At 31.6% G+C, this 72089-nt stretch overlaps 3 protein-coding genes across 3 annotated transcripts; 2 read left to right on the top strand and 1 right to left on the bottom strand.

The window, feature by feature from the left end:
• Positions 1-15699: 15699 nt before the first annotated feature.
• LOC143060683 (uncharacterized) lies at positions 15700-25284 on the top strand. The gene is made up of 3 exons (XM_076233625.1): positions 15700-15915; positions 18962-19071; positions 23430-25284. The coding sequence occupies exons 1-3, from the start codon at positions 15700-15702 to the stop codon at positions 25282-25284; spliced, it is 2181 nt and encodes a 726-aa protein (XP_076089740.1).
• Positions 25285-41562: 16278 nt separating this feature from the next.
• Positions 41563-51178, top strand: LOC143059677 (putative tyrosinase-like protein tyr-3). The gene is made up of 4 exons (XM_076233222.1): positions 41563-41933; positions 44176-44285; positions 47040-47866; positions 51126-51178. Exons 1-4 carry the CDS (start codon positions 41670-41672, stop codon positions 51176-51178), a joined length of 1254 nt encoding a protein of 417 aa, XP_076089337.1. The 5' UTR covers positions 41563-41669.
• A 926-nt stretch (positions 51179-52104) lies between these two features.
• On the bottom strand, positions 52105-59324 carry LOC143073508 (uncharacterized). Its single transcript, XM_076249121.1, has 5 exons — positions 58749-59324; positions 56885-57040; positions 55643-55796; positions 54746-54991; positions 52105-52647 (listed from the first exon to the last, which is right to left on the bottom strand). Exons 1-5 carry the CDS (start codon positions 59183-59185, stop codon positions 52480-52482), a joined length of 1161 nt encoding a protein of 386 aa, XP_076105236.1. The 5' UTR covers positions 59186-59324; the 3' UTR covers positions 52105-52479.
• Positions 59325-72089: the final 12765 nt, after the last annotated feature.

Below are 72089 nucleotides of genomic sequence, written 5' to 3'. Positions count from 1 at the left end.
TTGATTTTGGATCTCAGGATTTTTTTCCAAACAACTTTTGAAGGCAGTTTTATACTGGAGTCAAGAATGTTTGGCAGGTTGTATTGTTGTAGCAGTAAAATTGATTGATGAAAGAAGCTTTTAGGATTTTTGGAATTGACGTGTCACGGTACTTGTCTATCCCAAATTCATGTATTTGGTTTTGATGTTATATTTGTTATTCTCGTGGGATTTTGTCTGTTGCTTGGTCTGTTTCTGTGTGTGTTACATTGTAGTGTTGTGTCGTTGTTCTCCTCTTATATTTAATGCGTTTCCCTCAGTTTTAGTTTGTTACCCCGATTTTGTTTTTTGTCCATGGATTTATGAGTTTGAACATCGGTATACTACTACAGATCTGTAGCTGTTGCCTTTATTTTGGACTAGAGGAACATAAACTTTCAATATCAAGATTAGTTTTTGTTGATTTTTCCTTCTTTGTTCTACTTCTTTAAAGACTATCCACAATTTTTACAATGAGTTTAATTAAAAATCCAAGGTATTGAAGAGTCAAGGAATATTGACCCCCCCTTTTTTTTACACCTGGTGTCAGTAATGGGACTAACTGATCAAAAGTGCACTCATGGTCATTTAACTGTTTTATTTACTATCAGTCAATAAAATTTAAAGGTATACAACTTTCATTTGGGATAATAAATGAGATTTTTGTGAGTTTATGCAGTGCTTTTATCACGCTATGTTATCTGCCATATACATGGTATGCCGCAATGATATAAGGGGTAAAAATCAAATAAGGGTGGAAAAAGCTAAAAATAGCACAAATTCAGGTTTAAGGCTCTAAATTTGCAATATGTAACTTTTTGCTCCCAAAAATAATAAAATAAGGCTGCTATTATTTCAAATGATCATGTTAAGACCAAAACATCAATTGTTTTCTGAATTTTGGGTTTAACAGCATTTCTCTTAAAGAGCAAAAAAAGTTGATTTCAAATCTTTTATTTTGTTTATTCTTAATCATTAGTCAATTTGTAGTTTAAAAAACATCCTTTCTGAGCATAGTGCGACTCATATTACAAATTTCACAGCTCAATTTAAACTGACTGTAATGTAAGCCTTTGATACAAAATACTTGAAAATCTCATTTTGGACTAGAGGAACATAAACTTTCAATATCAAGATTAGTTTTTGTTGATTTTTCCTTCTTTGTTCTACTTCTTTAAAGACTATCCACAACTTTTACAATGAGTTTAATTAAAAATCCAAGGTATTGAAGAGTCAAGGAATATTAACCCCCCCTTTTTTTACACCTGGTGTCAGTAATGGGACTATTAACTGATCAAAAGTGCACTCATGGTCATTTAACTGTTTTATTTACTATCAGTCAATAAAATTCAAGGTATAAAACTTTCATTTGGGATAATAAATGAGATTTTTGTGAGTTTATGCAGTGTTTATATCAGGCTATGTTATCTGCCATATACATGGTATGCCGCAATGATATAAGGGGTAAAAATCAAATAATTCCATTAAATCTTCATGACGACATTTTTTTGGGGGTAATAATCAACCTATGTTTTAATGTTTAACACCACAGAAACAACTTACTGTGCATTTATAACAATTTATAACATTTTTTATATGAAAGCATATTGTCAGGGTGGGAAAAGCTAAAAATAGCACAAATTCAGGTTTAAGGCTCTAAATTTGCAATATGTGACTTTTTGCTCCCAAAAATAATAAAATGTGGCTACTATTATTTCAAATGATCAGTTAAGACCAAAAAATCAATTGTTTTCTGAATTTTGGGTTTCACCGCATTTCTAGTAAAGAGCAAAAAAGTTGATTTGAAATCTTTTATTTTGTTTATTCTTAATCCTTAGTCAATTTGTAGTTAAAAACATCCTTTTTGAGCATAATGCGACTCATATTACAAATTTCATGTAATGTAAGCCTTTGATAGAAAATACTTGAAAATCTCATTTTGGACTAGAGGAACATACACTTTCAATATCAAGATAAGTTTTTGTTGATTTTTCCTTCTTTGTTCTACTTCTTTAAAGACTATCCACAATTTTTACAATGAGTTTAATTAAAAATCTAAGGTATTGAAGAGTCAAGAAATATTGACCCCCCCCCCTTTTTTTTACACTGGGACTATTAACTGATCAAAAGTGCACTCATGTTCATTTAACTGTTTTATTTACAATCAGTAAATAAAATTCAAGGTATAAAACTTTCATTCGGGATAATAAATGAGATTTTTGTGAGTTTATGCAGTGTTTATATCAGGCTATGTTATCTGCCATATACATGGTATGCCGCAATGATATAAGGGGTAAAAATCAAATTATTTCATTAAATCTTCATGACGACAATTTTTTTGGGGTAATAATCAACCTATGTTTTAATGTTTAACACCACAGAAACAACTTACTGTGCATTTATAACAATTTATAACATTTTTTATATAAAAGCATATTGTCAGGGTGGGAAAAGTTAAAAATAGCACAAATTCAGGTTTAAGGCTCTAAATTTGCAATATGTGACTTTTTGCTCCCAAAAATAATAAAATGTGGCTACTATTATTTCAAATGATCAGTTTAGACCAAAAAATCAATTGTTTTCTGAATTTTGTGTTTCACCGCATTTCTCTTAAAGAGCAAAAAAAGTTGATTTGAAATCTTTTATTTTGTTTATTCTTAATCCTTAGTCAATTTGTAGTTAAAAACATCCTTTCTGAGCATAATGCGACTCATATTACAAATTTCACAGCTCAATTTAAACTGACTGTAATGTAAGCCTTTGATACAAAATACTTGAAAATCTCATTTTGGACTAGAGGAACATAAACTTTCAATATCAAGATTAGTTTTTGTTGATTTTTCCTTCTTTGTTCTACTTCTTTAAAGACTATCCACAATTTTTACAATGAGTTTAATTAAAAATCCAAGGTATTGAAGAGTCAAGGAATATTGACCCCCTTTTTTACACCTGATGTCAGTAATGGGACTATTAATTGATCAAAAGTGCACTCATGGTCATTTAACTGTTTTATTTACTATCAGTCAATAAAATTTACGGTATAAAACTTTCATTTGGGATAATAAATGAGATTTTTGTGAGTTTATGCAGTGTTTTATAAAATTATATCAGGCTATGTTATCTGCCATATACATCATGTACATGGTATGCCGCAATGATATAAGGGGTAAAAATCAAATAATTCCATTAAATCTTCATGACGACAATTTTTAGGGGGTAATAATCAACCTATGTTTTAATGTTTAACACCACAGAAACAACTTACTGTGCATTTATAACAATTTATAACATTTTTTATATGAAAGCATATTGTCAGGGTGGGAAAAGCTAAAAATAGCACAAATTCAGGTTTAAGGGTCTACATTTGCAATATGTGACTTTTTGCTCCTAAAAATAATAAAATGTGGCTACTATTATTTCAAATGATCAGTTAAGACCAAAAAATCAATTGTTTTCTGAATTTTTGGTTTCACCGCATTTCTCTTAAAAGAGGGACGAAAGATACCAAAGGGACAGTCAAACTCATAAATCTAAAACAAACTGACAACGCCATGGCTAAAAATAAAAAAGACAAACAGAAAAACAATAGTACACACGACACAACATAGAAAACTAAAGAATAAACAACACGAACCCCACCAAAAACTAGGGGTGATCTCAGGTGCTCCGGAAGGGTAAGCAGATCCTGCTCCACATGTGGCACCCGTCGTGCTGCTTAAGTGATTACAAATCCGGTAAATAGTCTAATTCGGTAGGTCATATTCATGAAAGGGAAGGGGGTTGTAGTTACGACGTAAGGAACATATCCGATATCATTTGTGAAACGGTTATTCCATAACGGTCAACCAAGGTGTCAGACCACCAATTAAAAATCCCTATCTGTTCAACCAAATTTTGCAATTTTCACAGCTTTCTAAATATCTTATCTTAATTTTAGCTTCATAGAAACCAGGTATATCCTGAATTGTATATGTATCAGCTTTCTACATGCCAATTTTCACCATACCTTTAAAGCCTTCTAACAAAATAACTGACCTTAGAACAGAGGTACTCCAAAAATAACCCCTGGTTTTCTGGAAATCTTAAATTAGTAAACTATGGAGCGCATTAATCCTCAATTTTTAATGCAAACTCATAGACAAGTAGATTGTGGCTCAAAATGGTCTAGATATATTTCTCTTTCACCAAAAGTTTCATTTCTGCAAATTTTTTTGGTTAGTTTAGGTAAACAGGACATCAAAAGCACTATTTTGTGTCAGAGTAGGGCTACTTTTACATACGTTCTAAATTGGAGGGAGTAATTGGTGGTCTGACACCTAGATTCGAATCTTTTTGACTCAGATTGCCCGTTTTCCTCTCGAAGGTCTATAGTTCTTTCCGGGTACTCCAGCTTCCTCTGCAACCAGTAACTGTCTCCCACAAAATAACAAAGGCGGTAAACTCTAACAATCAATCAATCGATCAATTATTAAAATTCTTCATTTCCTTATTTATATATGTAGTTGATTTTACGATATAGTGTATATCTGAACTATTTTTATGTCATTTTGATTGGTTTCTCCGCCAATCATATTTATCTCTCAGGTACCTGAGTTTTAATTTAAAAAAAAACTTAATGTTAAAAATCCATAGACAATAAACCTAATCAATTTATACAGCCACTTCCCAACCTTCTAAAGCGAGCCAATATCCGTCATTGTCCTCGTTGATAAAAAAAAATATAGAGATAATCAGCATTATCTTACCTCCTATACATTTCTAGGAATGTGATTGGTTGAAAGCGTCCGCGTGAAGACCGTGTATAATTGATATTAAGTTAGTAGGGAGGCGGGGCTTATTTCATACACGGTTAGTAGTGGAGTTACGTCCCTTTATATTCCATATTAGGTAGTAGCTTCGCTCTCACCCCATATGGAATTTACTGACCCCATATATACCGTATTAGGTCACTAGGACACTATGTAACTAATAGTACACATACACACATGTAATTCAAACATATTTCAAAATTTGGTTACTATGTTCAACGCATCTATCCAATCGAACTAAAGATAAAGGATACAATAGATAAAATTAAGTCTGTCTCATATTTCGACTTAATTTTAGAAATTGACAATGAGGGTCGGTTGAAAACAAAACTTTACGAAAAAGAAACTTCAGATTCCGAATAGTGATCTTTCCATTTCTATGAAGCAACATTCCAGCCGGGCCTGCATACGGAGTATTTATCTCCCAATTGATACGATATTCCCGAGCTAGTATTGCCTATCATGATTTCCTTGATGGAGGGTTGCTGCTCACAGGGAAGCTATTAAACCAAGAGTTCCAAATGCATATGATTCTTACGTCGTAACTACAATTCCATTCCTTTTTTACAAATGTGACCAACCGAATTAGACTATATACCGGGTTTGTAATAACATGAGCAACACGACGGGGGCCACATGTGAAGCAGGATCTGCTTAGCCTTCCTGAGCACCTGAGATGACCCCCAGTTTTTGGTGGGGTTCCTGTTGTTCAGTGTTTATTTTTTTATGTTGTTTCTTGTGTTCTGTTGTTTGTCTGTTTATCTTTTCCATTTTTAGCCATGGCGTTCTTAGACGGATGTCAAGTTGGTTCAATATTCAACATTCAACATTCAACATTCAAATTTCTTTTTTTTTTCTTGTATCCATTTTCAACATTTAACATTCGATTTCAACTTTCAACATTCGATTTCAATATTCCACATTCAACATTCAAATTTTTTTTTCCTTTTTTTTTTTCTTGTATCCATTTTCAACATTCAACATTCGATTTCAATATTCAACATTCAACATTCAAATTTTATTTTTTTTTCCTTGTATCTGTTTTCAACATTCAACATTCGATTTCAAAATTCAACATTCGATTTCAATATTTAACTTTCAACATTCAAATTCTTTTATTTTTTTTTTTCTCTTGTATCCATTTTCAACATTCAACATTCGATTTCAACATTCAACATTCTATATCAACATTCAACATTCAACATTCAATTTTTTTTCTTTTATTTTTTTCTCTTGTATCCATTTTCAAAATTCATCATTCGATTTCAACATTCAACATTCGATTTCAATATTAAACATTCAACATTCAATTTTTTTTATTTTTTTTTTGTATCCATTTTCAACATTCAACATTCGACTTCAACATTTAACATTCGATTTCAATATTCAACATTCAACATTCAAATTTTTTTTTCTTGTATCCATTTTCAACATTCAACATTCGATATCAACATTCAACATTCGTTTTCAACATTTGATTTTCAACTTTCAACATTTGTTTTCAACATTCAACATTCGTTTTCAACATTCAACATTCGTTTTCAACATTGGTTTTTAACATTCAACATTCGATTTCAATATTCAACATTCAACATTCAAATTTTTTTTTCTTGTATCCATTTTCAACATTCAACATTCGATATCAACATTCAACATTCGTTTTCAACATTTGATTTTCAACTTTCAACATTTGTTTTCAACATTCAACATTCGTTTTCAACATTCAACATTCGTTTTCAACATTCAACATTGGTTTTTAACATTCAACATTCGATTTTCAATTTTCAACATTCGTTTTCAACATTCAACATTCGTTTTCAACATTCAACATTCGTTTTCAATATTCAACATTCGTTTTCAACATTCAACATTCGTTGTCAATATTCAACATTCGTTTTCAACATTCAACATTCGTTTTCAACATTCGATTTTCAACTTTCAACATTTGTTTTCAACATTCACTTTCGTTTTCAACATTCAACAATCGTTTTCAACATTCGATTTTCAACATTCAACATTCGTTTTCAACATTCAACATTCGTTTTCAACATTCAACATTGGTTTTTAACATTCAACATTCGATTTCAATATTCAACATTCAACATTCAAATTTTTTTTTCTTGTATCCATTTTCAACATTCAACATTCGATATCAACATTCAACATTCGTTTTCAACATTTGATTTTCAACTTTCAACATTTGTTTTCAACATTCAACATTCGTTTTCAACATTCAACATTCGTTTTCAACATTCAACATTGGTTTTTAACATTCAACATTCGATTTTCAATTTTCAACATTCGTTTTCAACATTCAACATTCGTTTTCAACATTCAACATTCGTTTTCAACATTCAACATTCGTTTTCAATATTCAACATTCGTTTTCAACATTCAACATTCGTTGTCAATATTCAACATTCGTTTTCAACATTCAACATTCGTTTTCAACATTCGATTTTCAACTTTCAACATTTGTTTTCAACATTCACTTTCGTTTTCAACATTCAACAATCGTTTTCAACATTCGATTTTAACAACTTTCAACATTCGTTTTCAACATTCAACATTCGTTTTCAACATTCGATTATAACAACTTTCAACATTCGTTTTCAACATTCAACATTCGTTTTCAACATTCGATTTTCAACTTTCAACATTTGTTTTCAACATTCACATTCGTTTTCAACATTCGATTATAACAACTTTCAACATTCGTTTTCAACATTCAACATTCGTTTTCAACATTCGATTTTCAACTTTCAACATTTGTTTTCAACATTCACATTCGTTTTCAACATTCAACAAAAGAGGGACGAAAGATACCAAAGGGACAGTCAAACTCATAAATCCAAAACAAACTGACAACGCCATGGCTAAAAATGAAAAAGACAAACAGAAAAACAATAGTACACACGACACAACATAGAAAACTAAAGAATAAACAACACGAACCCCACCAAAAACTAGGGGTGATCTCAGGTGCTCCGGAAGGGTAAGCAGATCCTGCTCCACATGTGGCACCCGTCGTGTTGCTTATGTGATTACAAATCCGGTAAATAGTCTAATTCGGTAGGTCATATTCATGAAAGGGAAGGGGATTGTAGTTACGACGTAAGGAACATATCCGATATCATTTTTGAAACGGTTATTCCATAACGGTCAACCAACTCGTGATGGCGTCCGTAAAATTTACGAAGGGATGATTTCAACTTCACCATTTGGTACTCTTGGTTTAATAGCTTCCTTGTGAGCAGCAAACCTCTATCAAGAAAATCATGATAAGAAATGCAAGCACGGGAATATCGTATTAATTGGGAGATATATACCCCGTATGCAGGTGCTGCTGGAATGTTGCTACTTAGAAATGGAAAGTTCACAATTGGAAAGCTGAAATCATCTCTTTTGTCGTAAAGTTTTGTTTTCAACCGACCCTCATTGTCAATTTCTAGATGTAAGTCAAGATATGAAGCCGACTTAACTGTATCTGTAGTATCCTTTATCTCTAGTTCGATTGGATAGATGCGTTCCACATAGTCACCAAATTTTGAATTGTTTAGTGAAAGAACATCATCTTTATAGCGGAAAGTAGAGTTAAAGGATATTGCTAACTTCTTATCTTTCTTCCTAAGAAGTTCTTGCATGAAGTCAGCCTCATAATAATAAAGAAACAAGTCGGCGAGTAGAGGTGCACAGTTTGTTCCCATTGGAATGCCGACAGTCTGTTGAAAAACACGTCCTCCGAACGTAACAAATATGTTGTCAATCAAGAAATCAAGCATCTTGATAATATCAGTTTCAGAGAATTTATTGTTTGAATCAGAGTGATTCTTTACAAAGTAGGATTTATCCCTCCCTAAGACAAGATACTTGTATCTACGTTGGCCATTCTTTTTTATGAAGCAAAGTAATACCAACTCTTTCAATTTGTCTTTTAGTTTGAAATGTGGAATACTTGTGTACAGAGTAGAAAAGTCAAATGTTTAAAAAACAATCGTTTTCAACATTCGATTTTAACAACTTTCAACATTCGTTTTCAACATTCAACATTCGTTTTCAATATTCAACATTCGTTTTCAACATTCAACATTCGTTTTCAACATTCGATTTTCAACTTTCAACATTTGTTTTCAACATTCACATTCGTTTTCAACATTCAACAATCATTTTCAACATTCGATTTTAACAACTTTCAACATTCGTTTTCAACATTCAACAATCGTTTTCAACATTCGATTTTAACAACTTTCAACATTCGTTTTCAACATTCAACATTCATTTTCAACATTCGATTTTCAACTTTCAACATTTGTTTTCAACATTCACAATCGTTTTTAACATTCGTTTTCAACATTCAACATTCGTTTTCAACATTCAAAATTCGTTTTCAACATTCGAGTTTCAACATTAAACATTCGTTTTCAACATTAAACATTCGTTTCCAACATTCAACATTCGTTTTCAACATTCAACATTCGTTTTCAACATTCAACATTCGTTTTCAACATTCGATTTTCAATTTTCAACAGTCGTTTTCAAAATTCAACATTCGTTTTCAACATTCAACATTCTTTTTAAACATTCGAGTTTCAACATTAAACATTCGTTTTCAACATTAAACATTCGTTTCCAACATTCAACATTCGTTTTCAACATTCAACATTCGTTTTCAACATTCGATTTTCAATTTTCAACATTCGTTTTCAACATTCAACCTTTGGTTTTCAATTTCAACATTCGTTTTCGACATTTAACATTCGTTTTCAACATTCATCATTCGTTTCAACATTCAACATTTGTTTTCAATATTCACATTCAACATTCAAATTTTTTTAATTTTTTTTTCTGTTATCCGTTTTCAACATTCAACATACGATTTCAACATTCAACATTCGATTTTCAACTTTCAACATTCGTCTTCAACATTCAACATTCGTTTTCAATATTCAACATTCGTTTTCAACATTCGATTTTCACTTTCAACATTCGTTTTCAACATTCACATTCGTTTATCGTTTTCAACATTCGATTTTCAACTTTCAATATTTGTTTTCAACATTCAACATTCGTTTTCAACATTTATCATTCGTTTTCAATATTCAACATTTGTTTTCAACATTCAACATTCGTTTTCAATATTCAACATTCGTTTTCAACATTCAATTTTCGTTTTGAACATTCGATTTTCAACTTTCAACATTCGTTTTCAACATTCACATTTGTTTTCAACATTCAACAATCGTTTTCAACATTCGATTTTAACAACTTTCAACATTCGTTTTCAACATTCAACATTCGTCTTCAACATTCAACATTCGTTTTCAACATTCAACATTCGTTTTCAACATTCGATTTTCAACTTTCAACTTTCAACATTCGTTTTCAACATTCAACATTCGTTTTCAACATTCAACATTCGTTTTCAACATTTGATTTTCAACTTTCAACATTCAACATTCGTTTTCAACATTCAACATTCGTTTTCAACATTCGAGTTTCAACATTAAACATTCGTTTTCAACATTAAACATTCGTTTCCAACATTCGACATTCGTTTTCAACATTCAACATTCGTTTTCAACATTGGATTTTCAATTTTCAACATTCGTTTTCAACATTCAACATTCGGTTTTCAACTTTCAACATTTGTTTTCGACATTCAACATTTGTTTTCAACATTCAACATTCGTTTTAACATTCAACATTCGATTTCAATATTCACATTCAACATTCAATTTTTTTTCTTTTATCCGTTTTCAACATTCAACATACGATTTCAACATTCAACATTCGATTTTCAACTTTCAACATTCGTTTTCAACATTCAACATTCGTTTTCAATATTCAACATTCGTTTTCAAATTCGATTTTCACTTTCAACATTCGATTTCAACATTCACATTCGTTTTCAACATTCAACAATCGTTTTCAACATTCGATTTTCAACTTTCAACATTTGTTTTCAACATTCAACATTCGTTTTCAACATTTATAATTCGTTTTCAGCATTCGATTTTCAACATTCAACATTCGTTTGCAACATTCAACATTCGTTTGCAATATTCAACATTCGTTTTCAACATTCGATTTTCAACTTTCAACATTCATTTTGAACATTTAAAATTTTTTTACAATATTCAACATTCGTTTTCAACATTCAACATTCGTTTGCAACATTCAATATTCGTTTTCAACATTCGATTTCAATATTCAACATTCGTTTTCAACATTCAACATCCGTTTTCAACATTCGATTTTCAACTTTCAACATTCGTTTTGAACATTTAAAATTTGTTTTCAATATTTAACATTCGTTTTCAATATTTTATTTAAGACTTTAATGAGTTGTTTTCAACATTCAACGCTCGATTTTAACATTCAACATTTGTTTTGAAATACGGTGATAAAGTAATCAAAGACTTTCAAATTACATTGTTTATATATTTGATAAAGAATAAATTGTTACATTTAGATATTAAACAAATCACAAATTTAAATTGTACAGTATAATATTACATAAAGATGGTACAAAAAATTAGATTGATTACATGACACTCACAAGGGAAGTAATTACTTTTAAAACTGACAAAAAAAAACTAGGCCGTTAAACTTAAAGTATAAATGCACAGGTCAGAGGTTGTCAGATCAACATTATTTTAATCGGAGATAATGTCGACGGATGCAAAAGTCTTTTTCAATCTAAATAATAAGGGTGCGTGATCTTAACTTTTAGGTTTGGAGAGGATCTAAGATGATAAGACATAACAGTGACTTTCCTCTATTACAATTAAAGCATACCTATATTTTTGGCGAGGGTAAAGCTAAAAGACCCCAGAAGAATTGGAAAAAATTACGCAAAATCTTGCATTCGGAAAGTTTCTTTCGGACCCTCTCTAAATCTAAAGCGCAAGTTTTGTTTAATTTTTTTTTTTATATTGTAGTCTCGGAGCAAAATATATAGATACAGTGTAAGACTTTAAGAATTTACATATAGGACTATATAGGAACAATATCAAAAGACATATGTAGGATAAAGAAAAAAAACTTGTAATCCACATAGTCAAGTGTATGGCTATGGTTAGTTTAAACATATTCATTTATAGTGGATTGAAAATTTTCTCCCCGGACCGGGGATCGAACCAGGAACCTTTTGAGTTTGTAGTCCGATGCACTAACCTATGTGGCTATTGTATAATGGGTATAAATAGAATATATTATGTCAATGTCTATTTCAAAATATTTGGTGTTGCACAAATAATTCCCTGAACACTTGACAAGAAAAGCGACGACTTCAAATGATTGCCTTTTTCGTTGCATTACACAAAAATAAAAAATTAAGAAAACATTATTTGAACTCGTCGCTTTTCTTGTCAAGTGTTCACGGAATTATTTGCGCAACACCAAATATTTTAAAATAGACATTGACATAATACAATTTGAAGCACATTTCCAATAGACGTAAAAAGAAAAGTTACAGGTTAATAGTAAAATACCTTGAAGTAAATCTACTGATCTCAGTATCGGCAGTAATAAGTACGGTACACAAAATAATAGAAAACTGAAAATGTACCTTTGGTAAAATGTGTAAAGAAGACCAGACACTGCAATGTCTATCATAAATAAATCAGAAACAAACAAGATATTTTGTCAATAGTCATGGCAGTATTAACTGAATATTATAAATCATATACATTTGTACATGTACAATTAATATTTACAACATATTCCACGCGACTTTGCATACATAACATTCTTATTATGTAAAAATAAAAGAAGATAAAATATATATTATAATACATTTATGGTAAAATATGCATTCATTTAGCCTTTTGACACAAAAGTTCAGGTCTAAGTATAATTTAAAAAAAAAATAAGAAAATTATAACTTATTTAGATATAAATTGAATTTCCGTCCGATTTCTTTCAAATACTTTGGAGAATCAGCTATGAATTCAAAGGTAACAATGTTATGCTTTTATTTTTATTTTCAAATTTAAAGATTATGCGACATAGAAATGTCTAAATAGGTTATATAATTTTGTTTGCCTCCGTAGCAATGTCGACCAATAGGAATCACTACCTTTCTTGTGGCTTCAAAGAGGTCTTCCGTTATTTCTTATTAGCTCTTGAATATAGAATAAAATACCTTTGAATACAATATGGCTTGTGTTACCGCTAAACCCTTAATTCATTTAAAACTTTATATCTCCAAACGTCGTAGTACATAAACCAGTATGGACATTTTTTGGTGTGTGTGTCTATAAAATGCAAAATACACTTTTTTTTACTATTTTTTTTTTATCAAGTTACAAATAAAAGAAAGTTAACAAACGAAACTGACAGGTTTGTATCAACCAGTCGTATTGTTTTTCTGGAATCGTAGTCTGATCAATGTCCTCGACTATCGACTAACTACTCGTGTGGACAAACGATACAACAGTAGTTGTTACAAGCCTTTCTTTTGTTTTATTACTTAATAATAACTATTTACAAACATTTCCAATCGACTTAATAACATCCTTACTGAATAGAAAAAGTACAATACAGTATCAATACATAGTTGGTAAAATATGCATTCATTTAGCCCTTTGATACAAAACAAAATCAGTGGAAAGTATTATACTTTAAGTTACCTCATTAATATATAAATGTTATTGCCATTTTATTTCATTCTATCACATCGAGAATCAACCATGAATTCAAAGGTGACAATGTTAGTCTTTTTCTTTTTCTTTTAATATTTTAAACAGTGTGTGCCAAACACATGTTTGAACAGTTGTTGTTATATTGTTTGCCTTCGTTAAACTCTTTATTTGACTCATATATCAATGTTAATATACTACCGGTATTACTATTAACTACAAAAACTTTTTTGTTGACATCATTGTCAAATTAACTATCAGCCACAACTTGTTTTGGTGGCGTCTTTGTTAGATTTATTTGTTTACTTGTTTGAAATTTTTAGTTAGCTGTGTTGTATGTCTGTAAAGTATATTGACACACTTTTGGTTTCTGTATCGCAATTATTACCACATTAACCTTATATGTCTGTAGGGTTCGCTTACTAAATTTTGTCAATATAAACAACGGTCATACAAATAGGGCTGAGCAAGCCATAAAACCAAGTTGAACTCGTCATTTTTTACGAAAATGTCTGTACCAAGTCAGAAATATGACAGTCGGTTTCGATCCGTTCCGATGGTTAATAACATTCGATGTTGTTCATTTGTATGGACTTTTTTTGCATTTTCATTATAGTTTATTTCTGTAATTTTGTTATACATTTTTTCGTGGCAATGTCGACACATAGGAATCACTACCCTCATTTCTAACTAGTAATTAAATATACGGATAAGGTATACTACCATTAATATAAAATAAACTACCCTTAGATATTAAAGAAAGAAACAACAGTTTAATTTGGATGATACATTTCTTGCGAAGAAAAATTCCAAGGCAATCAAATATACAAACTTGTATGACGAAGTGAATAGCTTAATTCTTTTGAAACTTTGACCTCTGTTGTTTCTTTTATTAAAAAGTCACCGACTATAGCACATTACCAATTTTAACGTCAGAGAATGAACAAATACCAGTAGCAGACAACACCAATCTTTCAAAATAGTCTTGCGTAAAAACGAGCCCATCCACTAAAACACATTTGTCAGCCTATTTCTACGTCACCGATATGTAACAAAGTAGTCAGCAATAATTTTACTTGGACACAGCATATAATCCTTTGTGTCTTCGGAGGTGTCGTTCTTTATTTCGAATTGCCCCTTTTAAAATAAAATGAACTGTAGTATCCCTAAATTTAAAATAAATAAACTTGCAAACAAACAAAGAATTGCACATCGGTTCATTTGGGTTGATCATCCATTATCTTCCAACACATACCATCTTGTAGTTTTGATGACGTATACAATTTATTTCTTTTAAAACCTTGTTACCTGTTTTCTTTTAGAGAATTTAAAAGATATATCCTATCACCCATTTTTTTGTTAGAAATGAATGATTAACAGCGACAGGCGACAAACATCTTCTTTGGAAAGTTGGCGTCTTAACGACAATGTCTCGAATTTCAATGAACATATACCTGAATACAGACAACATAAATTCCGTCAAAGCTTTTACTGTATTGTATAGAAATATGGAGGTCATATTGGAATTAGGATTCCACCTGCATGATGAGGAAATTTATGTCCAAGGCAAGCATAATCAAGATCTTGAACGAGCTAAAAAAGATATTTCCGTTTGATTACTTAAATCGGGGATAAATTCTTTGGAGTTGTATATCATATTGAAGATCAACAATGCAAGTGCTGTAAAGTACACATTTAACATCATATTTAAAAGATACTAAACAGTAAATAAACAACAAAATATCGCTGTTATATAAATATAAATATTCGAATAAAAACAGTATACAAAATCTTTCGTTAAATATTGATTTGTGGTATTTAGCTAGATATTTAATGTTGAGTTAAGTTTTTATCTTTCAATATTTTCACAGACGAATTGCATTCTGATTTCACTATTGGTTTGTGTGATTTGTGATATTAAACGAACATCGATTCCAATAAGTCTAAGACGATGTTTACAAACGAGAGATCGAAACTTTCCTATGACAGATGAACAAATTAGCACGACTTGTTTGTTAGAATTTCTATGGTTGAATCGACAAATATGTGACAAAGTGTCTAAACAAACATTAAATTGGCTTGAATCACTTGTTGAAAAATCACAGCAGCAATTAAGGTTGACGCCAGTACATGCAAGCGGTCAATCAATTACAAGATCTGAACCACAAACTACAATAATGTTACAATCACAAACTTCAACATCGACACCACTTTTAGCAACTTCACCGACAATGTCCACCAAAAGGCACATGAAACAACTAGTAACACCAAACACAACCTCTCAACCACAATCATCAACGACCACCTCTCAACCACTATTGTCAACAGCAACGTCCCAATCACAAACGACAGGGTCGCAACTACGGCAGCGCAAAGAGTACAGAATGCTTACTGACCAGGAAAGGGATGCTTATCATAGGGCCATTAACGACCTAAAATCAGATACTGTAAGTACCAAATTCGAGACTGAGTAAAAGGTGGAATTTATTTCACTTCTTTTTTGTATATTTACAAGATTTCTCAATTGTCATAAAAAAAAATATCTTTAAACTCCAAACCTTACCTCAAGCTTCAGAATTAAGGTTGATGCAGTTTTATCCTTCTGAAGTAGTAAATTCAGGTACACATGGAACCCCGATGACTTTATAATTCATGATGATTTGCTTTAATTCTATGATATATTTTGTCTTTATTATTTTTTCATGTTTATGTTAACTATGCTATATATGTTCATCAGAAATAAAATTTAGCTACGCTATCAAATAAAATATAAGGTGGCAACCCAGTTGAAGAAAGTCAGACAATGCAAACAAAGTCATCATAGTTACCTAGCTTACACCAGTTTACGCCAGACTCGTATGCAAAAGGCTCATCAATGACACTTGAATCAAAAAGGTTGACGAAGCATCAAAAGTACGACAGGTTTTACTAAATATAGCTAAGGGTAACTATTCCTGAAATTAAAAACCCTTCCTTTTTTACAAATACGAAGTTTGATTATCAGATAATTGATCATAGTTATGACCATATCAGTCATAATTCATGCCAACAAAGAAGGGCTGACTACTGGCCTGGTGATACCCTTCAGTGCCATCGAAGCAGTGTTTGTAAAAAAAAGTGTTTGGATGTTCATACAAAAAAAAGAACAGAAAAAAAAACAGTTCACAAAATATTATCTTTGAAAGTAATTCACAGTAAACAAAAAATTTAGCAAAACTAAACCAACAAGAACTTGGCTTAGCGTCAGCCTTTTCTGTTCCACTAATGATGATTATATTGAATAACAAAAAAGGTATTTTTAAACAGAGTTACAGACATTATAAATACTCTTAAACAAAACCACGAATAATAAGTTTGGTTGTCGTTCCCCTTCTTATCCATTACAATTATAATTACTTTTAAGGATCATAACATTTAATACCTCTGAATTCATTTGAGTGGCAGTTTCACAGAAAAGCCTATTTATGTACCCAATTTACTGACATATTCCCGACGATTATTGTTCTTCTTTGTAAAGCACATACACCATAGACAGGTTGATCGAAGAGTAGGTACTATAATGGTTCATTTTCTTGTAAAAAACATTTAACTTTAGGAAACTAATGAATGTATCATTTCCTGTTGATTGAGGTCTTTCATTATTTGTTACGTTCACTTCTGAGTGAGATATTCTTCATTTTCGAAAGGGTTTTTAAATACCGTGTAGCGGTTTATTTTCGTGGGTGTGAAATTTGGCGATGTAGAGGCAACAAAGTATACGAAAAACTTTGGCCTATTCTTATTTTGACGGATTCTTTAATCCCAATGAAATATTTTGGTGGATACTAAAATGGTTTCAGTTAAAAAAAATTGTAAACATTCATAAGTGTCTATTGTTATGGTTAAATTAATGTTTTAGCTGCATGACGCTTTTTGATTAGATTTTGATACAGCTATAGCTAGTTAATAAAACTAGAGGCTCTCAAGAGCCTGTGTCACTCACCTTGGTGCATATTAAACAATTGACGCAGATAAATTCATGACGAAATTGTGTTTTGGTGATCGTGTTTGTAGATCTTACTTTACTGTACATTCTTGTTGCTACAATTATCTCTATCTATAATGAACTTGGCCCAGTAATTACAGTGGAAAATATATTCTAAAAATTTACAAAAAAATTATGAAAATTGTTAAAAAATGACTATAAAGGGCAATAACTCCTTAAGGGGTAAACTGACAATTTTGGTCAAGTTGACTTATTTGTAGATCTTACTTTGCTAAACATTATTGCTGTTTACAGTTTATCTCTATCTATAATAATATTCAAGATAATAACCAAAAACAGTAAAATTTCCTTAAAATTACCAATTTAGGGGCAGCAACCCAACAACGGGTTGTTCGATTCATCTGAAAATTTCAGGGCGGATAGATCTTGACCTGATAAACAATTTATCCCATTTCAGATTTGCTCTAAATGCTTTGGTTTCAGAGATATAAGCCAAAATCTACATTTCGCCCCTATGTACTATTTTTAGCCATGGCGGCCATCTTGGTTGGTTGGCCGGGTCACCGGACACATTTTTTAAACTAGATTTTTCGCGCAGCTTTAAATTACATTTGCGCGCATTTATTTGACAGGTAAACTCATGTAAACGCAGGTAATAATACTTATTTGCCTATTAATTTATTCTCATTTTACAAGTACTTCAAATACCATTTCTGTTAGTTTAAGTCTCCTGCTCACCAACGAGGAATCCTAGAAAAGTATACGGATAAAAATGTAAACTAAAATAAAAAGGGATTTATCACGATCACTTTATATTTTGTTTTAAATTTCAAAATAAACAATATGAAAGTTGAGGTGTTTTTAGGATCTTTCATTTCTTTTATTTTTCAAACACTGATCCGAGGAACGGGGAAAATTGATAGTTTCAGAAAAGCTTTAGATATTAGAAAGTACCGACGTATGCATACATTTTCGCGGAATATAATTTCGCGATTAACCTCACACGCAAAAAAAAGCGAAAATAACCCACTATACAGTAGTTGTTGATGCAAAGAAATATTTAAACCGTAATTTTTCATGTAAAAAAAATTAGTTTAAAGTGATAAATTACTTAAAAAATCTTATGGTTGCAATAATGACTCACAACTATTTAAAAATTAACGAATAACTAATTACAATTGTCATGGGAAGTCATTCTAATGTTTTCAATCATCAACTGTTATGTTGTGTGTTTGTTGATTGTGCAAATACATCTTAGAAACAGTCTTTTCTTACTATCCTTTTGGTCTATAGGGTTTAATTTTATCTAAAATACAATTAAATTAAAAATATAGTTCATATGCATAATCAATGAAATTGTGAATGAAAAAGGGGAATGTTTCAAAGAGACAACAGCCCGAAAAAAGAGCAGAAATCAGTTTGAAAGCATTTCGTATATTCACTACGTCTTTTTTTTTTAACTATTTAACAGCTCTGAACTGTTGATCAATATACATGTAATTTTTCAGAGCGTATCGCCAAATAAATATGATGCTCTCGCTGAACATCACCAGCTGACATCAACGACAGCTCATGGCGGTGCAGCTTTTGTCGGTTGGCACAGATATTACCTTCTTCTGTAAGTATTTCTTTTATATATCGGAAATTTATATACCTAAACAATAAATGATTCCTTTTTGTTCGAATATGTTACACATGAAACATTAAATCAAGATATTTTGTAAAACGTTTGAAAAAATAATCTTTTTTGTAAAATACTCGTAAGATTCAGGTATTTAAAATACATATTGACCAGTTTTTCAGAGATTTTACAAAATGCCTTGAACAAATTTAAGGCCTTTTTTATGAAATGCCTGGAATTAGTATACAGAATGAATTAATATTTAGAAATCTTCCTAAAAACTGAGTCACAAAAAGTATTGAACAACCGAGAAAATTTTCATAATTAATATGATTAATGAATTCAGTCATTTTTAAACTTAAAACAAATTCTGCTGATTATTTACAATTCCTACAAAATACGACAAATATTTGTTATTTCATATAAATGTGTTGATGGTACATAGTTGTTCTAGTTTTTGTTGTTGTATAGACATCGTTAAGTCTGTTTTAAAACCACATACGGTGGAAACCGAGCTATTACACTTTAAGCTTTGTCAATACTTTTTCTGGTAAAACATTGAACGCTTAAACATCATGGGCTTTCAAAAATAGCACTCAAATAGATACTTTTTTTGCATGTCTTCCCATAAGGTTCCAAATATCATTAGATTGATGAGGTTTTTATACATATGTTGGTTTATTCAAGTTAAGATTGTAAAGACCCAAGAATTCCTCTGAGGCTATGACGATGAGAATAATTATATCTGTGCATCACAACCAAACATGACCAATGATATGGGTCTCCGTAAATACCTGTGAAGTTTTGTTCATTACTTTTTTTATCCCGAACATTCCCTGATTTATTGAAAATTCGTATTAATCTCAACAAATTGTCTGTTCAGTATAAGATAAGTAAAAAGACCAGACAATTTATCAAAACTTAGGCAAACGTATGGTGCTAGTAGAGGATAGCAATTATACATTAACAACTGAGATACATATAATACACTAAACAATATCTTGCAAAGAAAATTAGTAATGATTCATGCTTTTCGTCACTGCATTCACAATCAGCGAGTCTCGCTCCTATTTATTTTTACTGGGAAATCATTTAATCTTTACTTAATCTGCAAAGTTAAGTAAATGATCTTGTCTGACCAGACTTTTGAAAATGTTGCAACTGTCGAAAAGAGGAAATGCACTGAATCTGATGCATTTATAGATATAATGGTTTTTTTTTATTTTTGATTGGAAAAAAGGAACCGTTCAAATATTTGCCTGCTCGGGAAAAGGAAATTATTATATTAAATTAACATAAGAGCAATGCAGTGACAAAAACATACTATTTTATCAGCTCAGTTCGTTATTCTAAATGTTAACACCTGTTCCGTTAAATAGTACAAACGCAGAATCATTTTCGTTATTTGATCGAAGAAGAATTATAACAGTTTTCTTGTTTTACCCACAATCTTTTTGGAATATTTGATTTTACTTCAATCAAATTCATGTTAATTACTTAACCCGCCAATGTTTCAAAAGTTGAATGTCAGCACTTGAACTTTGTCGTTTTTATTGCTCTTTTTATGTTTAAATAAGGATTGATACCACTGCAGGTGTCGAATTTCGCGATTATGGGGCAACAAAGTATACGAACAATTTTGGAGGTTTTTATTTAGGCGGATTCTATAATCCCAGTTCAATATTTTAGGGATACTAAGGTTCCAACTACCTCAGACAAAGTTGACTTTAGATGAATTTGGCTATCAGTTTTAGGTATTTTTGTCATTTAGCTCTTCAACGGTTTCGGTATTTATCGTCCTCGGATTTCAAATGTTTGGCTTTGAGTGTTCCCGATGAAGGTAAATCCAGAAAAGCGCTTCGGACGCATTGAAATTATTAAACGTGTTGTTTTCAATTTTTTACTTCACTGGGTCGATACCTCTACTGGAGTACTATCAGTCCCCGAGAGTATCATCAACTCAGTAGTCAGCACTTCGGTACTGACATGATTTAACAAACTTTTCTGAAATTGTCCGTTTATAAATTTTGAAATTATTTAGAAACTAAGGTTTCAACTCCCTCAGGCAAAGTTGACTTTAGAAGAATTTGCTATCAATTTTAGGTATTTTTGTCAAACAGCTCTTCAACGGTTTCGGTACTTATACTTCCTATGATTTCAAATGTTTAGCTTTGAGCGTTCCTGATGAAGGTAAATCCAGAAAAGCGCTTCGGACGCATTAAAATTATTAAACGTGTTGTTTTCAATTTTTTAATTGTCTGCTGTTAAAACGTTGTAAACATTGACAAACAAGTGTCTATTGTTACGGTTAAATGATTGTTTTACGTCCATGAAGTATGATATTATTACGTGAGTATTTCTGTATTGGCTTTGTTATTGGTCCGAGGCTTGCTGTATTGGCTTGAGGCGAAGCCGAAGTCCAATACAGCTGTCCGAGGACCAATAACAAGGTCAATATAGAAATACACGTAATAGTATCTTTATTAATTAACTACGGTGTTGCAATATTTATTTTTTTTCATTTCACGAGATAAACATATTTAGGTTGCACTTTGTAAATACAGCTGTTTCTCAAAACACGCCTCTTTTGGGGAGATCTTGAATATTCATAGAAAATTAATTTTTTTTACATACTGGTTCCAAGTTATGCTCTCTGTGTTCCATCTCACAGAGACATAACTTGGGAATGTTACCAGTACATTTACATGTGCATATTGTTTACATTGAGATCTGTGGTAATTAACCTTTCATTCGAGGTAGGAGTAGTTAAGAAAATTAGTGTTAGTTTAAACTCAGGTTTAAGTTCAGGGCATATAAACGTTGAAAATATGCCGCACAGCCCTTTATTTTGACCTTTGAAAAAAATTGTGGTGCAAATGAACTTTCAATTCTAGGATAAGATTTTTTTCAAAACTTCATAGTAAAAGTGGTACAGTTTGAGCCGTATAAGGAGATCCTATGGGAAATTGCATTGTCAATATTTACAGAAATGCAACCTATACCTTGAGGTGGAACTATATATATCCAAATCTCAGTTTCTTTTCATAAGATGCAATATCTAATGATCCGGTGCCGTTTCCAGGTGTCTTCAGCATTTTCTCATCTGATGAATTTTTCTACCATTTCCATTTACTATAAAGTGTTACAACTTAAATTTAGACGCAACACATAAATTAATAATTAGAAAGATACTGCAATTGCATGTGTTATGCAGAAACAAATTGAATATATTAGAAAAAAAATAATGTAGGAGTTGAAAATGATACAGCTATCCATAAGCCAAATGACCAAATAACGAAGATTTCCACAATTACAGAATGCATATGCCTGGTTCGGATTTAAAAATAAGTGAGTTTACTAAACATGAAAAGCAAAAGTAAACAGTAAATCGATTTGTACCATCGTGAAAATATCTGCTCGTTCCCCAAACCTGAAATAATTCCACCGTCTGCCTTCAAAATGCTTATCAAATGAATGTGACCGTCTTCAGCCTAAAATATATGTCATACTGAACGTTTCAGTATGTTTATGGTAGGTAAATGAAAACTGCGTCTTTCAAACAACTGTTTACTTTCAGTTTGCGTTTATCATGACTTTCGATCTAAAAGCTACAATGAAAAGACGTTCCAAAATCCTGTATTGGCCGGATTAGAACTCGGCCAATACAGAAAGAAAATCTATATTGGCCGAGTTTACACCTTATATTGCACAGGCAGTTTTCATCATATTAAGTCCAATAACAGTGTAGTTAATTAATAATATTATTTATCGCTTATATTTTGTTAAAGGTAATCAATAGAAACCGGTACTTAGATATTTGTCACATGTATTCAAACTACTTGTAAATGAAACGGTTGGTTAGTTATGAAGTTGACCGGACCTTTGATATACTAATTAGTTTATAAAATTATCATTATTAACTTGCAACTCTAAAATAATTTGACACTTACCAATAAGGATAAAATACCTGAAAAGTACCGTACACTCTTATATAATCAACTATTGGTATTATGTAACCAATTAACTAATTAACGCATGCCAGTCAGTAAACAAAGGACTTTTGCATGTATGTTGTTAAAACTATCGTAAACCATAAATGATCAGAAGAACGAGAAAAAATAGATGGTTTAAAAACGCTTTACGAACGTATGAATATTTTTGCGGAACTATTTCGCGATTTTCCCTTACACGCCATAATAAGCGAAATTAAATACCCCACGAAATGACCTGTTATACAGTATGTTTATGTAATTCTTTTCTATTTATTTTTTACTATAAATCGGATAGAACGCATACAAAGAATTGCAAATACTTCGAATTCAATTATAAAATTTCTCTTTTTGTATCAAATTTAGGTATGAACTCGCTTTGCAAGAAAAGAATCCAAATGTCATGCTACCCTATTGGGATTCCACTTTAGATAGTTCGATGGATACTCCGACGGATACTGTTATTTTTACCGATAAGTTTCTTGGAAATGCATATGGCACTGTAACTTCAGGACCATTTGGAGATTGGGGCCAAAAAATTCAACGATCCCTTCACACTGATACATCGTATCTAATTACGAAAAATGAATTGAATTTGTTAATTAATTTCAGTAATGACCAGCGAGAATTCGTGAGTACTTTAGAAATGCACCATAACGGCCCACATAATTGGATAGGAGGCACTATGGTAGATGTAGACCAAGCTCCTTTTGATCCTATTTTTTACATGCATCATGCCTTCATTGATTGTATATGGGAGCGTTATAGAGTACTTGAGAAACAAAAGGGTAAAAATCCTGAGATCTACCCTAGTGTAAGTTCCAATAATCTGGCGCACCAATCAACTAGCTTTATGGTAAATCTGCCTCCTTTCAATAATGTTAAGCTCACGAATGCAGATGGATATAAAAACTTCTGGACAGAGGATTATTACTCTTGTGCACCTCAACCATTGTGTAGTGCACAAAATCCAGAATGTGGATCAAAGTGGCTTGAATGTGACATATTTACAGAAAAATGTGTTTCTAAAGGATCTGAAGCTGCCTTGCCGCGCGTTACTTCTTCCGATGTTTTCCTAGTAAAGAATACACGAGATCAAACAACTTCAACCACTCAGGCTTTCCCTGTTCTGTCGACCACTCAAGCTTCCACTGTTCTGTCAACCCCTCAGGCTTTCTCTGTGCTGTCGACCACTCAAGCTTCCACTGTTCCGTCAATCACTCAGACTTTGGTGTTTATGACATCAACATCTCCAGGACCATTAGGACATGGCCAAGGGTTTGATGCTATAATCAGTCAGCCAAAAAGCAAAAGACGAAAAATTACAGCTCAGGAGTTTTTCTCTGCACTAAAAACATTGAAGAAGCAGCAACCTGCCACTTTTGCAGACACGCCTAGGCTTCGAATCAAACGTAGTATGAAAAGACAACCTGTACAACATGGCCGTAATGGAATACCCGGAAGATCTCGTCCTACCTCTGACCATAATAAGCAACAGTTTCATACTAGAACGCCTAGTGTTAATGGATTGAAAATACCAACATTTCAGAAACCATGTGGCGGAAATCCGATACAGAACTCCTTTAGAATGGATTGCAAAGAAGGAACAGATTTATGGGTATTTGTTCCAATCAAAGTTGTCAATCTACGACATGGTGATATAATGTATTCGTCATATCCAGTAAGTTTGGAAGGACATAAACTGAATAATACCGATGTGTTTTCTGTTGGACAGCAATTATTATTTGCATCTAACTTACAATCCGAAGCACGTTCAAAACATAAGCCATGCAGATACGATAAATCTGGTTTGTTTAAAGTGAAAATATCCTCTTATGGCTTAAATTACTATGGTATTTACGAAGATACAGTCTTTTTAGACAACAGACGCACAGTTTCAACTGAAATTTCATATCTCGGGGTCAGAAATCCCGAACAAAGAGCGACGAGAGTTTTCGTCACTGCTGTTGATGAATGTGGAATTGCTTGTCAGCCGATGATGATAAGACGGGGTAATCGAAAGCGTCATTTCATTCGATATAGGAAAACTCCTGGAGCTATTGAAATAACAACAAAGGGCCATCCGTATCATGGCAATACATATAGAGGAGCTGAGTCATTGGTGTGGAAAGCAGACCCATTTTCTGTTCCCCAACCAGATGAAAATCAGATTCCGATTGTCTTTGTTTGTGATTATAGAAATAAAAATCCATGGTCTTGAATAAATATAGCAGGTTTTGTTTATGTTATACGTTTAACATGATCAACACAATGGGTGCCACATGTGGAACAGGATCTGCCTACCATTACCGAACACCTGTGATCACCCCCAGTTTTTGGTGGGTTCGTGTTGCTTAGTCTTTAGTTTTCTATGTTGTTAAAAATTCAATATTCTTTATCATTTATTATTTTTTTCATTTATAGTTTTATAGTCAAAATGGACGACTGGCATACTTTAAATTAGTTATCAAGGTACCGAGGTTATAATTTAATTTGCCAGACGCGCGTTTCGTCTTCATAAGACTCATCAGTGACGCTCATATCAAAATAGTTATAAAACAAGAACAAAGTCGAAGAGCGTTGAGGGTCCAAAATTCCAAAAAGATGTCACGGTCAATTACGGCTAAGGTAATCTATGCCTGGGATAAGAAAATCTTAAGTTTTTCGAAAAATACAAAGTTTTGTAAACAGGAAATTTATAGAAATGACCACATAATTGATATTCATGTCAACACCGGAGTGTTGACTATTGGGCTGGTGATACCATCGGGGATGAAACGTCCACCAGCAGTGGCATCGACCCAGTGGTGTAAATAGTTATGAGGGGTACCAGGATTATAATTTAGTACGCCAGACGCGCGTTTCGTCTACATAAAACTCATCAGTGACGCTCATATCAAAAACGTTATAAAGCCAAACTAGTACAAAGTTGAAGAGCATTGAGAATCCAAATTTCCAAAAAGTTGTGCCAAATACGGCTAAGGTAATATATGCCTGTGTTTATATTTGGTGACTTTTAAGAACAACTGGATAGATAATACTGATGTAGAATGGTTTCGTCCCCAGAGATATCACCAATCCAGTAAGATTTTTTGTGTTTCTTTGGTTCTTATAACGTGACTCTGTACTTTAGAAGATCCCGTCAATATGATATTGTTCTATTATATGTCATTATGATATATTTCTATTATGAATTAGTAAATACGTTGAACCACAAACGTCAAAATTATTCAATCGCGTAGTGGAATGAACTATTTGTGGATTCTTATAAATTCTATATTACTTTTTGACTATTTTAAATCTCGGTCTATTTCTGAAATTAATTCTTACGTACTATGATTTTTAAACCCTGTATGCTTCTTCTTCTTCTGTTTGTATTATACTTCCATTAAGGAACACCAAGAATTTCTTGTAACACTTTAAACATATATACACTATATACACAGGTTCTCCATAGGTCCTCTCAAGGAAATATGTACATGTATACACGACCTATACTACTCTTTAAAGTCTAAAGCTGGTCTCAACACTATAGATAAAGTTTATAGAAAAAAAGGAGCAGACTTCCTTGCCATCACCTCAATCACTGATATGTATATATTAAGACAAATGATATATATGTCTTAAAGTTACTGATCACTTCGAAATACTACACATTAGATAAACTTGTCCCTTTGGTAATTGTTGATGTTATTTTGAGTCCTTCCAACAGTTTTAGTCTTTTAATATATAGCTGATGACACAATTTTAGTAGATATTTTTGTAATGACTGTTATATGTTCGGTATTAAAATTTTCGCTAAACTCTGAGCAGTCCAAAATCAGAAGCAATATAGATTCTTGGTTTCCAAAAAGTTCAAGCCATTTCTTTTCCCCAATTACATGAATAACTTCTACTTTCAAACGGCTGTAGTATAATTGTCTAACACTATGAAGAGCTGGACATTCTAACAAAATATGTTTAATATCCTCTGAATATATCGCACATAGCTGGCAAATGTCATCACTATTTTCTATTTTAAATTTATATCTAGATGCTTGTGTCATAAATGTGCCAGTCAGCATCCTAGCTTTAGTGATGCCCATCTTCACTTCTGATACCATTGAACGGAGGGATTTCCATAATGTATGAGGAGTACCAATAGCAAGTACATTTGCATATATATATTTTAGAGTTGATTTATTGTCAATTTCAGCTTCAAGTAAGTTTGTCCATGTCTTCTGGATTGCACATTTACACTGATATTTAAATGCTGATTTTGATGGTTGTTCCAGTAATAGAGAATCAATATCTGGTGACTCATACAATTCAAGAATTTCTTGAATTCTACCAAAAAAACTGTGACAGTTATCACCATTTACTGCACGTTGTCTGAGCAGGAGATTTCTTATTGTTGTGTTATTACAACATGCTAACATTGCCCATGTGAATTTTTTTTAAATTGTTTGTATATACATTGAACGAAAATCAATGAATGTGTTTGTAGATGTTTTTTTGTGTTCTGTTAAATTGTTCCTTTTAAAATTGTAACAGGATGATGACTGCTGTCCCATATTTTGACTATTTTATTTATTATGTCTCTTTAGTTCACATATCATTATAAATGTAACGGAATTTGATGAGACTGTCATCAAAGTGAGAGGTTTGGCGCTTTAAAACCAGGTTTAATCCGCCATTTTCTACATTTGAAAATGCCTGTACCAAGTCAGGAATATGACAGTTCCTGTCCATTCGTTTTTTATGTGTTTTGTCATTTGATTTTGCCATGTGATTGTGGACTTTCTGATTGGATTCTCCTCTGAGTTCAGTATTTTTGTGATTTTACTTATGGAATATCTTAACTATTCATCAACTATTATAATCGTTTTGAAGTATTAAGGTATTACTGGGTTTAACCAGATTTTGGCACAATTGTTTTAGGAAATTATAAGTTTCAATGCATGCTCTTGAATCTCATTATTGATTTTGCATTGCATCTATCTTGATTAGGGTTTACTTGATGAATATCTTCTAGACGAAATGCGTGTCTGGCGAATTAACAACAACCTTAGTCTTTGATGACCTTAGAGAAAAAAACGAAGGTTTTATAAATTTCTTCAAGTAGTTTAAGATGGAGACTTAATAAATGTCAAAAGAAGAAAGAGAAAGGATGACAAAAGCTGAAAATCAAAATAATAACGTTTTTAAAACAATAACATGTTTAAATACAAAAATATTTTTTTTAAAGTCATAGGGTTTATGAATAATTAGACAAGAGTGCACACGCTGAAATGTCTCGCCTTCTTTACTTATCATTGATATTATGTTGACAATCCTAACTTATAAAGCTTTATTACAACTGTCAAATAAACTTAAAATTAACCAAGATAACTAAACATTGACCAATGAACCATGAAAATGAGGTAAAAGTCAGATGAACAATGCCAGACAGACATGTACAGCTAACAACTCTTCCATACAACAAATATAGTTGACCTATTGCCTATAGTTTAAGAAAAACTGACACAAAAACATGATACTGAGCAATGAACTGTGAAAATAAGGTCAAGGTCAAATAAAACCTGTGCAACTGACATATAGATCAAAAAATATTTCCATACACCAAATTTAGTTGACCTATGGCGTATAGTATTAGATAAAAAGACCAAAACTCAGAAACTTAACTTTGACCACTGAACAATGAAAATGAGGTCAAAGTCAAATGACATCTGCCCGCTAGACATGTACACCTTACAATCATTCCATATAACAAATATAGTAGACCTACTGCATAAAGTATGAGAAAAACAGACCAAAACACATCAACTTAACTATAACCACTGAACCATGAAAATGATGTCAAGGTCAGATGACACCTGCCAGTTGGACATGTACACCTTACAGTCCTTCCATACACCGAATATACTAGACTTATTGCTTGTAGTATCCAAAATATGGACTTGACCACCAAAACTTAACCTTGTTCACTGATCCATGAAATGAGGTCGAGGTCAAGTGAAATCTGTCTGACGGGCAAGAAGACCTTGCAAGGTACGCACATAACAAATATAGTTATCCTATTACTTATAATAAGAGCGAATTTAAAATTACAAAAAATCTAAACTTTTTTTTCAAGTGATCACTGAACCATAAAATGAGGTCAAGGACATTGGACAGTATGAAGCATCCAGGTTTTCCACCTTTTAAAATAAAAAGCTTTTAATAAGTTAGCTAACGCCGCCGCCGCTGGATCACTATCCCTATGTCGAGCTTTCTGCAACAAAAGTTGCAGGCTCGACATAAACTACCAATTTCCCGTGAAAACATGAACTTTCTGTTGGTGTCTTAACAAAGTGTACGCTTTAGAAATTTTTTGAATAATAGACATGATAGGTGAATGAAAGTTAAGACTTAATTCAACGTGTATCTTTTAAAATGTGAAATACCAACAAACCCCAACATTAAAGAACAAGTGTTACCATGATGAAAGGTCTCGTCTAGTCTACTTTAATGATCATGATTGAAATTATGTCGGGTCCTTAAGATAAATGTCTGGTATTCAATTTTTATAAGGGAAACTTTACACTGACTTACCAATTAAGAAAAGGTGATGTTTATAGTTATACGTCCTTGGTTATTCCATGTCAGGTGGATTGATCAGACAGTTTTCAAACTACCCAATAATGAATCCGGGCAAGATTTTTTTTTAAATTAAATCTAGTAGCTGTAGAGGAAAGATTATCTTAAATAATAAGGGATGATTGAGCATGCCAAGGGACAAGAAAACAGTATTTGGACATTTGGATTTATGGGCTATGTGATCTCAAAATGAAAATAAAGTCACATCAATACTTAAATCTTTCAGAACATCCAAAAAACTTTGATTCCTTGGTATAATTATAGTATCAAATACTGGCAATTTTGGTAAATATATACATGTAGTTCATCTGCTAACAGCTTTACCGAATCTAGTATGTACTATAAAAATTACTGTACAATTCATATACATTTTTTGTAACTTAACTTGGAATAGGAAATCAGGGGTATAAAACGTATAAAACACAATACATTGAATGAAATTTTACATGGTATGTTCACCTCCATTTAATACATACCTAACAACACCAAGGGACATTCAAACTCATAGGTAAAAAATAAACTGACAATGTCACAGCTATAAAAGAAAAAGATAAACCAACAAACAGCACTGCAAAAACACAACATAGAAAAGACTGAGGAATAAGTTTTGCTATTGTTATTTCTTGTTGTTCTACTTTGACATATTTTAAAATACATGTGAATTTTTAATATAAAGATCCGACCATATACCGCTTAAAACTTGACAGAGCTTCATCAAGTGACTTAAATGTTTTATCCTTAATTCATCAATAGTCAAAATAAATTAAGATTATACTAAATGAAGGATTATAAACCACTTTGATACAGTTATCTACTTTATTTCTATCAATTTAGAGGTATTTTTTTGCATAAAGGTTTATGTCCACAGACAAATAAACCTGTGATAAAAACAGACATCCTTTAATTTAATTCTATTTTAATTCTCAAATTGTTTCTTTTAATCAAACTGCAATTCCAGTATGTTTCCAAGAAAAATAATCCAACATATATATAGTCATCGTATGCTTGTTTACATTATACAACAATCTTATGACAAAATCAATTATAAATAATTGGATGACATCAACTTGCCTTTTCAAATTCGTTTATGCTTCCATAACAAAATGATCTAGCCAAAATACATCAGCATTTGTCATTCTTTTCTTTTTTCCTTTTGGTTTCACAAATCATGATGTACTTTAATATTATGAAACATGTAGCCTTTGTAACTTTCAACACTTCCTTCTACTGCGGCAATAACATAAGGCTATACAATTCCATCGTAAATAAAGCAACATCCCGTAGTTTATAGTCTCAACAGTTCACTATTCTAAGGTAAATACTACTGCTTCTGTGTTTAATACTAAATATTACTCAGCCTTGTAAAGGCTACAATTAGTTCATCTCTATCTTCCCTTTTTAGCAGATCTTTAGGCTTTGAGTAATAAATAGTTGCCCTTAAGTCAGTGTCCCTTTGTTCTTTAAGCTGCATTACATGTTTTCTATGTATTTTCATGAGAGTAAAAATTACCTTCAAATATATAAATATATAAATTGTGCAGGTATTATATTTAATTCTTTCAGTAAAAACAAAAGTACAATATTTTATTTCAATTTAAAAAAATTAAAAGAACTGTACTACTTTGATTTAGTCAGAACACAAATCTAATCACATTTACCGTAAATTATTTCTTTCTGTCATGAAAACATGGTTTATTTTATGTTAATTAGCAAGTTTACATTTTGAGTCACTGAAATAAAGTTTAATTGTTCTAAAAAAAAGTAAAAAAATCACAAAAACACTAAACTCAGAGGAAGATCAAATAGGAAAGTCCATAATCACATGGCAAAATCAAATGACAAAACAAATAAAAAACGGATGGACAACAACTGTCATATTCCTGACTTGGTACAGGCATTTTCAAATGTAGAAAATGTTGGATTAAACCTGGCTTTATAGCGCTAAACCTCTCACTTTGTACGACAGTCTCATCAAATTCTGTTATGTTTAAAAATGATGCATGAACTAAACAGACATAACAAATAAAATAGTCAAAATATGAGTACAGGAGTACCAATGATCTTCAATGTGGAAACAGCAAGCACAAAATTACGTAACGATGGTCTTAGGACAAAAGCTCACAACGAAATAGTTTTAAATGGTATTCAATAGTATAAACAGAATGTTGTGATGTTACACTATTGTTTCAGGTAAGGGTGAAAGATGGTACCTACTTAACGTTTAAACCTGCATTTTTTTTGCGCCTGTCCTAAGTCAGGAACCTGATGTTCAGTGGTTTTTGTTTGGTGATGTGGTTCATACATAAGTGTTTCTCGTTTTTTTTATATACTGATGTTTTCCTGTTTGATTTGTTTTACACTAGTTATTTTTGGGAACCTTTATAGCTTGCTGTTTGGTGTGAGCCAAGACTCCACTTTGAACACCATACTTTTACCAATAATGGTTTACTTTCACAAATCGTGACTGGGAGGGAGAGTTGTCTCATTGCTTATACCACATCTTCTTATATTGAGTTACCTCAATTCCAACAACAATCATCCCTGGAAGATATAAAGTAGGTGTGCTACTGGATAATGTACTACAATACAGCTGTCTGTTAATCAATAGATCAGCGCCATGTTGAGCAAGAATGTCTGTATTAACTTTGGTATAAATCTGTGGTGGTTCAGAGCTGTCCTTTTCACCATCCTTGACTGATGATCTCACATGCTGTGCAGCCTTTTCTCTTCCCACCTTTGACTTTCTTTGTTTTAAATTATTGATCTAAAACATTTGATCGAGAAAGATTAAAGAACTGCATGCCCATTATTCATATGGATCAGTTTAGAACTTTATGTATTGTTTGTCTATTTCATAGAACAAAAAAAGTAATAATGTTAACTTTTTTTATTAATAAATTGACAAAAGAAAAAAAAACATTCATTTTTAAGACTTAGCTGATATATTGAAAAACATGAGCTATATCCATTCAATGAGACTCAATCCAATGGATTTCTCTTGGGGAGTTAAAAAAGAAAAGTCTGATGTAATTGATTTAAACATCAATTTTCAGGGTTCATATAGTACAGGACTTTTGTATTCAAATAACTGACTAAGTATCAAACTAATTATTTGATATATCTAAAATATCTTCAAAAACAAATTTGGATTGATCAGGTTTTATATTTTAAAGACAAAAAACTTTTATCAGTCTTAACGTTATTATATAACACTTGTAAAACAATACTGCTAAATTTTAAATATAAAAATACTGCATTGCAAAATAAACAGGATTTATCCTGCAATAAAACATTCTATTATAGTAACTGTACAAATACATGTTGACGGATACCACAAAGAGATAAACCGATACTAGATGTTTATAGTCTCTTGGTATCTTGCTTCTGTTGCACAGCAAACACATATGGTTAAATTATTGTTTTAAAATATCGTGTCTACATGAAAGTTCATTTGGGGTCATCTTTGCAGTCAGCATTTAAGACGTGTAGGATAAAAACAATATTCTTGCAGTGTAGAAAAATATGTCGTAATTACAATCCTTTTCTCTTTCTTGAATGTCACCGGTTTTGAACTTCCATGAGCAGCACAACAGGTGCCTACAGTATAGTCATTACTTCTAATACAAAAATGTTGAGTCCCGAGTATATCATCAGCCCTATTTTCAGCACTTCTAAACTGACATGGACTGATAAATAAATCAATTGATAAAATAATTTGTCACTTCAAAAGACTTGCTAGAAGAGTCGTATTTTATCAATCTTGTGTTTCTCAATGTTTCTTAATCTCGTTCAACATATGACAGATGAAACGCGAATCTGGCATACTCAATTAATCGCCTGGAATCTTTGATAAGGTTTTTTAGAGAAATATCTCTCCTTGCAGTTTAGTACGACGTTTTGGAATTTATAGGTTAATACTCTTCAAATTCTTCATTGATTTGGTACCTCATAATGTGTAGATTCGGGTACATTTGATGGATTCTTTAGTCGAAATTTTCGTCTAGCGAACTTAATAACGATTCTAGAATATATGATTAATTAATGCAAAAGTATACCTGTAGTAAATTTTAAGTTTTAACAATTTCAATTAAAAGATACAGCATTATTGTAAATTATAAATCTTTTATAAAAAGTGAAATAACAAAAATACCCAACTCCGAGGAAAAGTCAAAACGGAAAGACCGTATTCAAAAGACAAAATCAAAAGCTCAATCACATCGAACGAATGAATAACATCTTTCATATTCGTGTTCAAGTGCAAAAAAATAAATGATACCATTTCCGGCTGTATTTGATATATAATATATTGGTGGATAATAAAATGAAAACTACACTTTAATAGTACTTTACATTATGAGATTCATCTCGCAAAATGTCCCTATTGTAGCGATAAATTATCAAAACTTCACATTATTTGTTTCGGAAGTTAATAAGTGTGTGTCAACTACGATTTTTGGTATTTCAGTCTAATAGACGGAATAAATGGTTGTGTCTGCCTTAAACCTACAAAATATGGAAATTTAAAAGGTAAACCCTGAATTGGCATCAACACACAATAAACGAATTCAGTGGTCAAGTAAATTAAAATTTGTATTTAAACCAGGAAAATAAAGACCTTATACAGGTCATTATGTTATGCTTTGAAGCAAATTTCATTGCAACTTGTTATCGTCCGGGTTGATTTTTCAAAAAAATGACATATCTTTCTGACAGAAAATAACTCATTGCAGGTGTGTAAATCAAAAAGACAAAATATTCTCTTGTTTAACCATGTGTATATTCTTGATTCTGGGATCCTAACGCACAAAGGCATATGCATATTTCTTTCTCGTCTCTTTCTTCCTAACTTTCTTTTTTTTATATAATGTGTTATTCTATGAATTCCTATTGTACTATGGTGTATCTTCTGAGAGGATGATCTAAGTTTGACTAACTTGTGTCTTATCGTTTTTGTGATATTTTGCAAAGAAAAACATGAAACGATGGTGCTAAATCATAACTTATAAGACACGATGAAAAACATTTAAAAAAAACAGGACTAATCAGATTGATGCGAAACACTGAAACAATTAATAAAAAGAAATAAGACATAGTAGTACTCATTAAGGATTACTCGTAGTTATTGAAAAATAAGATTTCAATTGTTATACGAATAATTATTACAGTATTATTTTTTTTAGTAAATCAAAGTTCCGTATTATCTCTGTAAATGGGACATGTAATAGAGGGAGGAACATTCTTATCCTGATCCAATATATATATATACGAGTCTAAATTGAAATATATATATATATATGTTGAAACAACTAGTCACTTTGTGTTTGATTGATACATCTTGGTACTATGGTTTTTCGGAATAATGTCACACTGTACTTAAGTTAGATGTTTAAGCACAGTATCGTGAAATCACCCTGAAGTTTTTAAAATTCGCCTATTATATCCGTTGTTCTTCTCGCATGTCAGCATCTTTTGCTTAATGGTCTGCTATCTAGTTCCTTGCTATGTAAGCATTGTCTCCGATTCAAGATAGGGTACATGTAATTTTCAAAAAACAAAAACACTCGTCCGTTGTACGTACGTTCAGTAATTATAATGTCATCATCATTCTTTCAGTTTAAATCATTCATCCATGATTTTCCGTAATAACAATGATTCGTCCAATGTTATGATACTCAAAACATATGCTTCCTTTCGCGAAATATATTTACCGTGTTGCAATAAATCATAGGATTTAGGCAAAAATAAAAATTCATTTGCAATTGCATTGGAGTAAGAAGTGCATTTAGTTTTGCTTCTTCGGTCAATTTCCAACGTTTTAGTTTTTCTTTACATATGGCTTGAAGGTAAAGGTCTTGAACTTCGAGCATAATAGGATCACAAGTTAATATGTATCTGTCACATTTTTTGCAGGTTTATGATATCTTTAAATCCTACCACTGGTCTACAACATCTTGAATCAATCGAGTTTTTGTCTTTAATGTTAATCAATGGGAATGAATTTTCTATGTCTCAATCGAAATTTAGTATAATTCCATTTTATCATTTTTGTCATTAATATTATATCATTACTTCCTTATCATAAATACAAATATCTATATGGAGAATTTATTAAAAGGCTTTAAAACAAATTCCTCAGTCTTAGAATCAACTATGACAGTTAAGGTACAGTGTATTTTTATAATTTGTTTTTAATTTTGTTTAAAACAAGGGAACTCGAATGTTTGCTAGTGAAACGCCTATCCCATTGATATGACATGGATATAGGCTACCTAATGTAACTTTGTCTACTTATATAATAGAACCTGAGTAGGTACAACACGTTTGTCCTTATGTGATATATGAACTATGTATTGGTCAAGCGTCGTACCAAACATTGTTCGTCTTTCCAAAGACAGTTTCCCATTTTCAAGATTTATGAACTATTCTATAAGTTATATTTTATGAAAGATCCAGTTGATTCGAGAGTGGTTAACGCTATAATTCATTATTTGATGCAAACTATTATAGTATTTTTCTATTTATACACACACACATATATATATATATATATATATATATATATATATATATATATATATATATATATATATATATATATATATATATATATATATATATATATATATATATTTACAACTCGTCTAAACATCAACCCAACAATGTAAGATTAGTAAATTTGCTTTCTGTTTTTCCCTCGAAGCCCAGGTGGTCGTGTGGTCTAACGGGACGGCTACAGTGCAGGCGATTTGGTGTCACGATATCTCAGTAGCATGGGTTCGAATCCCGGCGCAGGAAGAACAAAAAAATTGCGGTTGATGTTTAGACGAGTTGTATATACATAATGTACACAGCCATGTATCACCATCACTGCTGGTGATCCGATGGATAAATCTGTTGTAGAGTTGTCACTGGCTCAGACGTACTTATATATATATATAATTGAGAATGGAAATGGGGAATGTGCCAAAGAGACAACAACCCGACCATAGAAAAAAAACAACAGCAGAAGGTCACCAACAGGTCTTCAATGTAGCGAGAAATTTCCGCACCCGGAGGCGTCCTTCAGCTGGCCCCTAAACAAATATATACTAGTTCAGTGATAATGAACGCCATACTAATTTCCAAATTGTACACAAGAAACTAAAATTAAAATAATACAAGACTAACAAAGGCCAGAGGCTCCTGACTTTGGACAGGCGCAAAAATGCGGCGGGGTTAAACATGTTTGTGAGATCTCAACCCTCCCCCTATACATCTAGCCAATGTAGAAAAGTAAACGCATAACAATACGCACATTAAAATTCAGTCCAAGAGATGTCCGAGTCTGATGTCAGAAGATGCAACCAAAGAAAATAAACAAAATGACAATAATACATAAATAACAACAGACTACTAGCAGTTAACTGACATGCCAGCTCCAGACTTCAATTAAACTGACTGAAAGATTATGATTTCATCATATGAATATCAGGCACAATCCTTCCCGTTAGGGGTTTAGTATCATACCATCATAACATATATGAGAAGAACATAACCCGTGTCATGCCAACAACTGGTTTTTGAATAAATGTGTTTAGTTCCGATGAAAAGACCCTATAAGTGAATCAATATTAACGCCAAAATATGCAATCTTTAATGACCTGACAACAGTATCGTAACTATATCCCTTCTTAATAAGTCTATTCAAGGTTTTGTTAGTTTTTGAGGTGAATACTGACACCTTTGTGCTTTATAAAGAATATTTCCATAAAAAATTGGATGTGAAATATTGTTAGTATTAGCTTTATTTAAAGTAAGTTCAGCAGGATAAATTTCTTTAATATACATACTGAAGTCGTCATTATTGAGAGCCAAAATATCATCCAAATATCTAAAAGTGTTATTAAATTTGTTTATCAGATGTTGTTTCGATGGGTCTTTGCTTATTTTTGTCATAAATTGTAACTCATAGCAATACAAAAACGTGGTGCACAGTTAGTCCCCATTGGAATTCCGATAATCTGACGATATACGGAATTCCCAAAGCGAACAAAAATGTTATCTAGTAAAAATTCAAGGGCATATATAGTATCAAAGCATGTCCAATTGACATAGTTTTTTTGTTTATTGCTACTAAAAAATGACCTAAAATAGTTTGAACATATATATTAACATTCTGACATTGATGTATTGATATACAAGTTCACTTTGTTCTGGACGTTTTACAGTCACTTCCATCTTTTTTAAATGTAAGACAAAAGCACCAATAAAACAAATGCAAGGGATGCTTGCCTCGTACATCATATTGTGTAGATTAAATTGACACTTTCCAAGTCAAGTTTGAGGTCAACAACGTTCGGAAACACATGTCCTCTAACAATAAATTTGGAAGATAGGTATAATTGTAGCAGAATATATGTAAAAAGAAAAACTCATATATAATTTAACCTCCAATAAAGAAAAATCTTCATTAAATAAAGTCAAAATTGGTGTCTCATCGACAATCATACATCTAAATTCCATATTGATATAAAAGGTTTGTCCCAAAAAAACATACACATTAAAAAAAAACATCCATTTCGATGGTCAAAACTTATCTGGATAATTAAGATTTTTTGAATATGATATACAAAAGTGATCAAAAATCCTTTTGAAATACCGCGAATTTGCGTATATATTCAGTTACAGTCCAATTTTCATATTTCACTTTAGAGCTTGAATTTCTACAAAAGAAAATACTTTTGAAGACTGCACGAAGACGTTCATGAAAATTGTGTTGGACAAATACTTGTTTTTATTATGGGAACAATTCGATATCTATAGAATGTCTAGCTTTATATATGCCATTTTCTAAGGCAATTTGAGTCACTGGTTCCAGAAGTGAAGATAAAAATTCCTGAAATAAGCTATATGTTATTGTAACCATCATTCGTCATTTCGTACACTATGAAAGCATCGGTGGTATATAAGTAGAAACAACTAAATTGTCTACTTGGAAAAAAATGTGAAGGGCCTTTCCCTCAACCTATTTTTCAAATATCAATGACAAGAAAAATCAAACTTACATTTATTGTAAGTAAAAGATTTTTTGGCTGGAATTTCTGATAGTTTTCACTTTCATAATGCCATGTGTGTAAGAAGGAATTTCTTTATTTAAGTATATCAACTTGAGGTCAAGGACTACATGTTCAATGCATGATGATCTAATTATATTATTTGATTGGCCATTTCTTGAGATTAGTAATTAATATCATATTTCTAAATGCGCTCGGCAGAGAGAAAAGAACGTTTATGAATTTCAACTGACAACCCTATTAGCCCCCTTTTAGTATCATTATATCTATGACATTTATTTTTCTTTAAACATCAATGAAATTTCACGACTTTCTTAGATTTTTGTACTTTTAATGATATTTATTATGTTGGCTGTGGCACTTTTTAAACCCAACATTTAATTATTAAAGTCATTGTCATTTATGCTTACTATTATAATTGTTTTAAAAGGTGTAAATACTCTCATCATAGATAGTTGCATTTTGAATTAATGAATGATGATATTTTACTCAACTTGTGTTTTATTAACAGCAAATATAGCTCTATCTAGATCAGTTAAACTTAGTTTTCTAGTTGTTGTCTGTGTCTAGGAATATTAGCTGACAATAAAAAAAACAACATTGAAAATGTTTACTCTTTTTAAGAATTAAGAATGCTAAATAAAATTGAGAAAGGAAATGGTGAATATGTCAAAGCGACAACCACCCGACCATAGAGCAAACAACAGCCGAAGGCAACCAATGGGTCTTCAATGTAGCGAGAATTCCCGCACCCGTAGGTGTCCTTCAGCTGGCCCCTAAAATATGCATAATAGTACAGTGATAATGGACGTCATACTAAACTCCGAATTATACACAAGAAACTAAAATTTAAAATCATACAAGACTAACAAAGGCCAGAGGCTCCTGACTTGGGACAGGCGCAAAATTGCGGCGGGGTTAAACATGTTTATGAGATCTCAACCCTCCCCCTATACCTCTAGCCAATGTAGAAAAGTAAAAGAATAACAATATTTTTAGATCCACATGTTCAAAATACGAAAACAAATAATTCTATAAGAACCATTTCCACGTATGGTTGTGTCTATTTCCTCAGAGGTTGAACACTGCATAACGAACTTAACATCGTACTTTGTTTATGCATTTTTCACATTTTTCACATTTTACACAATTATCGTAGATACACAAGTATTTGCTACGGATAAAAGGAGGCGAAATTCATAGTAACTACATGTACATCTGTTACAATATATTTAATCTTAATGGCCGTAATATTGTTTATATTGCATAAACTTAAGTAAAATATGCTTCAGATCTTAAACATGTATTTAAACCATTTAAAGGTCTTGAAATTTGAATAATTTCTTATAAATGATTTGGGAACAGGCAGTCATTGTAAAGGCAAAGGTTGTCTATGATCAAACATATGACATGTTTGTAAATATTCACATGAGTTCCGTTACAATAAGTTATGCCACAATAAAAACAAAATTATAGACTTTCGAAGGCGTTGAGACGGTTGTAATATTTATTATTGAAATATTTGAATTGAAATCGTATAGAGATGTAAACGAAATTTAATCTTTCTTAAATTGTCCATTTATGAATTTAAAACTTATAAAGAAACTTACTTTACAACTATCCAGTTAAGGTTGACCGTAGATGGATTAAGTTTTTTTTAAATACTTGGCTTTTCAAATTGGACATAGAGCGTTTATGATGTATGTTAATCCAAACGCATGACCATGTTGTGTCCATCTTTTATAAATACATTTTTATGTAAGAGAGTAGGGTTTATTTATTAGCTGCAAGTGAACTACCTTTCAATAACTATGGTACTTTTTCTGTTGTGTCACTTAAGACCTGAACAACATATTTGAACAATTTATTGTTACGTTTATTTTTGCACAATTGTGCTACATTATACAGTTTAAATGCCTCGATTCACTTGAAACATTTTGCTTGTAAATTTTCAGTTCATAGATTGTGTAATTGTTTTAAATTTAATATTTACGAATTCCTCATACAAAGTTTACCGTTGACTATTTTAGATCTGAAATATTGAGTGCTCCAGATTTTTGTGCATTCATATGTTTAAATTTTGGCTTTCAAAACTGTTAGGCTATAGCAAATGTTATTTGTAAACGATTCTACGCACGTAAACATTAACCAGTTCCGAGCTACAGAATCATGTTTGAATGCTACGATTCAATTGAAACATGTTGTTGTAAATTTTAAGTTCCTAAATGGTGTAATTGTGCTAGGGCTGAATTTTGCGAATTCCTCTGGCAAAGTTAATCGTAGACCAAATATTTGGCCTTAATTTTTCAATGGAGTTTAATGACATTTTTGCCCAAGGCAAACATTAACAAGATCGTGGATGAGTTTAAAGAATCAATTCCGTCCGTTTGATTCTTTCAATTGGTCTTAAATTCTTAGAATTGTAAATCGTATTGAAGATCACATTTATAACAACAGTAAGAAGACACTAGACGGTTAATGAATAACCAAAAACCGCCGAAAGATCAATAATTCCATGGTCGAAAAAAAACCGGTCAAATAAAAACAGTATACGTAATCGTTCGTTAAATATTGATTTATGGTATTTATCGGAAAAATTGAATGTTTTCTATTTCTTTTAATATTTTCACAGACGTATTGCATTCTGATTTCACTATTTGTTTGTGTGATTTGTGATGTTAAACGTACATCGATTCCAAAAAGTTTAAGACGATGTTTACGTACAAGAGATCGGTTCTTTCCTATGACAGATGAACAAATAAGCACCACTTGTATGTTGGAATTTCTATGGTTGAATCGAAAAATATGTGACAAGGTGTCTCAACAAACATTTGATTGGCTTGAATCACTTGTTCAAAATACACAGCAGCGATCAAGACTGACACCAGTACATGCAAGCGGTCAATCAATTACAAGATCTGAACCCCACACGACAATGATGTTCCAAACACAAACTTCAGCATCGACACCACTTTCAGCAGCTTTTTCGACCATGTCCACCAAGGGACAACTAGTAACATCAACGGCAACCTCTCAGCCAAAATCATCAATGGCAACCTCTCAACCACTATTTTCATCAGAAAGGTCACAATCAGGAGCGACAGGGTCGCAACTACGACAGCGCAAAGAGTATAGAATGCTTACTGACCAGGAAAGAGAGGATTATCATCAGGCCATTAACGACTTAAAAAGAGACACAGTAAGTATCAAATTAAAGTAAATGTGGTAATTATTTTGTTCTTAAATGTTAGCTACGAAACGGCTCATATATAAGGAGACAACCAAAAACTTCAAGTTGAATAAAGTCTTACAATGCAAGCAAACTCATCATATATATCAGGCTTAAAACGTTTAACGACAAACACGCATTTCGTCTACAAAAGGATCATCATTTACAATCGATTCAATAAGTGTTGGCTATCAGAAAAATAATAAGTATATCAGTAACAATGATATTTCCTGTCAACACTGAAGGGCTTACCATTGGGCTGGTTATACCATAAGAGATGAAACCTTCAGTGGCATCGAACCAGTGGTTATTAATAAACTTTGAATGGTCATACAGAAAAAAAGAAAAACTGAAAAACGACAGTTCACAAAATATTAATTGTTAAAATATAAGTACTTCATACAATAGTAACAATTTAACCGCACTAAGCTCACAAAGACCTGGTATAGGATAAGCATTTCCCGCTCTAGCAATAATATTTATATTAAAATGAAAAAAGTTAGAGGTACAAAAATAAGAAATACTCTTTAACATTGAATACCTCTTAATACATTTGTGAGTCAGCATCACGGAAAATCTTATCTACATACCGGTTTTGCTGACAAAGGTGGTATTTATTGTATTCTTTATTTTTTTCAAATGCACAAGATAAAAAAAACTATAATCAATTATAATAAAAAAAAATTGTCTGTAAACTTTAAACCTTACCTCAAGCTTCAGAATTAAGGTTAATGCAGTATTATCTTTGTGAAGTATTCAATTAAGGTACATCGGGAATCATTTGCTTTAATCATATGAAGTATTTTATCAGTTTTGTGTTTATGTTAACATATTGTTGTTCATTCGGAATAAACTTTAGCGACACTATCGACTAAAATATAAGAAGGTTACCAGAAACACCAAATTGACGAAAGTCTACAATGCAACAAACTCATCACAGATACAAGACTTATAATATTTTACGCCAGACGCGCGTTCGGTCTACAAAAGGCTCATCCGTAACGCTCGATCTAAAAGCTTTGTTAATCAGAAAGTTGATTATATGACCGTGTCTATGATTATTCAACACAAAAGGGCTAACAATTGGGCTGGTGATACCCAAAGAGATGAAACCTTCGATGACATCGAATCGGTGGTTGTTAATAAACTGTGCATGTTCATACAGAAAACAAAACCCTGAAAAAACGACAGTTCACAAAATATAAACTGTTTATAAAAACTTTACAGAAAACTATTATTACAATTTAATAACACTAACTCAACAAGAAACTGCTTTAGGATGGGCATTTCCCGCTCCACCGATAAGATTTATATTGAATGGAAAAAAGTAAGATGTCCTTAAATTAGAAATACTCATCAACAAAACAAAGAACAATAAGTTTGTTGTCATTCCCCTTGATATCAATCACAAATAAGTGTATATATTTTAGGAACCATTACATTGAATACCTCTTAATTCATTTGTTAGTCAGTATCACGGAAAATCTTAACTATGTACCCACTTTGCTGACAAAGTCTGTATTGTTCGTAAAACACTCAACATAGACTGGTTGATCAAAGATTAGGTGTTGACGGTTCTATTACTTATTAAACATTCAAATAAAAGGGAACTCTAGGGAACTAATTAAATGTAACATTTTCTGTTGCCTGAAATAAACTTTTTTCATTTTTGATTATGTTCACTTCCCAGTCAGAAAAGGGTTTTTAAATATGTGTTGATGGCAAAGAAAGATTTGAACATTAATAACTGCTACCCAATAATATTAAGTTTGAAGTGATAAATTAAATTTAAAAAATTCGTATGATCTCTTATGGTTACATTAATGACTCACAAGTATTTAACAGTTACCGAATAGCTTATTAAAAATGGCATAACTTTTTTTTACTGGGGAGTCACTTAGATGTTTTCAATCTTCAGTATATATGCTACGTTTTTGTTGATTGTACGATATAACATCTTTTAATAGTAACGGTCTTTCCTTACGAGCCTTTTTGTGTATAGGTTTTAATTTGTTTCTAAATTAACTAAAAAAATATAGTATATGACCATGTACAATGAAATTGCAAATAGAAACGTGAAATGTTTCAAAGAGACAACAACCCGACCAAAGAGCATAAAATAGTTTGACCGCATTGTTTAAAATTGACCCATATTTAAGTCAATTTGATATCTAAATAACAGCTATGAACAGTTGATCATTTCATTTTTCAGAGCGTACCGCCAAATAAATATGATGCTCTCGCTGAACATCACCAACAAACATCAACGACGGCTCATGGCGGTGCAGCTTTTGTCGGTTGGCACAGATATTACCTATTTTTGTGAGTATTTCTTTTATCTATCAGACATATATATATATGTACCGGATCGTCTAGAATAGGCGATACTATGCAGATAAGGAAAAAAATATATCAGTCTAAAGATTTGCACAACGGTACTGATATAAGATGTCGCTTCTCTTCCTTCAACACTGAATTAATTATCATGCCTCCGTGTCCTATAGATACCATGTATGGTCGCATTTGTCATCCATTCTCATGATTATTCAATTTTGGTTATTTTGGGAGAAAAACGAAAAAAAAAATGCGTCCGGATATCTTTTCCGTCATTGGAAGAAATTTAAAGTCGGACTAGACTTCCGGTTTGCGTTTTTCTGTACTTTGAACATACAAAGACTATGAATAAAGTGTATTTGCTATCTTCTATCATTTTCAAGTTTACTATCTACGGCGGTCACAGAGTTTATTTAATAGAGAGGGGTCTATATAATATGTCAATGACCACCGTGTGACGATTAGTAAACTGAGAATTGATAGTAAAAAGCAAATACACTTTATTTATAGTAATGAATGTTCATAATATACAGATAAACCCTAAATTTATTGAAATTAATAGAAAAAAATTTGGAGGAAACAAATTGGGAGCCGGGCTAGAAAAACAATTGTCATGTCCCAAAGTACCTATGACTTTTGATACCTTTTAAGAAATTCTCCAGTCATAAATTTTTCAAATTCATCGGGTCACTAAGTGTATTAAATGGAGAGAGTCTATATAATATTTCAAAGACTGCCGTTGATCAATTAGTAAACTTAGAAATTGGGAATTTTGGGAAAAAAGGAGGATGGATTGAAAAATAATGGCCTGTCCCAAAGTACCTACAAGTATAACTTTTGATACATGTTCTGAAATTCTCCAGTCATTAATTTTTTAGAAAAATTCATATTTCTGTATACTACATACATATACTATGAATAAATTGTATTTGCTATAATTGACTATACATTCCATATATATATATATATATATATACTATATCAGTGACCGTTTACAGTAATTATAGTATATATGTATGTTCATAGTATACAGAAAACAACAGAAGGAATAAAAATCGGTATTTGAAAAGGGGGGCAAAAAAATGTGCCTAGTCCCCATGTACCTTTGACATTGATACCTCTCCTGGAATTCTTCAGTTATATTTTTTACATAAGCTCTATTTCCCCGCGATTTCGCGGGTGTATTCTAGTATTACATTAACATAAGAACAATGCAGTGACAAAAAAACATTATCCAATTAACTCAATTCTTTGTTTTAGATGTTTATACCTCTTTCGTTAAATAGAACAAAAGCATTTTTCATTACTTTATCGAATAAGAAAAATAACAGTTTTCTTGTTTTCCCACAATCTTTTTTGAAATGTTTTATTTTACTTCAATCAAATTCATGTTAATTAATGTACCTACCAACGTGTCATATGTTGAATGTCAGCAAATAAACTCATCATAGATACCAGGACTAAATTTAGTATATATGCCGACGCGCGTTTCGTCTACAAAAGTCTCATCAGTGGCGCTCGAATCGAAAAAAGTTAAAAAGGCCAAATAAAGTACGAAATTGAAGAGCGTTGAGGACCAAAATTCCTAAAAGTTTTGCCAAAAACAGCTAAGGTAATCTATGCCTTAGGTAAAAAAGCCTAAGTATTTCAAAAAATTAAAAAATTTGTAAACAGTAAATTTATTAATATACTAGTAACCATATCAATGACAATTCATGTCAGCACAAAGTGCTGACAACTGGGCTTGTGATACCCTCGGGGAAATAAATCTCCACCAGCAGTGGCATCGACCCAGTGGTTGTAAATAAACTCATCATAGATACCAGGACTAAATTTAACTCAGCTTAATCTTGTTTATTGCTCTTTTTATATCTAGATAAGGACTGATGCCACCGCTACGACAAACTGGAAGTAGCCGTTGACTTCAATTATATATACTACATGTACCATAAATTTAGAAGCTAAAGTATATCGAAAGTTAATTATCACGATCAATAGTTATCAAAGGTACCAGGATTATAATTTAATACGCCAGACGAGCGTTTCGTCTACATAAGACTCATCAGTGACGCTCAGATCAAAATAGTTATAAAGCCAAACAAGTACAAACTCAATTTAAGTTGAAGAGCATTGAGGACCCCAAATTCCAGAAAATTATGCCAAATACGGCTAAGGTAATCTATTCCTTGGATAAGAAAATCCTTAGTTTTTCAAAACATTTCAAGTTTTGTCAACAGGAATTTTTTTTAAACTGACCATATAATTGATATTCATGTCAACACCGAAGTGATGACTACTGGGCTGGTGATACCCTGGGGGGACGAAACGTCCACCAGCAGTGACAGCGACCCAGTGGTGTAAATAGTTATTAAAGGTACCACGATTATAATTTGATACGCCAGACGCGCGTTTCGTCTACATAAGACTCATCAGTGACGCTCAGATTAAAATAGTTATAAAGCCAAGCAAGTACAAAGTTAAAGAGCATTGAGAACCCGAAATTCCAAAAAGTTGTGCCAAATACGGCTAAGGTGATATATTCCTGGGATAAGAACATCCTTAGTTTTTCGAAAAATCAGTGGGTATATTTCATCATCATGAGGAACAGACAAGGTAGTATGTTTATTTATTATTCTTTTATTTCTTTTTTTTATTATTATTCAAATAGAACTCCTACAAAGACTTAATTTGCCAAATACTTCGAATTCAATTATAAAATGTCTCTTTTTGTATCAAATTTAGGTATGAACTCGCTTTGCAAGAAAAGAATCCAAATGTCATGCTACCGTACTGGGATTCCACCTTAGATAGCGCAATGGATACCCCGACCGATACTGTTATTTTTACCGATACGTTTCTTGGAAATGCATATGGCACTGTAACTTCAGGACCATTTGGAGATTGGGAACGAAAAATAGAACGATCCCTTCACACTGATACATCGTATCTAATTACAAAAAATGAATTGAATTTATTAATCAATTTCAGTAATGACCAGCGTGAATTCGTGAGTACTTTAGAAATGCACCATAACGGCCCACATAATTGGATAGGTGGTACTATGAGAGATGTAGACGAAGCCCCTTTTGATCCTATTTTTTACATGCATCATGCTTTCATTGATTGTATATGGGAGCGTTATAGAGATCGTGAAAAACAAAATGGTCAAAATCCTGAAATCTACCCAAGTGTAAGTTCCAACAATCTGGAGCACCAATCAACTAACTTTATGGTAAATTTGCCTCCTTTCAATAATGTCAGGCTCACGAATGCAGATGGATATAAAAACTTCTGGACAGAGGATTATTACTCTTGTGCACCTCAACCATCGTGTAGTGCACAAAATCCAGAATGCGGATCAAAGTGGCTTGAATGTGACATATTTACAGAAAGATGTGTTTCTAAAGGATCTGAAGCTGCCTTGCCGCGCATTACTTCTTCCGATGTTTTCCTAGTAAAGAATACACGAGATCAAACAACTTCAACCACTCAAGCTTTCTCTGTTCTGTCAACCACTCAAGCTAATTCCCCTGTTCTGTCAACCACAAAAAGTACATCAGAACCTCAAGGTGCGTCCGGAAATAACCAGGCGTCTGGTACTGTAATAAGTTTGCCACAAAGTAAAAGTCGAACAATTACAGCTAAGGAGTTTTTCTCTGCACTAAAAACATTGAAGAGGCAACCAATCACTTTTGCCGACACGCCTACGCTTCGAATCAAACGTAGTATGAAAAGACAACCTGTTCAACATGGCCGTAATGGAATACCCGGAAGACCTCGTCCTACCACTGACCATGATACGCAACAGCTTCCTACTAGAACGCCTAGTGTTAATGGATTGAAAATACCAACTTTTCAGAAACCATGTGGCGGAAATCCGATACAGAACTCTTTTAGAATGGATTGCAAAGAAGGAACAGATTTATGGGTATTTGTTCCAATCAAAATTGTCAATCTACGACATGGGGATATAATTTATTCGTCACATCCAGTAAGTTTGGAGGGACATAAACTGAATAATACCGATGTGTTTTCTGTTGGACAGCAATTATCATTTGCATCTAACTTACAGTCCAAAGCACGTTCGAAACATAAGCCATGCAGCTACGATGAATCTGGTTTGTTTAAAGTTAAAATATCCTCTTATGGCTTAAATTACTATGGTATTTACGAAGATACAGTCTTTTTAGACAACAGACGCACAGTTTCATCTGAAATTTCATATATCGGGGTCAGAAATCCTGAACAAAGAACGACGAGAGTTTTCGTCACTGCTGTTGATGAATGTGGAATTGCTTGTCAACCGATGATAATAAGACGGGGTAATCGAAAGCGTCATATCATTAGATATAGAAAAAATTGTGGAGCTATTGAAATAACAACAAAGGGCAATCAGTATCATAGTAATACCTATAGAGGAGCTGAGTCATTGGTTTGGAAAGCAGACACATTGTCTGTTCCCCAACCAGATGAAAATCAGATTCCGATTGTCTTTGTTTGTGATTATAGAAGTAAAAATCCATGGTCTTGAATAAATATAGCAGGTTTTTTTTTGGCATACGTTTATCATGTGCAACACGACGGATGCCATATATGGAGCAGGATCTGCTTACCCTTACGGATCACATGAGATCACCCCCAGTTTTTGGTGGGTTCATGTTGCTAAGTTTTAAGTTTTCTATGTTATGTCTTAGTTTATTATTATTTGTCTGTTTGTCTTTGTGTTTGTTAGCCATGGCGTTGTCAGTTTATATTCAATCTTTGAGTTTGACTGTCCCTTTGGTATCTGAACCTTATCAGAAAATATTCTGTATGCGCACGTTTGTGGTGCTCTTTACATTCACATCAATGTATAACTAATAGTTGATAACTTATTTTCGAACGAAGGAGATAAACCGAATGTTTCTAACGATGATTAAGGAATTCAATATCCTTTATTTATAATTTGTAGTCAAAATGCACGACTGACATACTAATAAATTGGCCCGTTTTTATCTCTGGTGACTTTTGCGAGCAACTTGATAGATAATACCGATGTAGAATGGTTTCGTCCCCGTAGATATCACCAATCCAGTAATCAGCACTTCTAGGATGACAAGGAAAATTTTAAATGCAGACATTTTGTGTGTTTACAATTCATCATCTATTTAAAATGGTTTTGAAGTACTAACGTATTCGTGGTTTAACAAGAATTTGGCACAATTGATTTTGGAAATGTTAGGTTTCGATGCTCTTGAGTCTCATTATTGATTTTGCATTGCATCTATGTTGATAGGGTTCTCTTAATGAATATCTTCTAGACGAAACGCGTGTCTGGCGTACTAACAACAACCTTAGTCTTTGTTGACCTTAGAGGATAAGACGAAGATTCGAATAATTTAAGATGGAGACTTAAGGATGTACTTAGGTGAGGTTAGGTAAAATTAATAAATTAAGAATTTAAAATTGATACTTTAAGTCGGTAGAGCATTCGTTAAGGATGAAAATAAGCTAAAAATATTGATAGGTCATGGACCTCCTTTTTGAGATATTTGAGATTTAACATATGGCGGGAAAAGGCGAACTCGGACTTTTACCTTATATTTGCATTGGTATTATTTGGGTCTCAAAACAACAGAAAGAAAATCAAGAATCTTCTTAAATTTTGGTAAATGACCTTTCATTAGCTATTAAGTCTTATATGAAAAAATAAATGGGTGTTATGGGGCAGGATATTTTACATTGTGTGTATGCAAAAACACCAACGAGTCCGAACATTTGACACAAATTCCAAAACCTTACCTAAGTACATTCTTAATAAATGTCAAAAGAAGAAATATAAAGGATGACAAAAGCTGAAAACCAAAACAATAACGTTTGATGAAATGTCTCGTCTAGTCTACTTTACTTATTAGGATTGAATTTATGTCGGGTCCATAAGATAAATGTATTAGTACAAGTATCACACGAATTTAAAATGATATCAAGGTCAGATGGACCTTGTCGGACAGACATGTACATTTCAAAATAATTCCGTACACCTAATATAGTAAGCCTCGTTTCGTATATTATCTGAGAAACCAATTAAACCAGAAAACTTAACGTTGACAAATGTATCATAAAATGAGGTCAATGTCATTTGAACCCTGCCAGACAAACATGTACGCATGGTTCAATAAAACAAATATATTTGACCTATTGTTAACTGAGAAACAGAAAAATCAACAAAAAACTTTACACTGGCCAACAAATATTGAAAATGTAACCGGGTTAAAATTAACCATGCAATACGTACATAATTAGACATTTGTGATAATAGAATTTTTCGCCACTTGGATACGATATTCCCGCGCTTCTATTTCATATCATTATTTTATTGATAGAGGGTACCTGTTCACAAGGAAGCTATTAAACCAAAAATTCCAAATGATGAAATTGAAATTATTCCTTGTAAATTTTACAGACGCCATCACGAGTTGGTTGACTGTTACTGAATATTTGTTTCACACATTATTTCGGATATATGTTCCTTATGTCGTCACTACAATCCCGTTCCCTTTACACGAATGTGACCTACCGAATTAGACTATTTACTGGATTTGTGATTATATGAGCAACATGTGGAGCAAGATCTGCTCAGTTACCATTCAGATGCACCCAAGATCACACTAAGCTATTGGTGTGGTGCGTCTTGTGTACTATTATTTGTCTGTTTATCTTTTTCTTTTTTAGCCATAGTGTTGTTAGTTTATTTTCGATCTTTGAGTTTGAATGTCCCTCTAGTATCTTTTGCCCCTAATTTATAATCGGTACACTCTATTATTAATAGAACAATTGCTTACCAATCAGGAAAAGGTGGTGTTAGTAATATGTCCTTGGTTTTACCATGTCAGGGGGAGTGATCAAACAATTTTCGAACTACCCAATAATGAATCGGGGCAAGTTTGTTTAAATTTGATCTAGAAGCTGCAGAGGAAAAGATTATTTTAAAAAATAAGGGATGATGGAGCATGCCAAGGAATGAGAAAAGAGTATTTGGAAATTTGGATCTATGAGCTATGTGATCTCAGAATGAACAATCATGGAAGTCTCATCAATACTTAAGTTTTGGAACATCCAAAAAATGTTGTTCCTTGGTAAAATAACAGTATACTAGCAATTTTCATATACATTTTTGGTAACTTAACTTGGAATGGGAAATCTGGGGTAAAACGTAAAAAAAAACAATATATTGAATGACATTTTACATGGTACCTTCGCATTATTTTAAAACATACCTAAAGACACCAAAGGGACATTCAAACGCATAGGTCAAAAATAAACTGACAATGCCACAGCTATAAAGTAAAAAGACAAACCAACAAACAGCACTGTATATAACACAACATAGAAAACTGAAAACTGACCAACAAGTTTGCATTTGTTTTGTTTTTTTGTTGTTCTACTTAGTCATGCATATTTTAAAATACTTGTGAATTTTTAATATTAATAACTGACCATATACCACTTAAAACTTAACAGAGTTTCACCAAGTGACTTTTTTTTTTATTCTAAATTCCTCAATAGTCGAAAAAATAATCCTACTTTGATACTGTTATTTTTTTATTAAATTAAAGGCAATTTTGGCATAAACAAACATGTATGTCCACAGACAAACTAAACTGTTACAAAACAAAAATGCTTCAATTTAATTTTATTTTAATTCTCAAATTGTTTGTTGTGATAACCATGATAACACTGCAATTACAGTATTTTTTGTAATAAAAAAAATATATATAGTTGTTGCATCCATGTTTGGATTATACAACAATGTTATACCAAAATTAATTAAAATAAATGGAATTACATCGACCTGCCCCATCAAATTAGTTTGTGCTTCCATAACATTTATGATTCCTGTATTTGCACTGCTGAACTTAAGTACTTAATTGATCAGACCAAAAATGTCCTTTGATTAGGCATTTGTCATTCATTTCTTTGTACCTTTTGGTTCCCTTGCTAATTACAAATCATGATGTACCCGGTACTTGAACATTATTAACAATGTATTCTTCCCTACTTTCGCCACTTCTTCTACTGCAGCTATAACATATAAGGCTATACAATTTCATTTAAAAAATGGCAACAATCTCTGATAGTTTATAGTCTCAACAGCAACTTTTCATTATTCCTAGGTAAATACTTCTGTTCCTGTGTGTTGAGACTAAATATTGCTCAGCCTTGTAAAAGCTTCAACTAATTCATCTCTATCTTCCTTTTTAAACAAATCTTTAGGCTTTGAGTAATATATAGTTGCCCTTAAGTCTGTGTCCTTTTGTTCTTTTAGCTGCATTAAATGTTTTCTATGTATTTGCATTAGAGTAAAAATTACCTACAAATATATAAATCATGCATATATTATGTTTAATTCTTTCAATAAAAACAAAAGTACAATATTTTAATTAAATTTCAAAATTAAATTCCTATACTGTTGAAAAAAATTAGGTGCTATTTTGATTTTCAAATCACAAAATTAATAACACACATTTTACCTTAAATTATTTCTTTCTGTCATGAATACAGGGTTTATTTTATGTTAACAAAGTTTACGTTATGAGTCACGGCAATAAATATAATTTGTTCCATGAGGTCATCGAGTTAGAAACAGCAAGCACACATTTTTTTAAGGATGGTCTTATATATATAGCACAAAAGCTCACAACCAAATAGTTTTAAATGATATTTAATTGTATCAACAGAATGAAAATTAATGTAAAATCAGAAATTATTGTGACGATTTTATTACATTGTATTTCGAAAAATGCGACATGGTTATAAGCCACACCAATTTAATTTCTTGTTCTACGGATTTTTGGACTCCAAAATTTGGGGCGAGCGAGCGATTTGAAAATGTTAATAAAAAAATCTTTAATTTGCAAATTTTTGAGGCGAAGCTTGTAAAGTAAAGGAGAGCGATTATAATTTTTTTTGTTAACATAAAATAGTAGGTTTTGACAATATTAAAACTTGATTTATCACTTGTACTTTGACATTTCTTTAATTTCTGAAGTATTTTTTCCCTGTTCACCAAGAAATAATTAAATCTGGTTTATGTATACATGTGTTACTGACAATGAGACAATTCTCCATCCAAGTCATAATCAGTTTGGGGGCAACCCCTTAATGTTATAAATATCCCTTTTACATGTTTTATGAGGGATCAATATAAGTTATAATATATTTGTTTGAACTAAAGGGCTTATATTTTCTCAAATAACTATATACTAGTATCTATCTGGTATTAAATGGTCAAAACATGTCCAAGAATTTTGTAATATTCCTGGACTTTAACCATGTTAAATTAACACATTTACTTTAACAGTTTAATATTATTCAAAATAAGCCATGTAAGTGGACCCCTCTTTTCGAAAAAGTTGTTTAAAATATGATGTAACTCTCCTCTTTTTGAGTACAAAATTCTAAGTTTACAAAGGTTTTGTATAGAAGAACTATACAAATCCTTGGTATTTCTATTTTCTTTTCTACATCAGTAAAATGACCCCTTGTCTGAGGGAGGGTTGTTCTCAACCTGATAATAACAAACACAGGTCAAAGTACGGCCTTTTACACAGGGCTTTGATACAGACCAAACAGCAAGCTATAAAGGACCCCAAAATTATTAGCGTACACAATTCAAACAGGAAAACCAACGATCTAATTTATATATCCAAACGGAAAAATACCAATGAACAACATCAACAAAAGATAACTGCTGAACGACAGGCCCCTGAATCAATCAGGACAGGTGCCTAAACATGCAGCGGCTATGGATAGTTTTGTTTCGCCAGCATACAATATAATTGCAGTTGAAGGCAAATCTTTCAGAAGTTCTTTATACTTTATTCTAACAACTAACATTTTTTGATAGGGAATATAAGTAAGGGGGAAAGAAACCAATTTTTTGTTCTTTACAGGTATTTCCGCTTTTATAAATTTATATCGGAGCACTCTCACTTTGAATAAAAATAGGTTTCATACTGAAACAAATATTCTCACAGATATTTACACAGTGTGGTTGGGTGCTTTTATATTTAAAATCGTTATATACAGGTTAGACTGTGATTTTAAAAACAAATGTTGATATCTTTTTATAATATTTACACCAAAAAAAACAGTGCGGGAAATGGACATGATTACATTTCCGGATGCGAGAAGCGGGAATATATAAAAAAAAAAATTATGTTTTGAAAAAAATAGGTGTGGGCGGGTCCGTCGAACAAGGAATCAAATTGGTGTGGCCTAATGGCAATAATTTAAACTGGCATTTTGAATTCTTTTATATAAATTTAATAGGATTTTTCTCAATATCACAAAATTTAAATCACAGTTTAGTCTTAAATTATAAAATTATAATAATATGTCACTATGTGCACGCCATAACTTCTGAACTAACAGTATTGTATAAGCAAGGAATTATCTAAGCAATTTACCTCAGTTCCAGCAACAATCATCCCTGGAAGATACAAATAAACTGTGCTACTGGATAGAGTACTACAATACAACTGTCTGTGAATCAACAAATCACCACCATGTTGAGCAAGAATGTCAGTATTAACTTTGGTGTAAATCTGTGGTGGTTCAGTGCTGTCCTTTTCACCATCCTCCACTGATGACTTCAAATGCTTTGCATCCTTTTTTATTTCTGCCTTTGACTTTCTCTGTTTTAAGTTATTGATCTAAAACATGGGAAGAATAAAGAATAAAGATCTGCATGACCATCATTCATATGGATCAGTTTAGAACTTTAGATATTGTTTGTCTATTCTATAGAACAACAATAATAATAATGTTAACTTTTTTTATTAATAAATTGACAAAAGAAAAAAAACATTTATTTTTAAGACTTAGCTGATATATTGAAAAACATGAGCTATATTCATTCAATGAGACTCAATTCAATGGATTTTTCTTGGGGAGTTATAAAGAAAATTCTGATGTAATTGATTTAAAAATCAATTTTCAGGGTTCATATAGTACAGGACTTTTGTATTCAAATAACTGACTTAGTATCAAACTAATTATTTGATATATCAGTGTAGAAAAATATATCATTTATTTGTACTGTCTATGTCAGATATATAAGTGAAAAGCTTGACAAGTCTCACTTTCCTATAATTGTTAATTTCTGTGTCATTTGGTCTCTTGTGAAGAGTTGACTCATTGGCAATCATACCACATCTTCTTTTTTATATCAAATTGATGGCAAACCCCAATTGTACAAGTATTCTGGTGATGTTAGATCATTATAAAATGTGAAGACAGGCAAATATAAAAAATTTAGGAGTTAATTTCAATTAGTTTAAATGCTGAAATATTTGAAATCAAACCTCAACTACAGATACTACACATGTTGCTCTATCCTTGGCTGAAAATGTTCTCCGACGATATCTTTCTGGAATCATAACAAGATCAGCCTTTGATGTAACAGAAACATTCTGCAATGTCATCATGGTTTTTTTTGCAGAACATGCTGAACCTGGCCTAAAAATATAAAATTCATAAACTTTAAGAAACTAAATGGAATACCATATGCTTTAATTCACTATATAAAGAGGATGTAATGATGTGCAAAAGAATTACAGTTAATGACACATCATCATTATCTCTAATAACAAATTAACCCCTAAATAAATCCTAAAATTAAAGGTTTCATTATTACATGTATCTCATAAGCTAGCTTATTGAACCCACTCATTAATTGGTGATTAAGTTTGTACTGTTAAGAGGATACTGTGCTTAATTTTTAGAGGAGGGAATCAATACTGGAATTTTCATAGACATCATGCTCATGTAGGTGTCATTGCAAAGAATTTCCTTAAAAATATTACAGTTCCAAAATGGAAAAAAAATTCACCAATATAAAATAGACATGCAGTTCATTTGTATAGAAAATTAGACAGATATTTTTATTTTAAAGTATTCAATCATGTTTTTAAGATCATTTACATGTAAAAGAAAATATATCAAAATATATCAACAAGAAACTAAACTATGAAAACCTAGAAATTGAATTCAGGGATATTGGAGTAATCTTCCTTTCCATACATTTCAGGATGAAACATTTGTTTATGCGCATACATACATGTTCATTTTTTATATGAATAAGGCTGTTAGTTTTCTCTTTTGAATTGTTTTACATTGTACATGTCTTATTGGGGCCTTTTATAGCTCACTATGCGGTATGGGATTTGCTCATTGTTTAAGGCCGTACGGTGACCTATAGTTGTTAATGTCTGTGTCATTCTGGTCTTTTGTAGATAGTTGTCTCATTGGCAATCATACCACATCTTCTTTTTTATGTATCTAAAAGGTTTATTTTTTTCAAAATCAAAATTTATTGGAAGTAAACATTAAAACCTTCACAGCTACCTGAAATATGTAAGTACACATCAGCTAAAGATTTTCTTATTAAACATTGTTAAACACAACCACAAAAACATTTAGTAAATCCACATAAAAGGCAACCATTCAAAATGTAAACTTATGCACCAACATTAACAAAAACAACATGTCTTACATTAGCCATACATGTACATGTTCTTGTATATATATATTTAAAATTTACTTACACAGTTATTAACTGACACAACCTTGCAAATTTCTCTAATATTTCAACAAACATATCCTTTGGTTCAATATTCTCTCGCCAATCATAAAAGAAGGCTGCTCTGCAGGAAAGCATTAACTGGCAACTAAAAAGGAACTCTCTTATCTTTACAGATGTGCTGAAAGATATAAAATAAAAAGCTAAGCTAACTTCAACATCATGAACATATCAAAAGAGAAACTAAATGTAACCTATTTATGAAACTGAATATACAAGTGAGAGGTTTAGCTAGCTATAAAACCAGGTTCAATCCACCATTTTCTACATTTGAAAATGCCTGTACCAAGTCAGGAATATGACAGTTCCATTTGTTGCGTTTTGTTATTTAATTTTGCCATGTGATTATGGACCTTCCGAATTGATTTTCCTCTGAGTTCAGTATTTTTGTGATTTTACTTTTTATTGCTAAATCATAACATGAAGTCTTCTGTAAATCCAGAGACCTATGTCAGACATACTTGTTCACAATCATTAACTTCATTTGGCAAATATCTGCATTTTCACTCAATTTACATGCCTAATCATAAATGTGTTAACATTCAATGTCGTTCAAGCAAAGGAGTAGGTTCGATAAGGGCAATATTTGGCCCCAATTATAAAGTTCAATGTTAATAGATAAAAAATGTTTTAAGTTAATTATAAGACATATAAGAAAGTTATATAGAACTATTTCTGTCATAGTTTTATTCTAAAAAAATGATTCTTACATTCCAGTTATGTCAAAATAAGCAATTTTGACAAAATTTGACCAAATTGTCTAATTTCAGCCAAATTTAAGACCAGGAAACATAGAGCGCAGCTCTCGACAACCTAAATATTCAAGTTAGACATGTAAAGTATCATTACAAACATTATTGTCAAAGATCTTTTTTGTCGACGTATGCGCTCCATGTTTCCTGTCTAAATATTCAATGGAAATTTACCCATTTTCACTGTTTTTTCGTAGAAAATCAAAATGAGTACTATTTGTGACGTCATGAATAAAACGCAGAAATGTAAATTTTCAACAAAAAGACTTATTTCCTCTATAGTCATTGTATTAGCTATAATTCATTCTGATATTGGTCAATTCATCCCAATTTAAAATTAAGGCTAAAAAAGGGGGCCATTTAAGGGCCTTACCGAACCTACTTCTTTATAAATACAATAATGATGAAGTTGCTGATTTAATCCTGCAATGAATTCATCAGTAATTTTCATGATTTTGTTCAAATATTTAAGTACATGTACACTGATCTGGCTACAACAAATTAACTTCAATATTAGTCCAAAATTTAGATGTCAAGCTAGTGCAAAATGATACATACATGTGTACATGTAATTGTAAGGTCAGCAGTTTTAAAATAGGTATTCTTACGTACATGAAAAGATCTTTCTGGTATTTTACCTACTACATATATTAATTTTATAGGATAAAACTAATCATCACTATGATCAATATACCATAAGAAAAGGAAAAGATATTTCTAAAAAATGAAAGTTAACTTCTTCAAGAAATTCTTAAAGTCTTTTTTTATAAATTTTTGGGTTACCCTTCATGAACAATGACAGAAGAATATCTATTAAAATAATGTAACGCTAATAAAGTTATTCTATTTGATGCTAAAGGTAGCAACAAGATATTATACTTCGACCAATGAAGATAAAAAATTTGTGGCTCATTTAACTCTACACAAGGAACTGTATATATATTCCTTGCTTTACAGTAGCAAAACCCAGGGATTTTCACAATTAAGGGCATTCTTGCCTTTAATTATTGTAACAAGAGACATATATATTTAAAGACAGCAATTTAGTTGGAAATGAGTATACCTATAGTCATTTACCATTTATCTATATCATGTTCTATCTCTGGAAAGAATGATTCTCCGTTGTTTAATGTCACCTTATCTTTGTCTGTTAACATATCAACCATTTCACTTATAGGAAAATTGAAAGTCACACTTTGCTTTACATCTGTGGCATTGCATGTTTGTTCCTCCGAAACTGGACCAAAGGCCCCTGTTTCTTCAAAAATCATGCTCAGGATATTTTGGGGTGAATCATGGTAGTTTTTGTTGTAGAAAATTCCTAGTGATTCTAAACAAGCAATGTTCCATTTCGAGGTTCTTGACGGAAATGGATAAAATGAATCGCCAACATACGATGATGTTTCACTATTCCTTGAACTTGAACCATTCTCACATTTATGTTTTACATGCCCATCAAACGAGCCAGGTAAACCTACAAGCCATTCTTCAACTGACTTTGACCCTTCTGTCATATTTACAGGGGGAATTTATGGCAATCTAAATAGCATTTAGGGTAAAATGATGCATAACTCAGGGATTGACGTAATTCCAAACCAATTCATGAAGTTGATGCAACTTCATCTTTTTAGTTTGATGGCGGCATAACAGACTATAAATAGAATATGGAATTCCCCTAAATACATCTGAAAACCGAAATATAAAATAACAGAAAACGACCAACCTCTCGGCTTATATTTATATTAGTTATCAGTTAATATGTTATTCATGTTATTATAAGTTATCTCTGCATTATTTAATTTATTTAATTGTTCTCTATATTCTGTAAAATTGTCATATATGTATATACCTTGTATTATGCTAAAGCAATGTTGATGCATTAATGCAATAAAGATTAATCCATTAGACTAGTGAGGCTTTGATTATGTGATAACTCGGCCGTTTTTACAGTGATTATTTGATTATCCGACCAAATGTTTCATAACTAATTGATAATATAGGATTGTATTTTCTAATTATTTGATTGTCTTGTTAAACAAAAACAAAAAAGTGTGTGATGTGATATAAACTGCATAGGCAAACAAATTGTGATAATGTGATAACCTGGACACCCTCCTGAGTAGCCAGGTATAACTGTAGTGAAAGAAATAAAAATTAAAAAATGAAGTTTTGAAATGTAAATACTGTCATCTCACCCAAAATGAAAATAAAAAAAAATATCGTGCGGTGAAAAAAAATATATATATAGTATCGAATTCATAACAGTGTGGCTATGGACATTGATTGGCGCACTTTAATATCCCATTGACTGGGACAGATTAGGTGAACGTTCGTCTATAACGCCCATTGCTCACGACGTCCTTAAGGGCATACGATACAGTTTTGATCCCGTATTTACAGTTTGATGAAAATTTCTATATAGGCTAATTTTTGCCTTATTAAATCAAATATGTAATAAAAAATATACCTTCATGTGCTACTTTTTGAGTTAAATGAGGTCGAAATTTTGTATATTTGCTAAAAATTCGGATTTCTGGCCGAATTTTCCCTTTCGAAAGAAACCCATAACTTTTTTGTTTTAAAAGATAAACACAAATTGTTTTTTGTTAAATAATTTGTAATTTCTGTATTTTATAAGTATCATAAAAATTTATGCATTTTTTATTCAAAAATAAGTCATATTTATCAAATGGTCATGAATTGAGAAAAAAACGTAATTTTTTGCTGTATATTTATCAAAATTAAAAAAATTGCACTATTTACAGTTTTATAAAATTTGGTCCACATAATTTCCCTGCAAAATGAAACAAAATGTCGTTTTAAAAAATAGGGGTCCATGCACTCGTTTTCAAGTTAAATCAGTTTGAACGATAAAAATCAGTCGAAAAATGCATCTTTTCCCGATATGTCATAGTTTGACGTCGCGAAAATAACATTTTACGTTAGCAACGTCATTACCTCCCCTGTAACTGTATCGTATGCCCTTAATATAAACATTTAAACCGTGGGGTCACCAAAGGTTCTCAACGCCTATATAAAATAATTCGAAATACTAATCAGGAATTTGTGTTTTGGTTTATATTGATTAATTAAACATCCTTTACTTGTGTTTTTGTTATGTTTCGACAATCAATTTCCATAATAAGATATCGCAAAGCCATGTTCTTTCAGCAAAAAAGAATGACTTACTGAATGCATATATTGATTGATTATCTTTTTCGGATTTAACAATTGCGATTGTCGAGTTATGTAATCTTTTAACTTTTATCTGGTCTAATTTTATTTTAGAACGAATGCATAATCCACTTTCAAAAGTTGTGCAAATACGAAACATAAAGACAAAATATACTTCTGCCCTGTCTTTTTCGTACTTGAAAGTTATTGGATAGTAAGAAAGCTATTTGGATTAAACCTTGTGAAATTTGCATGCATTTACGTTATTGTACTGGCAAAATGTATCATTTGGTGTATATAGGAAACTTAAACCGTTCTGCTATACTGCTACTATACTTGTGAAAAACACTTGGCAACAGAAACGCATTCATCTTATCTATATAAAAAAATCGACCCAATTTACATAGAAATGGACGTCTTCGTGCATTTGTGATCGCAAATAAAATATGTTCCGGACCTTATGAGTATTTGGACCATACGTGTATGGTTGGACCATATTAGTTTACCCTTATGGTCATGATATATGCGTATGGTCCAAATACTCATATGGTCCGGAACACATACATGATATTCTGTGCGTTGTCGGTCGTCTATTAATTTTTTTCTTTTGTTGATGGATTTGACGTCTTTCTGTGAGTGATTATATGTTCATGACTTAAAACTTACTTGCAAATAATTTAAAAACAAGACTTGATTTATAAAAATGTCCAAACAAACCATGATTTTTTTTTAAACATACATCACATCCATTGCAAAAGGCTAAAATTCGCCAGGTCTTTAATTTCAACAAATTGAGTTGACTAAATTAATGTTGCGGACCATTTTCCAATTTCCATGCGGTATCCCTATTTTTTTTCTCGCTCATCTTTTACGTTTGTTTTTTTCATCCCAAGACCTCTTGGAGCTTTCATTCTATAAAGTGTGTATTTTGCTAATGGTCGAAGGCCATACGGGGACCTATAGCTTGATAGCGCCTGTTGGTCCCTGGAAAGAATGTGTCTGATTGCCTATCACACTACATATTCTTATTTTAACATGCAGTTATATCTATGATAAGAATGAAAATTGAATTGTCATTGAGACAAAAACCCAACCAAAGAGCAAAAAAAAAGAAAAAAAAAAGCACAAGGCAACATGTAGATCTTTCGTATCAAGGGAATTGCTATAAATATATTTATTTCAGGTTAATAGTATTAGGCCATACTCAAGTTATAAAATAGATCTTGTCGTCAACTTTTGCAACCAGCTTCTATGTTTCTATAATGCACGGTTCATCTTTTTTGGGCTTCGACTTTTCCATTGGACAGACAATTTTGTTTTCGACTGTTTTAAAAAGATGCATTTTTTTACAAAATCATACAAGTAAGGAGTCTCTGGCCTTTGGTAGTGTTGTATGTTAATTAATGTTTGTTTATTTATTTGTTTAGGAAATAAGTATGACGTACATTTTCACTGAACTAGGACACTTTTTATAATAGTTTTTCGATATCGCTCGGGCAAAAATAATCACGAATATAATGCCTACCCATGTTAAAACTACAATAAAGTATAGTTTGCATAAATTATTTCTTGAACCTATCATTTTTTTTGTCTGTGTTGGATTTGTGTGGCATTGAAAAAAACCGGGTATAAACTACACAGTGCAGCTTCCAACAAGAATACAAGATTTATTGATTTTCAAAATGCGACCAAAATTAAAAATTTGCTCGCAGCGGAAAAAATTCAACAGTTTGATTTTCATTGAAATAAAATAATTGTTATGATTTACACACCGTTACTTTTTCCAATATAAATATTCGAACTATTTTGTTTGTTGTTTCCTTTATAAATTTACATCATTTTTAAAAAGACCACGCGTCTTCGATATTTAGAAGACTATAAAAGCGATGTTCATTATCTTTCTTCTGCTGTAAGTTTAATCTAGTTATTTTGCGTCATAATTGCCATCTCGTATGTTTTAAATTTGAATAAAGAAGATTCAGGTTGTCTTATACGTCAATGATACACACACAAAAAAAAAACGATAACAAATAAAATAAGTTGCAACATTCATTCTCCATGAAAAGAATACATCACATGGATGTAATTTTTGTAAGAAAAATACCAATTTCGTGAGAAGTTGTGTGTTGGACTTGAAGAGCCAAGGCAAACTGACAAATATCTGAATGAACGAATCGATTTATGGTATATAAAAAAAACAAAGCCCACATGGTTAGCATTGAATTCTTAAATGATCACAACGTAGAAGTTTTTGTTCTCTTAATCAATAAGATATTTTCTGAAATAACGCGGGTCCCTATTAACTTAAAAGTTTTTTTGTTTTTTTTACCATGAATAAACTTTTTTTTTATTATTATTTATTGATATTATTAATTCGTATATTTTAACAAATTTGATTCGTTTAGGGATAGTCACATGTTAAACTATATTTTCGAAGGTAGAGAGAAAACGGCGGATAGCAAAACGCATATTGACCTGCAAAAAGCATATTGCACGGTTATTTTTAGAATATCTAAAAACCAATATACTTTGTGACGTCATGTAATGAATTTCAGGATATTGTTTAACGTTTTGAAACACATGATATCTGTGATCGATTATTTGACGAAAAAATCTTCAAATACATAAGATTTCCAAAAAAAAGTAAATGAAATAACAACTAATATGTTGTTATTGTCAAGGAAACAATGTAATATCTATAAAGTTCCAACAAATCTAAATGACGATTTTGATATAAAATATGGTCAGAAATTAATAATATAACAAATATAGCCTTTGTATGAGGTCAATACAGGATATATCGACCTAAAGAAGTATATCGACCTCGGACTTCGTCCTCAGTCAATATACTTCTTTCAGGTCAATATATCCTTGTATCGACCTCATACAAAGGCTATATTTGTATAATATCAGCTCTGCACATTAATCATGTTAATATTCTTAAAAGTGAAACTGTTGTAAGTGATGGTATAACAATTATTTAAAATAAATTCCTTAAATGATATGTGAAAAGAAAGTTTCATTTTATGTATCAAAATGTGTAACAAATGATTATTTAAATCCCCACTTGAAGGCCTCCGATAGACTGAGTGAGCATAAAATCATCGCCCACGACAAACAAGTTAAAGGTAAACTTTTCAGTACAAATACTAATAATCGTTTTACTGTCGTCCACACTGTTATGAATTTCGTTCTATATATATATTTTTTCCACCGCACGATATTTTTTTTTTATTTTTCATTGTTTTTTTATCAAATTGCGGTGGCTACTATATGTTGGAATAAATGTACACTAATTAGTCACACTTGGTCTTCTTCTAAAAAGCAATTAAACACTTGCCAAAAATGTGGGATGTAAACAAGCACTCCGCAGTCCGGTCAGGATGTAAACGTTAAATCCGGTGCCTCCCGTAGAGAGTGTGCCACCCTTTTTGCACGTTAAGAATCCAAGCTTCAACTCTTTTAGGGATCCGTTCGTGACCTATTGCAAGACAAAATTTCGAATTCTGTCCGTATCTATTTTCGAGTTGCAGTACAACGTCAACCTACCTTCATACAGGACCTACCTATTGCATTTATATAAACATGCATGAAATTTTTGACAGTGGACGATCAATCATCATATTGCAGAAATGATTCATTTGTATATATCGCATTCAAATCATCGGAATAGGACTCGCATTTAGACTGGGATGACATCTCGAGTATGCATGCGGAATGTTATTATTCCGAATTATTTGGTTGATCGCTTTGAAATATCAGCCTCACAGATGAATGTGGTTAGTTCCTATTGTCGAATAGCTACAACCCGTTCTCTTGTTATCGATTATGACACCACCAAACTTACTTATCCTGAGCATCATAGTGGCGCTTAGTCTTCTTCAATAAACTCATCATAGATACAGTGACGCTCGAATAAAAAAATGTTAAAAAGCCAAATAAAGTACGAAGTTGAAGAGCACTGAGGACCAAAAATTCCTAAAAGTTTTGCCAAATACAGCTAAGGTAATCTATTCATGAGGTAGAAAAGACTTCGTATTTCAAAAATTTCATGTTTTGTAACCAGTAAATTTATAAGTACGACCATATCAATGATAATTCCTGGCAACAAAGAAGTGCTGACTACTGGGCCGGTGATACCCTCGGGGAATTAAAACTCCACCAGCAGTGGCATCGACCCAGTGGTTTGAAATAAACTCATCATTATGGCAAGTCGTTTTACTATTTATTCGAATTTTAAGATATCTCCTATAATATATATGATATCTTATATAATATATAAGATATCTTCTTTAATATATAAGATATCTTATATAATTTCATTTTTATAAGATATCTCATACTCGGCTCGAAACAGGTAGAAATGCTCGGCACAGCCTCACGTTCTACCTGTTTCTTAGCCTTGTACAAATAACATTGATATTTCGAGACAATGTATGGTTATTCTATATATCTGATAAACTATATAAGATATCTTATAAACTATATAAGATATCTTATAAACTGTATAAAATATCTTATAAACTTTAGGAGATATCTTATAAACTTTAGCAGATATCTTATTAACTTTATGAGATATCTCATATAATTTATCAGATATCTTATAAACTAAATAAGATATCTCCTATAATATATAAGATATCTGATATAATTTCATTTTTATGATATATCTTATATATTATATGAGATATCTTATATATTATATAAGATATCTTTAATGTTATATAAGATATCTCCTAAATTTATGAGATATCTTATATACTTTGTAAGATATCTTCTAAAGTTTATAAGATATCAATAAAGTATATGAGATATCTTATAAACAATCTTTATATAAGATATCTTATATAGTTTATAAGATATCTTATATAGTTTATAAGATATCTCATACAGTTTATAAGATATCTGATAAATTATATGAGATATCTTATAAACTATATATCTTATAAACTATATGAGATATCTTATAAACTATATGAGATATCTTATAAACTATATAAGATATAAGATATCTTATAAAGTTTATGAGATATCTTAAAGTAAGAATAAATAGCAAAACGGCTTGCCATACTTCATATATACCAGGAATTAAATTCTGTATTTGCGCCAGACGCGCGTTTCGCACCACATTCCGGAGAACCTGGTATCACCCCGGTTTTCAAATGAATTTATTCAGCCCAAGCTCTAGATGTCTGTATAGTTTTCTTTGCCGTTATTTGTGTTTTGTTTGTTTTTTCATATAAAACTTATGATTGTTTATAAATCTTTATAGTCCCGTATTTGTATCTTCTGTCTCTTTTTTAACACAATACTCAAACTGCCAATTCTTTACATATTGTGGTATTTCAGACAACTTTTCAAGATGTTTCCATGACAGTTCACATTAATTGAATATAGAAAATAATTAAAAATGTACTGATAATAAGCCGAAGCATTTATATTATTTATGGGTGCATTAACCTAAATATATTTTCCATTTAAACACTTTTCTCATTTATACTGACGACGTGATTAAGAAAGTGATTTTAATAAAGATTACGTCATCGATTTTTTTATTCATTTTTGATAAGGAATAATTATATCCTGTTCTTTAAGGTGCAAATGCTTTCTTGTATAGTTTTATCATGAAGCAGACAGAAAGGTATCATTATGTTTAATCAATGTAAAATTTAGAGTTCGCATCCTTGACCTTTGACATTGAAGAAAATTACTTGGCAAAACAAAGAATATCTAAGATGGATGCGTGTTAAAATGTATTAGTTGTTAACTCATACGTACTAAGCATCTCTTATTTTTTTTGTTTTTTTTTTTTTTTTTTCTTTTTCTTTTTTAAGACGTCTTAGCTTAATTTATTTATTGAGTGACAAAAATGAATTAACCGTTTTAAAAAAGAAGAAAGAAAAAAATATCTTGAAGGCGAATAGATTTCGAGCACATAATTTAAGAGCGCTGAAATCCATTTATATATAAATATTTCCCAGTTGAAAGATGTGCGTGCCATTTTCATTACTGAGAACAATTTGTATTCCCATTCCTATTAGATAAGCATTTGTTATTGTAAACGTTTCAAACCCTTAAAATTCTTGGGCATACGATACAGTTACAGGGAGGTAATGACGTTGCTAAAAGGTAAAATATTATTTTCGCGACGTCAAACTGTAACATTTCGGGAAAAGATGCATTTTTCGACTGATTTTTATCATTCAAACTGATTTAATTTGAAAACGAGTGCATGGACCCCTATTTTTTTAAACGACATTTTGTTTCATTTTGCAGGGAGATTATGTGGACCAAATTTTATAAAACTGTAAATAGTACAATTTTTTTAATTTTGATAAATATACAAAAATGACGTTTTTTCTCAATTCATGACCATTTGATAAATATGAGTTATTTCTGAATCAAAAATGCACAATTGTTTAGGATACTTATAAAATACAGAAATAACAAATTATTTAACAAAAACAATTGGTGTTTATCTTTTAAAACAAAAAAGTTATGTCTTTCTTTCGGTAGAGAAAATACGGATTTTGAGCAAATATACGAAATTTCGACCTCATTTAACACAAAAAGTAAAATTTTCATCAAACTGTAAATACGGGATCAAAACTGTATCGTATACCCTTAACACATTGAATATCGTATGAGCTGAGAAATCTGCTGATATGGCGAGGAACATATAAAATACTGAGATAACTAATGTACAAATAGTCAAATTTGAGGTAAATGTCTGAAAATGAGGAGGAGGAAGCGGATCAACAGGAGTATATGGACATAAAGTTCCTTGTTTTTTTTTTAGTAGGCATATGAGCAATACAGTTATGATACAAACCTTACATATGCAATTAAAACCCCGTTGATCCTAAAAACAAAAGAACAATTGTCTACTTTAAAGGTTGATATGTTCATAAGTTCACGGTAATAAAACAAATGTATACATAAAAAAGTCGACAGGTCAACACTGAAGTTGACAATAACACAAAACCTTGTCTACTTTATTCTCCTGATCGACTCATATGAAAATGAGAAAAGGTTGACAAGGTGAGGCACACAATTTGTTCCCATAAGAATGCCGACGACTTGCTGTAAAATTCGACCTTTCGGAAAATGAGCAGATTTAAGATTTTTTCTAAATTTCTTTTGAATTCTTAAAAGTATTCGTATTTGGTTATACTACGCGAGTAAAACATTATAACAGTTTGTCTGTTATTCTTTTTTTAGACGATTCATGATACGAGCGTCCGGCCTACAAAATGTCATCCTGGTAATTATGATAAGTTTATTTACTGCGGACAAAATATTGGTCATTCTAATGGACACTACCTTGGTAGAACATTCAGATCGGCCGACGATGTACCGTATTTTGACAGATTTTTATGATAATACACATGTAATCGTGCATAATTTGTCTGTTGTACTAGTGACAAATAAGTCAAATACATACTTCTTATGATGAAACATTATAGCTTCATTTAATAGGTTCATTATGTGAAATTAATAGTATTTTTAATAATCAGCTAAAGATAAAATTAAGGCGGAAATAATATGCCTGAAAATCAGACCTCAAATCAATTATTTAGCTGAAATGTCTTTCTTCGATCACTAATTGCAGAGGAATTTTAAACATTTCATTTCCATTCTCAATTTTATCCTTTAAATTTATACAAAAATCAATCGATCTGGTTTTTACTTCAGTATAATTTATTTCTTTTATTACATTCCATTATTTCACATGAGAAGAAGTACTAGCATCAAATTACATCTTTCATCACATAAAGAATTTCCTAGTAACAGTTATGCAATTATATGTCTTATATGTTTTGCGAAATATAATAACTAAGTTCTTTTTTTTATTGCTACGAAGTATTGATTAAAGAAGACGTGATTATACGCCAGAGACAACATTCTAAAGGTTCGACACAAATTATGCCTGTCCGTAAAGACATCTTTCCATCTTTTTTTTTTTAGAAAATTTCTTCACGGATTTCCCATCGCATTTGAGCTGTACAGTGGCCGAAGTTATAACGAAAGGTCTCGTAGTTGAGGTCATGCATATTGGAAAATATCGACGGGTTAGTGTCTGGGAGGTCAAGAATTCAATTTCGGTACACTTATGAAGATTCTGTTGATAAAAAGAATTTTCTTTTTTTTTAAAGTTTGCGTTCACTTCTTTAAACGTAAAACTTAGCCATTCAAGTATATAAAACGGTGTCTTCCCATTTATCCAACTTTTTAAAATAAGGTATTCTCATTTAGCCAACTTTTTATTTTTGTTAATTATACTGCACTCGTTCTATTTGAGCAGTCAAAATGCGTTGACCGCATATTTCTGTGTCATATACAGTCACTGACTTGATATCACTTTTCCTCAATGAATATTTAAATAGAAATTGTCGAAATTATATTTAATTATTCATACGACCTCTTCAACCTGTTCTTGTTTCTAATGAAAACAACGATGCGTTTAACGACTCAAACTTGTTTCTTTTACAATTTTTGGGAAATCATCTTTCACTTATTAATATTTTTTGTTTGCAACCTATAAATCATTATGTTTTATGTTTACTGTTGATATTTTAGTCTGTAAACAAACGAATTCGTTCACCATTGATTGCAGTTTTCAACAGGTAATGATGTACATTTCATCGTGTTGTATATTTCTCCGCCTGTGTGATATGAGACCTTTTTAAAGGGGGATTTTCCCAATATTTAAATCAAATAAATAACATTAACACACTAAACAACAATTGAAAATGTTTTTTTTTTAGCAGTATAAAGACAATAATAGTGCATTGACTTGACATATCAACGATATAAGGATTCGGCCCGAAAGAGGGGGAAATGCTCGGCACAGCCTCGCATTTCCCCGTTTCTAAGCCTCATCCTTATATTGTTGATATGTCAAGTCAATTCACTATTATTGTCTATTTATTGGGTTGTTTGTTTAGTAATAATAAGGTGTCTTTCTAAAATTTGACAGTAAATTTGTTCCTGCATGTGTTTATATTATTTGAAAAAAATATATATAAAATAGGCGATAAGTAAACTTGTTACCGACAAAATTATCTTTCAGTGGACAAAATTCACTTTTGTTACACAGATTTGACCTTTGTTATCTAATTTGAAAATTGGGCGACAAAGGTCAATTTTGTATGCAAATTATATAGTTTAGTTTGGATTCTGTCAAACTAATTTGCATACAAAATCGACTTTTGTGGGACAAAATTGACTTTTGTGGGACAAAATTGACTTTTGTGAGACAAAATTGACAAAATTGAATTTGTCTCTTTTGTCTCACAAAAGTCAATTTTGTCTCTCAAAATTGAATCTTGTCTCACACAATTGACTTTTGTGTTTTGATTTCCATATCAGGTAACAAAAGTCAATTTTGTATGCAAATAAGTTTATATTTGCATACCTTTTTGACAAAATTGACTTTTGTCATGACAAAAATGAATTTTGTCATCACAAAATTGAAGTTCTCATAAAACAAGTCTATATCACATAAAATTGAGAATGGAAATGGGGAATATGCCAAAGAGACAACAACCCGACCTTATAAAAAAACAACAGCAGAAGGTCACCAACAGGTCTTCAATGTAGCGAGAAATTCCCGCACCCGGAGGCGTCCATCAGCAGGCCCCTAAACAAATATATACTAGTCCAGTGATACGGTGCTTTTTGTCCGCGATTTGCTTTTTGTCCGCTTTTGCTTTTTGTCCGATTATTTTGCTTTTTGTCCGATACTTTTGCTTTTTGTCCGTTGCTTTTTGTTCGTTTTGCTTTTTGTCCGATACTTTTGCTTTTTGTCCGTTGCTTTTTGTCCGTTTTGCTTTTTGTCCGATAATTTTGCTTTTTGTCCGACACTTTTGCTTTTTGTCCGTTGCTTTTTGTCCGTTTTGCTTTTTAGCTCACCTGGACCATAGGACTAAGTAACTAAGCTTTTCTCATTTTCTCATTATTCGTCGTCGTCATTAATTTTTACAAAAATCTTCTCTTCTGAAACTACTGGCAAAATTAAAGCAAACATGGCCAAAATCATCCTTAGGGTATTTAGTTTCAAAAAAGTATCCGATGACCCGCCCAATAATTAAGATGGCCGCAATGTCTAAAAGAAGAGCATCGCATAAAATGTAGATTTTGGCTTATATATCTGAAACAAAACCATAGAGACAATCTAACAAGGGATAAGAACATTTCGCCTCATAAAATAATGTGGACCAGTCAGAACTTTTCATGTGGGACAATATGAGCTCTTAATTTAAAAAAAAGTGGGACAATCGGGAATAAGCCCTACAGACTTGAGCAATTCTAAAATAAACACTGTTGATGTATCTCTTTTAAATTTTCTATTAAAAAGTGTTTTACATTTACGAATGCACTATATTGTATCTGTATCTAAAATATTAAACGCATTTATTTCGTGATAGAAATTAAGTAAATGCTTAAGTAACCATTTTATTACTTTTCCCCCTCTTTTCGAGTTTGTCAAACAAAAATAAACTACTTTGTTGAAAATGCTGTTGTGTTAACCAAAGTTTCCTTAATCTTATTACTTGAATAACCTCGAACTTCTTCGTCATTTGGATATAGTTGCTAAATAATTCCGAAATGTATGGATTAATACAGTTTATCTAAATAAATAGCTACACATGTATTACGTAAACTTTGTGATAGTGTTCCAAAAATGAAGTTTGTTTGTTTGTTATATTTGTAATATTTGTAATGTTTAAGAAAAATAAAGTTGTTGGAAATATGACGAAAATATTACCAGACTTAAAAAAGTTTTTTTTTTAACTGAAATGTTGCAAAATATTTTGGAGCGACTGTCAATCGGCCATTCGCATATAAGTGCAAATGGTGACTATATATTATTAGCGGGAAGAAGAAACTGTGCGTTTAAGCAATAACATGTCGTAAATGTGTGCACTTCCACATGTAGCAAACGCCGACACCATTTAACATAATGGTAAAACTATTCAAACGAAAAAACCATTGATTTACAAAACACTATACGACAAACAAATACAGAAACAAACAACAACTATTGAATTACAGATTGAAACTCCGTTCCTGACTTATTCGTATGATTATCATATATAATATTTAGCGCGGTTAAACATCAATTTAGAATTTCAATAACGAAACCATCACTCAAGGATTATTTGATTTGATAAATTTCTAAACTATTCTAAAGTTTCGAGCATATAAAAAAGAAGATGTGGTATGATTGCCAATGAGACA

The sequence above is a fragment of the Mytilus galloprovincialis genome, chromosome 1 (assembly GCF_965363235.1).
Source record: "Mytilus galloprovincialis chromosome 1, xbMytGall1.hap1.1, whole genome shotgun sequence".
In the NCBI taxonomy this organism is placed as follows: Eukaryota; Metazoa; Mollusca; class Bivalvia; order Mytilida; family Mytilidae; genus Mytilus; species Mytilus galloprovincialis.
The sequence above is the reverse complement of the archived record's forward strand: the minus strand, read 5'-3'. Positions and strand labels throughout refer to the sequence as shown.

Coding starts and splice junctions, on each gene's coding strand:
- LOC143059677 (XM_076233222.1), top strand. CDS start 41,670: ATGATGTTCCAAACACAAACTTCAGCATCGACACCACTTTCAGCAGCT. Junction 44,286..47,039: donor CACAGATATTACCTATTTTT/GTGAGTATTTCT, acceptor TATCAAATTTAG/GTATGAACTCGCTTTGCAAG. Junction 47,867..51,125: donor AAGTACATCAGAACCTCAAG/GTGCGTCCGGAA, acceptor CTTACCAATCAG/GAAAAGGTGGTGTTAGTAAT.
- LOC143060683 (XM_076233625.1), top strand. CDS start 15,700: ATGTCCACCAAAAGGCACATGAAACAACTAGTAACACCAAACACAACC. Junction 15,916..18,961: donor ACGACCTAAAATCAGATACT/GTAAGTACCAAA, acceptor GTAATTTTTCAG/AGCGTATCGCCAAATAAATA. Junction 19,072..23,429: donor CACAGATATTACCTTCTTCT/GTAAGTATTTCT, acceptor TATCAAATTTAG/GTATGAACTCGCTTTGCAAG.
- LOC143073508 (XM_076249121.1), bottom strand. CDS start 59,185: ATGACAGAAGGGTCAAAGTCAGTTGAAGAATGGCTTGTAGGTTTACCT. Junction 57,041..58,748: donor GAACATGATATAGATAAATG/GTAAATGACTAT, acceptor TATATCTTTCAG/CACATCTGTAAAGATAAGAG. Junction 54,992..55,642: donor GTGTAGTATCTGTAGTTGAG/GTTTGATTTCAA, acceptor CCCATGTTTTAG/ATCAATAACTTAAAACAGAG.